Source organism: Micropterus salmoides, unplaced genomic scaffold (genome assembly GCF_014851395.1).
Source record: "Micropterus salmoides isolate LMB-PRFRI ecotype aquatic unplaced genomic scaffold, ASM1485139v1 Ms_hic_scaffold_15, whole genome shotgun sequence".
Lineage (NCBI taxonomy): Eukaryota > Metazoa > Chordata > Actinopteri > Centrarchiformes > Centrarchidae > Micropterus > Micropterus salmoides.
The window spans coordinates 26,122,715-26,186,671 of NW_024040596.1; the positions used below are offsets into that span (position 1 = coordinate 26,122,715).

The following is a 63,957-nucleotide window of genomic DNA, read 5'->3' on the forward strand; positions in this document are numbered from 1 at the left end:
GGGAGGTAGGCGCTGTTCATTGTGTTCATCACTGACGGGGGCCTCCCATCTCAGCTGAAACATTCAACAGAGGCATGTGTGTTATTTATAAGTTTTACTCTCAGATAGTGTAATGCCACAATTAGGATTTCAGTCAGTATAAAATAAATTTTAATTATTTAAAATGTCCTGCAAATAAGAACATGCACATGTGTCTTTACATATTTCTATTTGTGCAGTTGTCTAAAAAAAGTACTCTGTTATGTAAAACAATATGTAAAACTAAAAATGTGCATTTCAGTGAAGAAAGTATACTTGCAGATCAATATCACTAAAAGCTGTAAATTTTTATCCTTCTTTTTGACATAAAACACATTCATTTAAATTATCCATTAGATGCACATATTATGCCTCTATCTAGAGCTCTGATAAGAAACACCTTGTGGTGCAAAAGTGCAATTATTTGTTGTCAATAGCTCAATATTTGCAATATTATAAGTAAGGAAATATAAATAAAGGATTTCAAAAAGAACTCAAGCAGATAAAAAACAGAAAGATTGGTGGAAAATACATGTTTTTTTCAGTTGCTAAAGAGGTGAACACTGAACTACTGGGAATTAAGGGTAAAACAATAAACTGTCTTACCCGATGTTTCTTCTCCCAGCAGTGTTTATGAGAGACTGAGTCTGTCAGAGGAGGAAGGAGGCCTGTGTGTGGGCAAAGGCAATCATCATGGTTATCAAAATATACTGTAAAGGGGTTGTACAATCGAAACAATTGGTTTTATTACTTTTTATTGATACTACTACTACTGCTGCTACTACTACTACAATATCAGACGATACCTGTAGTATTTGTTTCAGGCTCGGTATTTGACTGCTGTTCTCTTCCACATAATTTGACTAGAGAGAATGCAGTTTTTAATTAATATACTAAAGAGGAAAGTGAGTACATAGAAGATAGATTGCATTTTGGGACATAATAATAATAATAATTCTTATTTGTAGAGCACTTTTCAAATACAAAGTGCTTTAACAAGTGTAAAGAATAATACAAAAAAACAAGATAAGAGCATGAAAAATTTATATAAAATTAGTAAAATACAATAAAATAAAAGGGATAAAATAAAGTCAAATAAGATCGGGAAAGGCTCTCCTATAAAAGTATGTTTTAAGAAGGGACTTAAAAGAGTTCACTGACTCAGCCGACCTGATTTCCTCGGGCAGGCTGTTCCAGAGCCTCGGGGCCCTGACAGCAAACGCTCTGTTCCCTTTAGTTTTCAGTCCAGACTCTGGAACAGACAACAGACCTCTGCCCGAGGATCTCAAGGTACGTGCTGGTGCATGTGGGACTAAAAGGTCAGAAATATAACAAGGCGAGAGGCCATGAAGAGCTTTAAAAGTGATCAATAGAATTTTAAAGTCAATTCTAAAACATACTGGGAGCCAGTGTAATGAAGCTAAAATAGGGGTGATGACTGTTTTGTCTGACTTCAGCTGGAGGAAATTATTTGACATCCATTTTTTAACTTCACAAAGGCAGTTGTTAAGTGAACTCAGCATTCCAGGGTCTGTGGATCTGACGGGCAAGTATATTTGTGTGTCATCAGCATAAATATGAAAAGAAATACCATGTTTATGGATAATATGTCCAAGGGGAAGCAGATACAAGGAAAACAAAATGGGTCCTAAGACCGACCCCTGAGGCACACCATATTTAACTGGACAGAATGAGGAGACATATTTGTTTACAGACACGCAAAACTTCCTATTTGACAGGTAGGATGAAAACCATTCTAGGGCAGTACCAGAGATCCCCACCCAGTGCCTCAGTCTGTCTAACATGATGTTGTGATCAATGGTGTCATCTAGTTGACATATTTATTTCATATTTACAGCGATTTACAACTTTAACTTAGGATAATTTCTATTATGATAGACTATATACAGTATATATATATATATATATGTACACACACACACACACACCTTTCCTCCCATGTCTCTTCCCACTTGTCGATCTTTCATAGCTGCCTTTGTCACCGGTTGTTCCACTGTCTTCATTGGAACAGCCTTGATCATGTGACGTGTCACTGATGCAGTTCAAGTTTGGACGATGGAGATCCCCTCCCAGACTGTGGTGTTTTTTTTCAGTGCACTGTGAACTTTCGGTATGCTGCAGACTCATGGCTAAGTAAGTCTGTAGTTGGTAGGAAAGACATTTGGCCACTGAATGACATATCAAAAATTACAAATAAATGCACATACATTTCCAAAGATAAAGGAGATGTCTTTAGATGTAACTTTAGTTACTAACATATCACCTGAGGTTCTTCTGGTTCTTCAGGAGCCATTGCTACATAGTGTACCCAGGGCTGAGGCTCCATCTGTGGAGTTGGAGTCCTGGAGGAACTGGGTATCTGGAGGAACAGATCCAGTCTGACTTTCTTCCTGCTGCCCTGCTCCTCCTCTTTATCTGCAGAGAAGCATTTTAGGATCTAACCATAATGGGTTGTTTTCAGTTCTTTACCTCACAGAAGTTTTGGTAGATTTTCATAGATTTATGCTAATTAATGAATGATTAAGGGTTGTTTTTACATCAAATTTGTAAAACATGTTTCAAGCTCACAACAGTACATTATAAAGGAGTGGAAGGGTCAGGGTTCCCAATGTTCCAACTTAACTATGGAAGCCCATGCAAATTTTGTTCTGTCATTTTTAATGTTGCGGATTCCATCATTGTTTCTTTTTTAGATTTTGAATCAAATTGGTTTTTAACCTTCAGCTTGATAGTCCAGCTGTTCAGTGGTTCTCTCAGTAGGAAGCCACTGGGGGTTCAACTGTACAAGCAACTCTGGCCTGGGCTGCTCTTGTGTGGTGCGGATGGGCAGAGGACTGGGACAATGAAGGTCTGGAGCAAGAGGGAGATGAAGAGAAGGAACAAGGGGTGGACCGAGTCTGGAGGAGGTGAACTGGACAGAAGAGAAACATTAGACTGAGATTGAATCAATTTCTGGCCACAAGAGGGCAGAAGAACTCCAACATCTCTGTTTTTTATTGCCATAAAGTTGTTACAGTTAACAGGTTAACAAACAAGTGTCTATTTCCACATACACTAGACACATGACTACATAATCACCCCATTAAAGAACAAAGTTATGGTGCTACATTGCTAGCAAAAGGACAAAGGACTCACAAGTAAAAGTTAAGCAAAAGGTGATCCAACTACTTCTCCGTGGTAGAAAAAGATTAACTTGTTTACTGAAAACAGCTGCCTACAGCTGCTGGAAAGAGGATTCATGAGAACACGAAGACCGAACTAAACATTAAATGTGCAGAACAGAGGTAAAACTAAAAAAGCACTGTACTTGTAGTACCCAAAAGATGGGTAAAAATTGTCAGTACAGACAACACATAAACAGATTTTATACCCAAAGAACTTTTCCCGGTCCACCTACTTGATTGTTGCTGTAGCTCAAAATGGCTGCTGTTAGCTCCTTGAGAGTGCTCAGCTGCTGTTCCACTTGTTGAGTGTACTGCCGAACCACCCGCTGCTTCCTGTCTTTGGTCTCTGAGTGACAACTGGTTTCCATAGTAGCCAAGTCCTGGAGTCAGAAGAAGAAAAGTCAACCTGAAAATAGAATTACTGGTTTCTGTACCGAGAGGCAGTTGTGTCTGTCTTATTATCTGTGGCTGGCCAAATGTCCCTTGTTACATTAAGCCTGACACACACGCACACACACACACACAGATACAGTACCTGGGAGTACAGTAGAAGTGGCCCCCTACGAGTACTGTAAGTCTTTGGAAGGGTTGACTCGGCCTCCGCAAGCAGATGGCCGCTGTTGGACAGTCGCAGGAGAAAGTCCTGGGACTTCCAGATGTAGTAATCCTATTGGGAGATTGATGGATTATATTGATTATATCATGAATGGAATGCTTGATTGATTAATGACTGGAATGTTTGATTCATTGATGTATGAACTGATTTATTAATTGATTGATGGATTAACTGGTTTGTAGATATACTGTAAATGTGAGAAGGTTAAATACAGATACATTCCATAACACAGACAGTAAACCAGCAACAATCTGACCAATTATGCAACTTAAGTGTATTTATCTAATAAAGCATTAGAATTGGTACTATTACAGCCTTTATGAGTGTGTGAGTACCTCCGGTGTGAAGCAGACATCCAGTCGTCCATCATGGCCCCCTGTGTTTCCATTGGAAGAGACAAATCGACCACACCCCCGACTCAGCAGGGATAGAGATAAATCTTTCATGATGTCATTTCTAGGGGTGAGAATCACAATATTATCCCGATACTTATGTCACAATGCGATATTATTATTATATAATATATATATATTATTATTATTGCGATTTTACACATATTGCGATGTATTGGAATGTATTACTTTTTTCCAGCTTTAAATTGTGTCCCCAAAGGAAAACTCTTTTTCTAGTGGCCTGAAAAAGCAATTCATTTTATTATTTAGTGCCAAAAAAGTAAAATTCTCATGTACAATTTATATAATAAAAGATCGATACTTGGCGGCCATGTATCAATACAGTATTGCCACAGAAAATATCGCAATACTATGCGTATCGATTTTCCCCCACCCCTAGTCATTTCATCCTGGAGGACATCCCAGTCAAGGAGGGCAAAGCTTAATTAGATTCCAAGGTAAGCAAGATAACAATTATTTTTCTTTCCCCCTCTGTCTGTGTTAGGTTTGATATGCAGGTGAATTTATAACTCTTAAGTGCATGATGTGAATGTAAGTGTGAATTAGGCTATTTTGTTGGGGGGCCGGGCGAAAACTGTAAATCTTTCACTTCTATTACTTCTATGTGTGTTAAAACTGGGAGTGAATGACAACCTGTCCAGTTGTATTATGTTTCTCACCTTCTCTATCCCTGTGCAGGTATCGGATCCAGGCCCTTGGACCACAAGGGTATAGAAAGCAGATGGCTGAGATGGCTGAATATTGGACATAAGAATGAGGAAGATGCATGTATGCTGATCATTACTAAGAATAAACTTCCAGAAGATATTTAATTATGTTTCAAGGAACATAGAAAGTTTGCTAGTCCTCCAATTGTGGAATATCCCTTCCCCTTGCATCTGTACAATGTATCCAGATACATTGTCGATTAAAGGTTCTGCTCAGAACCATTCTCTATTTCCAAAGCGAAGACTACAGTTAATACTAAAGAGGATTTTACTATCAGGACCCACAGAATTTAATTTACTAGCTTTGGTGCTTGTAATAATTTCCCATTCATTTCTTTGACAATGATGTTTACCTGTCATGTTATTTAGGTTGTTTTAAAGGTGACCTATTATGCTTTTCCATATTTTATCAAATCTACGATGTTACAATGTCAAATAATGAGGTTAACGTATTTAAAAGAAATCCCTGTGAGCCAAAACCTCAGATATCCCACTATTTTGAATCCTGCTCATGAGGCACTGCATGCAAATTATAGAAATTGATAGAAAACAGGGAAGCTACTGTCACAAATGCCAGTATTTAAAGTCACAGAAGCAACAACTCTATATTTAGTTTATCAGCTCCTTGTCACATCTCTTTGATATATGTCAATGTTTTATAGCAAAAATAAGCATTTAAAGAGAAAACACCGAACGTACCTGCTGTCTCCCTTACAAAGACCGGCCTCCGTGTGTGTGTGTGTGTGTGTGCGTGCATGTGTGTGTTGAATCCCTGTTGCTAGGTTGTCTAGAGTCGGTACTCTTTGTTTCTGTTGCCGTGGCTGCGGTGACATACATGGGAACACACACACACACACACACACACACACACAAAAGACTTCTTAAATGTTGGTCAGCTTGTCTCCAGCCCAGGTTACACGATCCACACTGACACCAGGGCATTGTTAAAGACGTGATAAGTTGTAGCTGACTGCTCTTTGGTTGCGAGCAGAATGTGTACTTGAGACCCCAGTGGATGGAACTTTACTGCTGTAACATGTTGCATTATGAGAGTAGCAGAAATAAGGAATTAATAAGGGATGGTTACACACTAACAGAAATTATAAAACAATATTTAAAATTATTTACTCAAGTTTGATGGCTTGCAGTTTAGTTACATAATTAAACTGTTTACCAGTGTGTTCTCCAACTGTCTTGGCCGATTATAAAGTCTGTAGATTCCTATTTTCTTTCTTTCTTAGAGTAATATTTGACAGCAAAATTTTATTTTATGGAAAATTCCTTCCTTTCTTTCTTTGGATGCCCATTACACCCAGCATAAGCATTGATTATTCTTCCTTGGGTCCATTTAATTGTATGTTCATAATAAAACATTGACTTTTAAATAACTTTAAGTGTTTAAAGTGTGGTCATGCTGAAAACCAGCCAATTCCTGTCACGTCCAATAGATCGGTGCATCTCTAACTGGTAGAGTCTAGTTACTTGAAAAAACAAAATGGTTCTGTTCCCTCTGACCATAGCAATTACTGACCAATTTGTAGGTGTCCCTTTCTATCAAAAATCCTAGAGAAAATGGTCTCAGTTGGAAGTCTTGATCAGTAATAATACACTGAAAAAAATTATAAACGCAACACTTTTGTTTTTGCCTCCATTCATCAAGAGCTGAACTCAAAGATCTAAGACTTTCTCTATGTACACAAAGGCCTATTTCTCTCAAATATTGTTCACAAATCTGTCAAAATCTGTGTCAGTGAGCACTCTTCCTTTGCCAAGATAATCCATCCACCTCACAGATGTGGCATATCAAGATGCTGATCAGACTGCATCAGACTAAGGTGTTTTTTAAAGGGAAAGTTATTATTGTATTGCTACTACAACTATTATTATTATTATTACTAAATCTTATTAAATTACTTTTACATTTGACCACATTTTGTTACTTATACACTAACTATGTTAATCAGCATCTAATGCTGAGAGGAGTGCATAATCATTAGTTAAGGACTCAGAGCTCAAAGTTCAAGATCTCCGCTTGACTTGAAACTGGCCTGTCTTGACTTTGGAACCTGAGTTGCGACCATGGTGCTAACATTGTAGGAGCAGTGTGCATTTAACTAGTCTTGCTCATTGGTGTAGCCTGATGAAGACAGACCAAATTATGCATACACACAAAAACACAAACTACTTTTATGTCTGCTAGATGTGACTGATATAAAGTTTCAACCACAGATGATTTTCCTCATGTAAAAGTGAAGAAGTAAACAAACCTGTATTTAATAGACTATAAATTATGACACATCACAGAATTATCTCCTAATTTAATGTGTCTGCCAAATCAGAATTTAAAATAGGAAACAATGAGAAAACTGCATATTTGACCTGTCATTTCATCACAAATAAATACGTGTGTGTGTGTGTGTGTTTGATTCTTTACCTTTACCTGAGGAAGACCATCAGTAGCTGAAACAATTCCAGTCACATCAAAATCAAAGTTCTTAATTTACTGCTGCCTTTAGTTTTTTTTAGTAAATACTTTTGTACTCTTACTCATGTAGTTATTTTGATGACCACTTCTACTTGAGTACTTTATTTTGCTAAGTAACAGTACTTTTACTACCCATCTCTGCCTATTATATTACTGATTATTTGATCTGAGTAGGGTACCAATCCTTTCATCTTTTTCTAAAAATATGGTGAAGGAAGTAGCATGACTAAAAATATTACTTCCGTAAATGATTGCAATGTTGAAGTAGATTCAATTTCTGTAACATATACAGAGATACTGTATATATTCTAAGATGTAAAACGCAACTGCCAGCTTACATTGCTGACTATTTCACCAGGTTTATGTGACACACAGTCCATACAATTAATTAAAATAAGCATGTTATTCATATACAGTGTCAATACACACGCTCTCTCTACAATATGTTGACCTCACAGGAGTCAGGCCGCAGTATCTCAAGTGTAACAATGAGTTTAAGACATTTTCTGAACCAGGGGTAGAAAAAGGCATAGATCACAGGGTTTAAACATGAATTAAAATAGAACAGACAGATCACAAAGGCAGCTGATGAAGCATTGAGCAAAGTATCCGGGGCCGAAAGGACAACAATGTAATATGGGCAGAAGCATATTAGAAAAACAACTACAACAACACCAAGAGTCCTGGCTGCTTTAATCTCAGATTTCTTAACATTTACTTTCACTGAACCCTGAAGTGTGACAGCTACAATATGAGACCGCATGGCACGAGCCTGAGACACAGCCACCACAAATACTCTCATATACAGAACTATGATGACAGTAACAGGACCGATAAAGAAAAATACCAGGTGAGCAAGTTCTGTAATGTTGTTACTGACAGCCACACATTCACCAGTGCAAGAAATAGCACTGCCTGGTTGTTCAAAGTTATCCTTAAGCACCAGAATTTGAAAGCTTACAGAAAATATCCAACACAGAGAAACACAGACTTGAACTCTTTTTTGAGTGACTTTGGTGGAGTAATGCAGAGGATGACAAATAGCCACGTAGCGGTTAGCACATATCAGCACCATATTTCCTACTGAGGTAGAGATAATTATATATGCAAAAAACAGATACAGAACACAGAGGAGGTCACCGAGGTACCAGCAGCCATCTATGAGCATAATCTGGAAGAACATGAGGAGGCCCACAAAGAAATCTGAGACAGCCAGAGAGAGAAGGAGGAGGTTGGTGGGGGTGTGGAGCTGCCTGGAGAGAGAGAGACAAGCAACACATATTAAATAGATCATTATTCATTATATTTGTAGGACACAAGCAGTGACTAAAATAATTTGACACTATTGTCCAGAAAAACATCTCTAAAATGTTGGGTTTTTTTGCAGTATGTCGTCCATACTTGAAGTGTGAGATAGAGATGATGACCAGCAGGTTCAGAGTTACGGTGAGCACAGTGATGGAGGAAAGTATAATGTAAGACATTATGACCTCAAAGTGAGAACGATTTGGCCTCTTGCAGGAAGTGTTGAGCAGTTGTGGAAAGCAGAGTTCAACTTCTTCCAGAGTCTCCATCATCACAGAAAGAAGAAGAAAAGCTGCTGAGCTCTGGCAGCTTTTTGACTAAAGCTCTCTGTAAAACAGCTGATTTAATTCTGTCCCTCCTCCCCTCTATGCTGTGTTTTTTCCTTTGAGGCAGAAAGTAATGTCTCTCATCCAGTCATTATCCTTGGCAGTTATCCTCTCCATTGCGATCGTCATCATTTGGCTCTGCATAGGACTCAGGCCCAAAGGAATCATCTTTCAGACTGCAGTCATATAGGTCAACAGATTAAATGTTTTGGATAAATGGACATATTGACTGATATCCAAAGTCAGTCAAATTAGATTTAGATTTTAATACCATACACTCTGACTTGGCCTATTCAAATAATCAAATAACGTGAAGAGGACCTCCATAAACTCAACAGAATGAACGTTTTGAATCTTAACTCAAAGAGTAAACCTGGTAAACCTGGAAATGCTTTCTTCCGGTTGCTCATTCACCTTACCTAACCTAATGTTTTTGCTGCCCAACTTAACAAACCTTGTAAAACCATCTCTATTTAACTGTTTCAGTCTAAATAACAAATGTATCTAAAACAATGTTGAGACTGAAGTAAAGGGAGCAAGTGTGAAGTTAAATTCTATCCCCAGAGGCAATCTGATGGCTTTTGACAATTAAAATCAATATTTAAATCTTTGCTGTTGTGCAAGCTCTCCTACCAGTATTATTATTTTTTATTTTTTTTCGAGAACAGCTGTTGCAGGCTGTGTCTAATGACACTACTGATGATTTAATCACTGTAACACTAATTGAAAGGGGATTGGGTGAATGGAAATGACAGCCATGTACAGTGCCTTGCGAAAGTATTCGGCCCCCTTGAACTTTTCAATCTTTTGCCACATTTCAGGCTTCAAACATAAAGATATAATACTGTAATTTTTTGTGAAGAATCAACAACAAGTGGGACACAATTATGAAGTGGAATGAAATTTATTGGATATTTCAAACCTTTTTAACAAATAAAAAACTGAAAAATTGGGCGTGCAAAATTATTCAGCCCCCTTAAGTTAATACTTTGTAGCGCCACCTTTTGCTGCGATTACAGCTGTAAGTCGCTTGGGGTACGTCTCTATCAGTTTTGCACATCGAGAGACTGAAATTTTTGCCCATTCCTCCTTGCAAAACAGCTCGAGCTCAGTGAGGTTGGATGGAGAGCGTTTGTGAACAGCAGTTTTCAGTTCTTTCCACAGATTCTTGATTGGATTCAGGTCTGGACTTTGACTTGGCCATTCTAACACCTGGATATGTTTATTTGTGAACCATTCCAGTGTAGATTTTGCTTTATGTTTTGGATCATTGTCTTGTTGGAAGACAAAACTCCGTCCCAGTCTCAGTGTCTTTTGCAGACTCCATCAGGTTTTCTTCCAGAATGGTCCTGTATTTGGCTCCATCCATCTTCCCATCAATTTTAACCATCTTCCCTGTTCCTGCTGAAAAAAAGCAGGCCCAAACCATGATGCTGCCACCACCATGTTTGACAGTGGGGATGGTGTGTTCAGGGTGATGAGCTGTGTTGCCTTTACGCCAAACATAACGTTTTGCATTGTTGCCTAAAAGTTCGATTTTGGTTTCATCTGACCAGAGCACCTTCTTCCACATGTTTGGTGTGTTAAAGAGACTTTTTATGGATATCTTTAAGAAATGGCTTTCTTCTTGCCACTCTTCCATAAAGGCCAGATTTGTGCAGTATACGACTGATTGTTGTCCTATGGACAGAGTCTCCCACCTCAGCTGTAGATCTCTGCAGTTCATCCAGAGTGATCATGGGCCTCTTGGCTGCATCTCTGATCAGTCTTCTCCTTGTATGAGCTGAAAGTTTAGAGGGACGGCCGGGTCTTCGTGGATTTGCAGTGGTCTGATACTCCTTCCATTTCAATATTATCGCTTGCACAGTGCTCCTTGGGATGTTTAAAGCTTGGGAAATCTTTTTGTATCCAAATACGGCTTTAAACTTTTCCACAACAGTATCTCGGACCTGCCTGGTGTGTTCCTTGTTTTTCATGATGCTCTCTGCGCTTTAAACGGACCTCTGAGACTATCACAGAGCAGGTGCATTTATACGGAGACTTGATTTCACACAGGTGGATTCTATTTATCATCATTAGTCATTTAGGTCAACATTGGATCATTCAGAGATCCTCACTGAACTTCTGGAGAGAGTTTGCTTCACTGAAAGTAAAGGGGCTGAATAATTTTGAACGCCCAATTTTTCAGTTTTTTATTTGTTAAAAAGGTTTGAAATATCCAATAAATTTCGTTCCACTTCATAATTGTGTCCCACTTGTTGTTGATTCTTCACAAAAAATTACAGTTTTATATCTTTATGTTTGAAGCCTGAAATGTGGCAAAAGGTCGAAAAGTTCAAGGGGGCCGAATACTTTCGCAAGGCACTGTATATTTAACACACACAATTTGATAGAACAAAGCACTGAACTGAACTTTTATATGATGACAAAATCATACTTAATGTGACAATAACAGTAAGTGCATCCCAAAAGTCTGATGATGAAATACAAGTTATGTAACAATCCATCCGGACTTATAGCATTTAGATATTATCATTTAATAGCAATAACAACAAGCCCACAGGTAAGCTTCATGTACTGACCCCAGTGTGTCACTTCTATGGTGAACAGGCCTCAGAGAATTGGACTGGCTGCAGCCAGGTTTCATACAGCTATTTACAGTATGACCCAATGGCTACTGTCCGTTGGCCTCATAGGATAATCCACTAAGCACATCATTCTCAACTCAGTCAAATTATCCAAAATATGCAATTTCATATTTAGTGTCAGTCATTTTGTGTCAGTTGTGATGATTAACTGTTGACACTACTGAAAAGCTAGATGCACAATAAGGTCATTATAGTCTAAAATCAGCCCATCCTCACCAGAAAAAAAGCCATATAGGTCGATTGTGCAGCATCTTAATACAACCCATATTTCAGTTTTTGTATGGCAGCGACCTCTAGTGGCAGAAGAAGTCAGAGGACGTATTATAAAGAGCTACAAAGTTAGGGTCAGATGGATGTGTCCAGGTTTGAGTTTCGGCTTGCTTCACGGAACAAATATAATACTTTTGTCACGTGACCTCTGCACCCAGTTCCAAAATCTGGTGGAAACCCTCAAACCAGAAGAGTGTAGTCTGTTACAGAAGCAGATTCATGCCATATTCAATAATCATCTTTTGGGTGTAATGTTAGATAGTCAACATACTTTTGTGTGTAGTATGTAAGGTAAAGCATGGCTATATATGTTACTTTTAACACACGTTTTTTTATTTCCATTTTAAAACTTTTTATAAATGAATACCTTTAGTTTAATTCAAAGACAAAATGGGGAATATATTAAACCCACTACGAATTGTCTAATAAATCTTATGCCCAAAGTTGTATTTTGTTTTCTAGCAAAAGTGCATGTGAAAGCCATTAATTTATGTAAACACCATTATCATGCAAAACACACTTAAGCACCCAAAATCTAATATAAACAGGTTATAAAATACCTCATTGCCATTGCAAGAACATATTTTGACTTCTTACAAACTTTTATTTTTTAATTCAGTACAATATGGCTGAGTACATTTTTAGTCACTACACAATCTCTCTTTCTCTACAATATGTTGGCCTCACAGGAGTCAGGCCGCAGTATCTCAAGTGTAACAATGAGTTTAATACATTTTCTGAACCAGGGGTAGAAAAAGGCATAGATCACAGGGTTAAGACATGAATTAAAATAGAACAGACCAATCACAAAGGCAGCTGATGAAGCATTGAGCAGAGCATCCGGGGCAGAAAGAACCACAACGTAATATGGGCAGAGGCATATTAGAAAAACAACTACAACAACACCAAGAGTCCTGGCTGCTTTGATCTCAGATTTCTTAACATTTACTTTCACTGAACCCTGAAGTGTGACAGCTACAATATGAGACCGCATGGCACGAGCCTGAGACACAGCCACCACAAATACTCTCATATACAGAACTATGATGACAATAACAGGACCGATAAAGGATAAAACCAGATCAACAAGTCCTCCAATGTAGTTGTCAACAACCACGCACTCACCAATGCAGGAAATAGAGCTGCGTGATTGTTCAAAGTTATCTTAAGCACCAGACTAGTAAAGATTATAGAACATATCCAACACAGAGAAACACAGACTTGAACTCTTTTTTGAGTGACTTTGGTGGAGTAATGCAGAGGATGACAAATAGCCACATAGCGGTCAGCACATATCAGCACCATATTTCCTACTGAGGTAGAAGTAATAATGTATCCAAGACAAAGATACAGAACACAGAGGAGGTCACCGAGGTACCAGCAGCCGTCTATGAGCATAATTTGAAAGAACATGAGGAGGCCCACAAAGAAATCTGAGACAGCCAGAGAGAGAAGGAGGAGGTTGGTGGGGGTGTGGAGCTGCCTGGAGAGAGAGAGACAAGCAACACACATTAAATACATCATTATTCATCAGGACACAAGCAGTGACTGAGACAATGACATTATTTTCCAGAAAGTCTAGTTTTTCATTTTTTTTTCGCCCATACCTGAAGTGTGAGATGGTCACGATGACCAGCAGGTTCAGAGTTGTGGTGAGCACAGTGATGGAGGACAGTATAATGTACGACATTATGACCTCAAAGTGAGAACGCTTTGGCCTCTTGCAGGACATGTTGAGGAGTTGTGGAAAGCAGAGTTCCACTTCTTCCAGAGTCTCCATCATCACAGAGAGAAGAAGAGAAGCTGCTGAGCTCTGGCAGCTTTTTGACCAAAGCTCTCTGTCAACTTAATTCTGTCCCTCCTCCCCTCTCTGTTGCATTTTTTCCCCCTTTGTAGCAGAGAATGACGTCTCTCATCCAATCATTATCCTTCGCAGACATCTTCTCCATGTCAATTGTTATCATTTTGCTCTGCACAGGATTTAGTCCCACAGGAATTATCTTTCAAACAGTAGTAACACTGAACAAAGTTATAAACGCAACACTTTTGTTTTTGCCCCCATTCATCATGAGCTGAACTCAAAGATCTAAGACTTTCTCTCTGTACACAAAAGGCCTATTTCTCTCAAATATTGTTCACAAATCTGTCAAAATCTGTGTTAGTGAGCACTTCTCCTTTGCCGAGATAATTCATCCACCTCACAGGTGTGGCATATTAAGATGCTGATCAGACAACATGGGTATTGCACAGGTGTGCCTTAGGCTGGCCACAATAAAAGACCAATGTATTTACAATTTTTTTTCAATTGCTAACAAGCGTTTACCTAAACTTAAGATACTTTATCAAAACTCTTAACACACACCTCACACAATTAGCCAAAATGTACATTTTCTGCTCAAAACCACATTTTGTTCTTTAAACACCAACTCTACATTTCAAAATGCAAAATAATCTTCTCTATATACACAAACTCTATCAAAACACAGCAAACCTGACTCAAAATCAAATCATTCTGTCAAAACACCAGCACATTTTCATTCCAAGAGGAACAGATCAATCAATCACAGCACAATTACTTTCTAAATATAAACATTTCTTACTAATATTTATTGTCACTTGTAGATCTTATACTGTATTGATGCTTTACTGATGCTTGTATGTTGTTCCTCAAATGTAAGTCACTTTGGATACAAGCGTCTGCCAAATGAATAATTGTAAATGTAAATACACAATTACATTGAAACAAAAAAATGCACAGTCCTTTTCTAATCCATATGATCTTCAGCATTTGGCCACACGTTCTCATCCACATCACATCTAATGTCATCTCTCGCTATGCACCTTGGATAGAAACACTTACTGGTTTAGCTACTCCTCTCTCTGGCCTTCTTCCTCTCCCTAGCCCAACTATTCTTCTCCCTTTTTTGGAGATTATATTTTCTTTCTCTCTCTCCTCTTCTGTGTTGGTCTGTATCCACACTGGATGAAGTCAACTCCAGAAAGTCCCCTTTTTACTGTATTGTGTATGTAATTGAAAGAACTTCAGTACCAGTTTATTTCTCTGGTTCAGATTGGATTTAGCTGTGGTTGATCTATTTAATCCAAATTACAATAAATCAGCCTTTTCTCAATATTTCAATGATATGTTCGTTCAGAAATGCTTATCAGCTGTTTCAATATAGATTTTGAGCCGCTATTGTAGAAGAAGAAGAGGCTTTATACATCATTTAAGGTTTTGAAAATTATATCTTAATTTCTGACATGTTGTGTGCTAGCATTTGTAAATAACACAAAAGCATCCATAGTTTTGGTATTGGGTAAGCTTGTACGTAAAGAAATGGGTTAATTGACTGCATATTTTGTGTGAACACGAATTGTGTTAATTGTATGGTATGAACAAACCGATGTGGGGCTAACTGTGTTAAGAGTTTTGAAAATGTGACTACAAATTGGACAAAAGGATGTTAGCGGTTGTAAACAAAAAACCTGTATATTCCTTTCCTTCTGACCTTTCATAGGAGACCAGAGTTATGCATTTAGGCCAAATGATTGAGGAGTTATTGCAGATTCAGTGTAGGTTATGGAAAAAGGTGGCCAACAGGTACTTAAGGTCTGGCACGCCTGTGACTGGAATGGTACTTACTAACACTCGTACAGGTTGTCTTGGGGGACATATAGTTTTGGGACAATTGACCTATTTTGTTTTTTTAGGTTTGAGAATGTGTTGTCTAAACATGTCTTTATCTGCATTATCCTTTGAGACCAATTACATAGACTGCACCCCTGTCAACAGCCATTTAGGTATCAATCCAAACACACATTGTATATCTATCCTAACCTCCTCTGGGGCATTGTTTTGCTCCAGTCTGCCCCTGTGCACACCTGCCACAGTATACTGTCTAGGACTGGACTGGACATGGGCTTCTTGTTGTTGTTGTTGTTAAAATGAAAATATCTAAATGCTGTATGACAAGATGAATTGTTACATAACTTGTATTCATCATTGTGAATTGAAATTAATTTTTCCATTCATCTGTCTCTGAAACCAGTCTTTTGGGATGCACTTATCGTCACATTATACATGACCTTTTCAAAATGTTAAAGTTTTGTTTCAATTAAATCAGTTTTTAGCAAAGAAATTTTTTATGATGGGCATTTAATTCAAAATTGAAATTAATTTACCATCTAATCAACACCTGGGAGGAGATATTTAAAGGATTTATAACAATTAACTGTATTTTTAGTTAGGGTTTGTGACATGAGAGACAGGACATTGAATCACACAAAATCACAAAAATTTCAAGGATAACACAATAAAGTCAAAGGCTTATGTTTTAGTGTGGTCCTTGATGTAAAGACAGTGGTGCAAGAGCTCAGGTAACTCATACTACTAACAATGCAACACAATAAAAGGTATCATCATAAATGGGTGGTTAAAAGTAAATCTGGTTAAATTCACAATACTGTACTTCTTAAATTTAAACACATTTATTTTGATTCACAGGGTGTATCACAATATGTTTACTATAAAATGAGGGTGGTATACCGATAAACGACAATATTGAAATCCATAAAAAAAATATTAATATTGATAGTATATTGATAATGCATTATAGAAATCTATTGAGTCTAGTACAAGTACTATGTCAACTTTTGTGTACTTTTTGTCATGATTTGGGCTAGGCTCCTTGGTTCTATGTAAGAAAAATGTTAATGCTAAACAGCATAAAGTTGTGGTTTAGACAATAGTGTGCTTCCAAAATTGTGGAAACAGTTTGGAGAAGACCCTTTACAGTTGTAATATGACATTGCTCCCATGAACAAAGCCAGGTCCATTAAGAAATGGTTTTCTAAGTTTGGTGTGGAGGAACATTGACTGCACAGACACTGACTTCAATCCCATCCAACACCTTTGACATGAACAGGATTGACGAGACCTGATCACTTAACATCAGAGGACGACCTCACTGATTCTCTTGCATCTACTAATCTATGGTAGATTCGTTGTTAAAACTTATAACTGTGCGTTTAACTTCTCTCTTAAGAAGCAAAGAGAAGCGTGGGTTTGCTTTACACAAACTTTTTTTTTTAAATTCAGTACAATATGGCTGAGTATATTTTAATAACTACACTCTCTCTCTCTCTACAATATGTAGGCCACACAGGAGTCAGGCCGCAGTATCTCAAGTGTAACAATCAGTTTAAGACATTTTCTGAACCAGGGATAGAAAAAGGCATAGATCAGAGGGTTTAAACATGAATTAAAATAGAACAGACAGATCACAAAGGATGATGAAGAATTGAGCAAAGCATCCGGGGCTGTAAGGACCACAATGTAATATGGGCAGAGGCATATTAGAAAAACAAATACAACAACAGCAAGAGTCCTGGCTGCTTTAATCTCAGATTTCTTAACATTTACTTTCACTGAACCCTGAAGTGTGACAGCTACAATATGAGACCGCATGGCACGAGCCTGAGACACAGCCACCACAAATACTCTCATATACAGAACTATGATGACAATAACAGGACCGATAAAGGATAAAATCAGATCAGCAAGTTCTGCAATGTTGTTACTGACAGCCACACACTCACCAGTGCAAGAAATAGAGCTGCCTGGTTGTTCCAAGTTATTCTTAAGCACCAGACTTTGAAAGATTACAGAACATATCCAACACAGAGAAACACAGACTTGAACTCTTTTTTGAGTGACTTTGGTGGAGTAATGCAGAGGATGACAAATAGCCACGTAGCGGTCAGCACATATCAGCACCATATTTCCTACTGAGGTAGAAGTAATAATGTATGCTAGATACAGATACAGAACACAGAGGAGGTCACCGAGGTACCAGCAGCCGTCTATGAGCATAATTTGAAAGAACATGAGGAGGCCCACAAAGAAATCTGAGACAGCCAGAGAGAGAAGGAAGAGGTTGGTGGGGGTGTGGAGCTGCCTGGAGAGAGAGAGAGAGAGAGAGAGAGAGAGAGACAAGCAACACACATTAAATAGATCATTATTCATTATATTTGTAGGACACAAGCAGTGATTGAAATAATTTTACACTATTTTCCAGAAAAAAACATCTCTAAAATGTTTTTAATGTTGTTTTTTTTTGCAGTATGTCATCCATACTTGAAGTGTGAGATAGAGATGATGACCAGCAGGTTCAGAGTTGTGGTGAGCACAGTGATGGAGGACAGTATCGTGTAAGACATTATGATCTCAAAGTGAGAACGCTTTGGCCTCTTGCAGGAAGTGTTGAGCAGTTGTGGAAAGCAGAGTTCAACTTCTTCCAGAGTCTCCATCATCACAGAGAGAAGAAGAGAAGCTGCTGAGCTCTGGCAGCTTTTTGACCAAAGTAATATAGCTGATTTAATTCTGTCCCTCCTCCCTCTCTGTTGCGTTTTTTTCCTTTGTAGCAGAGAATGACGTCACTTATCCAATTATTACCCTCTGCAGTAATGCTCTTTATTTCGATTGTTATTTTGCTCTACACAGTACTTAGTCCCACAGGAATCATCTTTCAGAATGCAGTCATATAGTTCAACAGATTAAAGGTTAAAGTCAGTCAATTTAGATTTAGATTTTAATACTGCTTATATACTCTGACTTAGTTTAAATTCAAATAATGTCTATAGGACTTCCATGAACATATGCATAAATGTTTATTATCTTGACATAAAGAGGGGCTTACCTATAAACCTGGCAATGTAACTTTCACCAGCCTTTTGGGTCAAAAACTGCAGGGCCATTTTTAATTCCCAGTGCATCCCTGGGAATGGCAGGCACTTTGGTTGCATAGCAGGAAGATTGTTTGGGTTCTAATGATGCTGGCAGAGATTAGGTGATGGGACGAGCCAGATTTTACCAAATAAGCTGTGGTTAAGGTATGGTTAAGTTGCCCAACTAAAACACTTGTTTACGTAAGGTGACCTTTAAAGGTCCTAGAGTTGGTACAACAGCAACAAAAGAGACGAGTTTCAGCAGCAATCAAGACAGAGGGTTCAGTGTCACTTAAATAATGTGCAGCCTGGACTCTTGGTGGTTTTGTATTTGTTTTTCTGATAAGCCTCTGCCCATTTTACATTGTGGTCCTTACAGCCCAGGATGCTTTGATCAGTGCTTCATCTGATGCCTTTGTGATATGTCTATGCTATTTTAATTTATGTCTAAACCCTCTGATCTATGCCTTTTTCTACCCCTGGATCAGAAATTATCTTAAACTCATTGGTAACATTTTAGATACCGCAGCCTGACTCCTATGAAGCCAACAAACCGTAGAGAGACTGTAGTGACATAAATATACTTAGCCATATTGTAATGAATTACAGTTTGTGTTTAGTTTTGTTCTATTTGCTGCTTCTCTTTGTCTCTAGGGTTCGTACAGTTTTAAAGAGTAAAATTCAAGCACTTTCAAGGTACCTAGAACATTTCCAAACTCCTTAAGCCTTTATCATCACATCTAAATTGTTACTATAAATGCAATAATAAAAAATAAAGTTTACAGAATTCCTTTATCCCCACAGCAATTATGTGTTGATTATTTAATGCTTGCTAATTAGTAAAGAGTCAACAGAGGACATATTTAGCTTGGAATGAATGTGGCTCCTCTCCAAAGCCATGTTTTATATTTTTTTGTTAGCCACCCAGTTGTCATTAAAGGAACTGCAAGGCATGTCGCTAAAGCCATGACAAAATTAGTAGCTCTAGTAGCTGATGAGCAGGTAGTTAGCTAGCTACCTTCTACATGGACGCACGATCAACATCAACAGTCCACTGCAGCATATCATATACAAGCAAAATCGCTGTTTTGCGTACAATACAATAGACACGGCTTTTCCAAAGGGTGTATATGTGACGCATGAGATGTGATCAGGTTGAGACTGCACACCCAAACACAAGAAAAGCAATCTAGTGTATGCTGTCCAATGCAGTGAAGACCGCACAGATCTGTCTATTGGGGAAACTAAACAACCACGACACAAACGCATGGCTCAACACAGAAGGGCCTCACTCCTCCTCAAGACTCAGCAGTTTACTTACATCTGAAGGACAAAGGACACTCTTTTGTGAAACACCAGGTGCACATTTTAAGACAGAGAGGACAGATGGTTTGAAAGAGGTGTCAAGGAAGCCATTTACACCCGATGAATAAATTTTGGTAATGATTGATGAAAGTGGGTGTGGCTTATTATAACAAATGTACATTTCTCATTCCAAACTTCAAAAAAATCTAGGGAAATCATCTGTACATCCTACAGAGCTGCAATCTATGGTCAATTTAGAGGTATGTCAGAAAATGCAAGCATCTATATTTCCACAAGTCCTTGTTAAAATTGAGACAGACATTCTCTGGATGGCAGATAAGTGTTTTGAACGGTTTTAGGATCGGTCAAAAGATGAGTTCACAGACATATTCAATAATTTCAACTGTATACACAACATTTCTTTTTTGCTCAGTGTAGGCTCAAATGACAATATACACAAATCCAGCAATATGATGTGAGATATTTTTCAGAATTTATTATCATCATTGTGACTGTTGTTAAGTGTTTTAGGTATAAACTGAGAAAAATACTTTTCTGGCAGATGTGAGGTCCAGGGTTCAAATCCCCTGGTGGGCAAAGAAAGTGGTAAGTCAAACTTTGCCTATTGTACTTTTAATAGGGCAGTATGTAGTTTTCAGTGGCTACTAGCGGTGCGGTTTCAAAGTGGTCATATTATGCTCATTTTCAGGTTCATAATCTTATTAAGGGGTTGTACCAGAACAGGTTTACATGGTTTCATTTTCAAAAAACACCATATTTTTTGTCATAGTGCACATTGCTGCAGCTCCTCTTTTCACCCTGTGTGTTGAACACACGTTTTAGCAATGGAGCGATGCATCTCACTTCTAAAAGATCTTTGCTGGGAGTTGCACATGCGCAGTACCTAGTTAAGGACTACTAGCAAATCAGAAACAGAGTAGGGCGGGCCCTGAAAAGCTGGTAAACATGGCTTCAGTTTAGCTGTAAATGTTCCTCTTTCAGAGTGGTGAGTTATTAATCTGTAACAAAAGTATCTTTCATCCATAAAGTTTTAACTGAGCTCTGTCTCTACATCACACTAACAACTTTATGTCCATTGACTGCCTGGAAGATAGCTAGTGTTTGGAAGGGAGAGGAGAGGCAGCTGGCGGATTTCTTGTCACCATGTGCTGCAGCTCAGAGTGTTTTTCCACCTTTGTTTTTTTGAGGGCATGTCAGACTAGCCGCTAGGCATAAAGCGGAAGAAAAGGCTGAACTACAAACAAGCTGTTTCAAGGCAGTTCAGAGCAGTGTTTTCTGTGGGAGATGGGAACTCCCTTGGGGTGGACTCTGGGCTTTTTCAGTATTAGATTATTGCCACACTTTATAACAGTTTAACTGCAGAAACTAACGTTACTGTAGTGGATGGATCTTCCTGTGTTGATGTCCTACGCTGTTTTGTTGCAGTATTGTATATTATGTGGGTCACGTAAGTTACAGTGAGTGAGAGGTGGCGAAGCTGTGCAACTTACCTGAGTATCAGTAAAACCACAATAATTCTAAATTGAACATTACAAAGCAAACAGCGGCACATCCAAGCTAATGTCACATTGGCTGCCTGCATCACTATAGGTAAACAAATCGCTTCACATTGGCTTGGTAGCATTACATCCTTTCTTGTGGGGTAAATCAACACTTTGACATAGTACCAGTGGTACACCAGATAGCAATATGGGTAGCGTTAACTGGTGAAGTACTGTGAAAAGCAATAAAACTTTGCACCAGATAACGTTAGCAACTGCTTGCCATTAGCCAGCAAGCTAACGTGACTGTCTTTTTGACGCCAGCCTTTCTGCTGTTGATTGTTTTCACCTGACAACATCTGAATTTCTATTGGTCTGATGGCATAAGCAGAGATAGTGTGATGATAATGGACACGAACAAACAATAACTGTACATGTACTGGCAGATTTCAGCAGCTCTTATCAAATGAAACAGTCCCTTCACTCATGGTTTCAATGATAAACCACCACAAGACTGACAATTACCAACAAACACACTATGTTCTAAGGAGACACATTTTAATAAACATAAATCATAAAGTAACATTTGTATTTCTAACAAATGGCAAACTTATTAGTACATTTTAACAAAACTCCCTTCACCCTCATGCAGCATGGGAATTCTGAGGGATGGGCATAGGCTGCGTGTGCGCAACGGTTTATTTACGGCGTCAACTTCCACTGGAAGCCTCTCAGAAGCATTTCAGCAGCGCAGCGTGTAGCCTGCCCCACTTTGACTTGTTTTTAATTGTCCATTTTGTGCTTCAACTACATTCTTCAAAGCTCTCGTTTCTCGTTTTAACGGGTGCATCTAGGAACTACTGCAGGGAAGATTTCAGAATAAGTGATTAGTGTTTGCTTTTTGTGCTGCTACTATGATTAAGTAGGCTACGAAGTAAAAATGTTTCTTTTTTGTCTGATTTATTTGACTGTATATATTGTTGATGTATGATCGGAAGTCTGTAATGGATATTTTATTTTGAAAAATTCACCGTTTCTCTGCCGTTTCTGTGTCTGACTTCCTGCCCAGTTCATCTGCGCTGTGCTGCTTGACGCTGGGATGCTTCCTGGTCCAGTCTATGGATGCACTGCAGCGCTTCTGGTGTGAGCACAAACATTTAGTAGAATGGCTGCTCCGGCAGCAGCGAAGCAGACAGACTCTGTGGACTTTCGGAGTGAGTCCGGGGTCATGTAAACTTGGTTAATATGACTTGTAGCAGGTGGGCCCACGATGAAGCTCCGCCCCCATTGTGCTGACTGTCTAGCTCCGCCCCCGTCTGATGGGCTTCAGCACATAAACCTTTATAGCTGTATTTATCCTAACATGGAGTTTACGTTGAGTCTGTGATGTGCTGGGAGCTGGTCGTTTTATGGTGTTAGTGGACTGCATTTGGTTAGCTGCGGTGTTGTCGCTGTAGTCGGAGATAGACTCTGGAGCGAGGCACAGGGCTACATCCCGACCCGATACCTTCACATTAAAAGCAGAATAGTGGCTGTTCCAAGCAACAGAGAAAACAGGAGTGTGGTTCATTTCACAGCGACACTACAGCCATTTGACGAAAAGGGAAATAAAAAGTGATTTCATTGAAAAACTACATATAACCATTTAAATTACAAAAAAACAAACTCTTTAAACAGTTTTGTGCAGCAAAAACCATGAAACTACCACCCACTGCACTGGCACATATGACTGATATTGTGAGAATCATGTTTGCGTTTTTGCAATTACCTCAAACGGCTTGGCTTAGAGTCAAAGATCTTTAATGATTTTATTCTGAGCCAGCTGTGTAATTGCACGTGCAACAAATCCGTGGCCGGGTGTTTGGCTGGCTGCTGATGTTCTGCGAGTTGCAAATGAGCGGGTGAACCTTTTTATGGAACTTTTCATGAAGCTGCTCTTCATCTGACTGCTAAACCCTACATTTGAGCTGGCCTATTGCTGGATTTAAATCTCAGGGGACAGCTTTATTTCTTACTCCCCCCTCTGTTGTTGGCTCTTCTTTCCTTCTCTCTTGATGCTGGATTTAACGTTTTGACGACTATCAATTACACAATTATGCTGATTTTATTTCTTTGTCTGCCATTGTCCTGCCAGGATAGCTGCGTACACCATTCATTTGCAACGGGAGTTTACGATCTTTCACCAAATGGGCAACTCACAACTAACTTTTCAGTGTACAAATAATTGATCATATAAAAAATGTCTTCCATCATGCTTTGCTGGTGTTTGAATCAGTTATTTCTCACCGTTGCCAGAGGACTTTCTCCCATCATAAAGCTTCTTTTAATGTCAAAAAGTCTCTCTGACAAAAATTTATTTTATTGCTTTTATTTGTCCCTGGTAACATCAATGTAGGCCTAAACGCAGGTCCTCTGTCTGATTCTGAGAGCGTATATAATATCCAGTGTTGGACATACATCTAAGCTACTTCTATTTTTTATAGTTAGGTCATTATATATATATATATATATATATATATATATATATATATGAAGGCACACACAGTAGGCTATAGGCCTAGTTTATATTGAACTAATTTCATATTCCACAGTAGCAATAGAAGAAAGACTAAAAACCTGCTCCAAATAGTGTGTGTGTGCGCTAAATCAGGCACACAGAAACTCTCCTACTTGGTGCCATATCATTGACTTGACATCAACTTAATTATTACATTATTAATTAATTATATATTTTTTATTGTTTATATGTGAATTTGTGCTCTGGCAACATTGCAACCTAAACATTCATGGCAATGGGTGAGAAAGAGAGAGAGAGAGAAATCTCTCATCTCATCCATGGTAACATGGTTTCTGCCACTACATATCAAAGTTTCCTCCTCACTAGAGGAAGAGGTGGCCACGCTGGACCCTGATCCTTCCCACAAGCGGTGTTACAATAACTATCACAATAGAAAGTAAACTCAGTCGCGTGTGTCTTTACTCCCCTGCAGCAAAGTTGCAGACATCAGCCCAAGGATCGGTATGTGATGTCACCGTCACAGGAAGCGCTTCTGCCAGCTGCATGTACAGGTCTGTGTGTGGCGGTGGCGTCACTTACTGATCCTTCAGAAATGCTTGGGAAAATGTAGCGTGTGGGGAAGCTACCGCGCTACTCGGTCAATAAAAGAGCTTCATTACTGAAAAGTTATTTGATTCAGAAAAAATAGCGACGCTACCACCAAGCTACTGAGAAATGTAGTTAAACTAGTAACAGCGCTACTTGTTTATGCTTGCTAACCCAGACATTGTTGTGATCTCAGAAACATTCAGGTTTAAACAGTCTGCCCCGATGATGTCATAGATTTTGAGGGTTACAATGTTTTTAGATCGGAAAGGGTGTGCAGCTGCTGTTGCTAATTATGTATCACAAAGGTTTCAAGTGTCTGTTTTACTTTCTCAGTCGAACCCAAGACTATTTGAACTTCTAACCCTACACATTGGGGCTGGAAGTGCCCGATTTACAATTATTGGTTGTTATACGCCTCCCTCTGCTGTTAGTGAAACAGTGCCGAATCTAACTGAATGTTAACTGAATAAATCAGAATTGATTCTAATTGGTGATTTAAATTGGGACTGGCTTAGTGACAAATCAGAGAATTTCAAGCTGTCTTGTAAATCTCTAAATTTAGTACAGCTTTATGGGCCCATCTTGGCTGCCAAGTGGCATGACTAAAAAGACCAGGCTCCTATCTGAATGAATGGGGAGAGAGCCAGAACTGCACTTTTACTGGTCACCGGGGGAAAAAAAACTACATGAATAGAATCTGATAAAAATCGCTGAAAAAGTTTGACAACTTTGCCCCAAAAAAAGGTTTAAAAAGCGTTTTCCCGACCGGTTATACATCTACTAGGCATGCGTCACCACTTGCGCGCATGTGCAGTAGAAGAATAACAGACCCTTACATCAGTAGAACTACACGATTGGCTGAAATATGCTTTGGCTGTTAAAAGCAGATGATTGGTTTTCTAGAGGGAAACCACACACATTGGCTATAGCCAATTCTCTAAGGAGGCTTTTGGACCTTCCTCAACTGGTTCAGACTTTTGTACTTTTCAGTTCGATGTGAACCAAAGTTTCAGGTGTGAAATCTCCACGATCCGGACCAAACTGATGAAATTTGGTCCGACAAAAAGAGGTAGTCTGGATCAGACTGAACCATGGTTTGGTTCATTTCTAGTGTGAAAGCATTTTTTGGATGGTTCAGACTTTCAGATTATTCACAGGAAGTTCCATCTCTAACTTCGAGAAGCTCTTGAAAACTCATTTCTTCTGAGAACACTTTCTCTTATAACACCTATAACCCCTAATATGCACCTGCTGTGCTCCTCTTTCTCTATATCCTTACAACTAGCTTGACTTGATTGCACTATTTTTTTAACTCTGATTGCTTCTCCTAGATATCTACTCCATTGATGCATAATGCGTTAATAGCTCTTACTAGTATGATTGTTGCTCCTACAAGAAATCTATTGTTACTTGTAGATCTCCTACTTTACTGATGTGTGTTTGTCGTTTCTCAAATGTAAATCGCTTTGGACAAAAACCACACTACCATGAGTAAATGTAAATGTAAGCCTCCGCCTTATCAGCAGTGGGTTGTAAAATATGTTCTGCTGTCTAGTCCCTAATAGCATTTAGATGGGGGGGGGTGCATAAACCTCACTTGGACTTGTGCACTAACTCTTTATCCCAAAGCCATATTTTGTTTCCTAACAAAAGTGCATTGAGAAACATAATGTTCTGTAAACACCATTAATTATCACTCAAATTGCACTTAAGCAAATAAAATTTTGTTGCCATTTATATAATGTATTACATTACTGTGCATTTTACTTCTCTCTTAAACAACCACTGAGAAGCACCAGCACTCATTTTCTCCTTCCCTAAATATATGACAATATACAACAGACAATTATATAAATTGCCCTTTAAAGCTCTCTATTTCCACGCGTTTGTGACATGCAGTCCAGCAATAAATGCAAAGAGAAGCACATGTTCACTTTACACAAACTTGTATGTTTTTATTGATAACAATGTTGAAGTATATTTTTCTTAGCAAAAGTATTTTTGGTCAGCGCTCTCTCTCTCTCTCTCTCTCTCTCTCTCTCTCTCTCTCTGTCTCTCTACAATATGTTGGCCTCACAGGAGTCAGGCCGCAGTATCTCAAGTGTAACAATGAGTTTAATACATTTTCTGAACCAGGGGTAGAAAAAGGCATAGATAATTGGGTTTAAACATGAATTAAAATATAACATACATATCACAAAGGATGATGAAGCATTGATAATAGCATCCTGGGCACCAAGGACCACAATGTAATATGGGCAGAGGCATATTAGAAAAACAACTACAACAACACCAAGAGTCCTGGCTGCTTTGATCTCAGATTTCTTAACATTTACTTTCCCTGAACGCTGAAGTGTGACAGCTACAATATGAGACCGCATGGCACGAGCCTGAGACACAGCCACCACAAATACTCTCATATACAGAACTATGATGACAATAACAGGACCGATAAAGGATAAAATCAGATCAGCAAGTTCTGCAATGTAGTTACTGACAGCCACACACTCACCAGTGCAAGAAATAGAGCTGCCTGGTTGTTCAAAGTTATCCTTAAGCACCAGTATTTGAAAGATTATAGAACATATCCAACACAGAGAAACACAGACTTGAACTCTTTTTTGAGTGACTTTGGTGGAGTAATGCAGAGGATGACAAATAGCCACATAGCGGTCAGCACATATCAGCACCATATTTCCTACTGAGGTAGAGGTAATAATGTATCCTAGACAAGTATACAGCATACAAATGAATGTACCGAGGTACCAGCAACCATCTATGAGCATAATTTGAAAGAACATGAGGAGGCCCACAAAGAAATCTGAGACAGCCAGAGAGAGAAGGAGGAGGTTGGTGGGGGTGTGGAGCTGCCTGGAGAGAGAGAGACAAGCAACACATATTAAATAACTTGTGAATAATGATATTTATAGGACACAAGCAGTAACGCAAAATAATGACACTATTTTCCAGAAAAACATCAATAAATTTTGTTTTCAATTCCATGCAGTATGTTTCCCATACTTGAAGTGTGAGATGGTGATGATGACCAGCAGGTTCAGAGTTGTGCTGAGCACAGTGATGGAGGACAGTATAATGTACGACATTATAATCTCAAAGTGAGAACGCTTTGGCCTCTTACAGGACATGTTGAGGAGTTGTGGAAAGCAGAGTTCAACTTCTTCCAGAGTCTCCATCATCACAGAGAGAAGAAGAGAAGCTGCTGAGCTCTGGCAGCATTTTGATCAAAGTTCTCTGTAATACAGCTGATTTATTTCTGTCCTTCCTTCCCTCTCTGCTGTGTTTTTTTCCCTTTGTAGCAAAGAATGACGTCTCTCATCCAATCATTTTCCTTTGCAGTCCTCCTCTCTATTTCAGTCATTGTCATTGCTGTGTTCTGCACAGGAGTCAGTCCCACAGGAATCACCTTTCAGACTGCAGTCATATAGTACAACAGATTAAAGGTTTTGGATAAATGGAGTCTAATTGGACAATTTAGATTTTAATTCTAACCCAAACTCAATGTGTAGAGGACCTCCATGAACTCAACAGAAGAAATGTTTTTAATCTTGACTTAAAGATTCACTCTCCCAACTCGCTTGTGGCTTTGATTTAAGTCAATGGTACGGTCCCCAAGACTCACTTGTTCAGAGTTCTCCTGGACCCTGCATAGCCTCCTGCATTTACCACTTCTGGTTTAATACAATATTTTTACAGGGATGTATCATCATGATATCACATCCATATGTAGTTTCAACAACAGCTTTAACAGTAAAGAATTGGTTTTGTGTAAAATATATAATAATATAATCCAGCTGTAACAAGATCTTTTCATTAACAGGTGCCTCTGTAAGAGAGTTCCCAGTGTTGTGAGGTTCCAAGAATATTGCTCTGGATTCCACAACTTTAACAACCGTGTTTTTAAAAACACTGCCATTGTGTGAGCTGTTGTTTGGTTTGCCGGTAAGGCGGACATAAATACTTTGTGTGATATACTAGCAATTATATGTAAAACACGCAAGGATATCCACCATTGTAAATCACAATGATATCAACCCTTCACATGGAGGAAAGTGTGTGCTCCACTAACAACTTTGAACAAATGCATTTACAATGTTACATGGTTTACTAGTAGGAACATCTGTGGCAAACCCATACTGCACATCTGTTCACCACTCCACTTTGGCACCATAGATAGGAGAGTACACCAGACTTGGAAACATTCTCCCAAAAACTGAGGTCAAAAAGGCAATGAAACGAAAACCTGATGACATCAAGAATGCACCCAAAAAGATAAATGAGTAAATGAAGGTATACATTGTGCTAATGTTACTGTGACTATATAGACATGGCATTCATGCGTTTTTGTACAAACTTCTGAAAGTTGTGGGTGTTAATTTTTGATACAAGATGTTACATGATGTAATGTGTACTTCATCTGATTTTAATGGGTCTTTTTAATTTACAGTCTCAATAAAAAAAGGAACTCCAGGACACTTGTAAAGCCACTGCTGATTGTCACGAGGTCTCAACTATGACTATGCTGGGAGGGTCTGTGTGTGGTTGTCTGTGTTTTGTTACTTTCTGTTTCTGAGTGTGTGAGGCTGGCTGGTGTGTTTTGGTTTTTCTGTCGCTCGGCCTCTCTCTCTTCCTTGTGGCTACCTAGTCTCTACCTTTGCAGTTTGACAGGAGGTGTGACTGGTGGGGAAGCATGGGGCTGGCTCACTCACCTGTCTGGCAGACTGATTAGCACACCTGATCCATATCATGTCGTTCTGTGCTGCTTCATAAGCCCTGCAGTTCTCCTCAGCCTTCGCTGGATTGTTATGTTGTATAGAGTAGGTCTTTTGCTGGCACCCAGCCTTGTTGTGGCCATTGTTCTCTGTTATGCCTTGTGATTAACTTCATCTTTGTCTTAGGTTTTCTTAGTCTGGAGAGGACGCCTTCCCTTATGCCTGTGCTGCCCTTGCAATGCGGTCTCTTGAGCAAAGCTAGACAGCCAGTTAACATTCAAAAGTCCTCCAATAAACACACAAGGCTTGACTTTTCTTGTATTTTACTGAAGTGGTTTCCGCTTTTGGTTTGTTTTGTAAAACTGAAACATAACAGAATAAGAATATATATCAGTATCCAAACATGAACATATGCATACAGAGACTACATCTGATACATATAACTATGTTACTACACAATCCCTATCAAAGTGTAAAACACGCACTGTAGCCTACTGTATACAACATGTGATTACGCCTCCTGTATGAGAACACAGTTCACCTACCACAACATCTACAAGTCACAAAACAATTAAGGAACAGGCTAGCTACTGCTGTGCTGCTAGCTAACAGAGCATATGTTTTACCAAAGCATAAAAACGTGTCTACATGACATTCTTTGCAAATGCAAGTGATTGAAAATGATTTATTACTTACAGGCACATAGTCTCCAAGGCAGAAGCGGATCAGATATACTTTCAGCAACATGAATCCAGCACTGTCTATCTTGCCTGTCTGTCTTCAACTGAAGAGTGTGCTTCACTAAATTATTAACTCTGACCAGTAGAGGGCAGCAACCAGCATGAACCCCTGTAATTTAACCATTAAGCTCAGTATTCAACTATTATCTTAACTTTAAAGACGGCACAATGCCCATACCTGCCTGTTTTTTCTGGAGGAGCACACACTGCCTGCCGTCCCTGACTATCGTCGAGCCTGCCACCAAACTCAATCACTCGCTCCCACCTTGTCTTGCCTGCCTCTCAATAAAGTCTGTGAAAAGACCTCCCGTCTCTGTCTGCTTTTGTTATTGGGCTGTTAAAGGGGGAGACTCTGCAATGGGCCTCAGCAGTATGGGAGAAGCAGTCCACACCTACCTCTTCCTACGCCACCTTCTGCTCTGAGCTACGCAAGGTTTTCGACCATCCGGTGAGTGGCCCTGACGCTTCCGTGAGGTTGCTTTCTCTTCGCCAGGGGTTCCGGAGCGTAGCTGAGTTCGCCGTGGAGTTACGCACGCTGGCAGAGGGGAGTGGCTGGAACGCGGTGGCTCTCCAAGCAGCCTTTTCCAAGGGTCTGAGTGAGGCCATAAAGGATGAATTAATCTCTTATCCTGAACCTGTTGATTTAGATGCTTTTATTTCTATTTCTATCCGTATTGACAATGGTCTCGGCACCCGCGACAGGGGAGTGACATCACCCAGCACCGGCGTTTCCGGTTTCCAGAGACCGTTCGCCCATCAGGAGCTACCAGCTCTGATTACCGCCATGCTTCCCCACCCAGAGAGGAACCCATGCAGCTAGGTCGCCAACGTCTGGACCCTGTGGAGCGCCAGCGCCACATCTAATCAGTGTTGTCTGTATTGTGGCCAGTTTGGACACTTCCTGGTTTCCTGCCCTGACAATCCTTCAAACAGGCAAGCTCGCTAGGTGGGAGGAGAATCCTAGCGAGTAGAGCAGCGATCCCTCTTTCTCCTCGTCCTCGCACTCAACTTCACGCCACCCTCACTTACCAAGGTCAGTCTAGCTCTTATTGATTCTGGAGCAGATGAGAGTTTCCTAGATGAGGTGTTGGTAGAGCAGTTAAAGATCCCCACTGTACTGCTAGATAAGCCACTTGAAGCTAACGCCCTTGATGGTAGGTTATTGGCCCAGGTTGTTGCCCGTACTTGCCCAGTTAGACTACAATTATCAGGTAACCATATCGAACAGATTAGTTTCTTTGTTATTAGTTCCCCCTCGGTGCCACTAGTCCTGGGTAATCCCTGGTTAGTCTGCCATAACCCTAACATTGACTGGCCCACCTCTAGGATCATTAGTTGGAGCACTGCCTGTCATGCTAGCTGTTTATCCTCTGCCACACCCCAGTCTGTTTCCCGTCGGGTGACAGGTTCTGTAGAACCGGACTTATCTAATGTTCCTCTGGATTATCATGACCTTCAGTTGGTTTTCAGCAAACAACAAGCCCTGTCTTTGCCACCTCACCGTCCCTACGACTGCTCTATTGAGCTGTTGCCTGGTTCTCCGTTCCCTGGGAGTCGTCTCTACAGCTTATCTAAGCCCGAACTCGAGACACTGGAGGCCTACATAAAGGATTCGCTGGCGGCTGGCATTATTCGTCACTCCTCATCACCCCTGGGGGCAGGGTTTTTCTTTGTGGGAAAGAAGGATGGCACCCTCAGGCCCTGCATTGATTTCAGAGGTCTCAATAACATTATGGTAAAAAACAAATACCCATTACCTCTCATGACCTCTACTTTTGACTCTCTCCAGGGGGCGGTCATTTTCTCCAAGCTGGACCTACGCAATGCCTATCACCTGGTTCGCATTAGAGAGGGAGACGAATGGAAGACTGCCTTTAACACTCCCCTTGGGCACTTTGAGTATCTGGTTATGCCGTTTGGGCTTACCAACGCCCCAGCAGTCTTCCAGGGCATGGTTAATGACATCCTCAGAGATATGCTTGACAGATTTGTGTTTGTTTATCTCGACGATATTTTGATCTTTTCCAGAGATCCAGCTGAGCACGTTCACCACGTTCGCCAGGTATTGCAACGCCTTTTGGAGAATCGTCTTTTTGTAAAGGCAGAGAAGTGCGAGTTTCATACCCCTACGGTCTCTTTTCTGGGCAATATAATCTCTCAAGTTGAGATAAGGATGGATCCGTGCAAGGTGAGAGCAGTGGTCGAATGGCCTGAACCAGAGAACAGGAAACAGCTACAGAGGTTTTTGGGATTTGCTAACTTTTACCAGAGGTTTATTCGCAATTACAGCTGCGTAGCTGCCCCCTTGACTGGTCTTACCTCTACCTCCCGAACCTTCCAGTGGTCACCGAAGGCTAGTGCAGCCTTTTCAGACTTAAAGAAGCGGTTCACTGAAGCACCAATTTTGGTCCAGGCTGACACCACAAAACAGTTTGTTGTTGAAGTTGATGCTTCCGAGGTCGGCATTGGTGCCGTGCTGTCCCAGCGGGCTTCAGATGACAGGATGCATCCCTGTGCTTTTTTTCTCCCGTCGTCTCTCTCCTCCAGAAAGGAACTATGACGTGGGTGACCGGGAGCTGTTGGCGGTCAAACTGGCACTGGAGGAATGGCGGCACTGGCTGGAGGGGGCGGAGCATCCATTCGTGGTGTGGACCGACCACAAGAACTTGGAGTATATTCGTTCAGCCAAGCGACTAAATTCCCGTCAGGCGAGGTGGGCATTGTTTTTTGCTCGTTTCCATTTCACACTGACTTACAGACCTGGTTCACGCAACATCAAACCTGACGCACTGTCCCGAGCATGAAAGCTTGTAGTCGGCGCCATCACGTGGAGGATTGAAGAGGAGGTCAAGGCTGCTCTACGTGAACATCCTGATCCAGGTAACGGTCCTCCTGGCAGTCTTTTTGTACCTTCTCCTATGAGATCTGCAGTGTTGCTATGGGCTCATTCATCTAGACTCACAGGTCATCCTGGAGTCTCTCGCTCTTTGGTCTTCCTTCGCAGAAGGTTCTGGTGGCCCACCATGGAGGCGGATACTCGGGCGTTTGTGGCTGCCTGTCCTGTGTGTGCCCAGAACAAGGGGTCTAACCAGCCCGCCGCCGGTCTCCTGCGACCACTACCCATTCCTCGTCGTCCTTGGTCGCACCTGGCTCTGGACTTTGTGACCGGGTTACCTCCATCTGAGGGTCAGACAACCATCCTCACGGTGGTCAACAGATTCAGCAAGTTTGTACATTTAATCCCACTTCCTAAATTACCTTCTGCCAAAGAGATGGCGGAGGTCCTTGTCAAGCAGGTGTTCCGTATCCATGGGCTTTGTCTGGATATTGTGTCTGACCGTGGTCCGCAGTTTATCTCCGCTGTTTGGAAGGAGTTTTGCTCTGCTCTGGGAGCATCTGTCAGTTTATCTTCCGGGTACCATCCTCAAACTAACGGCCAAGCGGAGCGAGCTAATCAGAAGATGGAGGTAACGCTGCACTGCATGGTTTCCAATAATCCCACCAAGTGGGCTTCTCAAGTGTCATGGGTCGAGTACGCTCACAACACTCTGCCGACTACTGCTACAGGTATGTCGCCGTTCCAGTGTCTCTATGGATATGAGCCACCTCTGTTTCCTTCCCAAGAGAAGGACATAGCAGTTCCCTCGGTCCAGGCTCATATCCGGCGGTGTCACCGGACGTGGCACCGGGCCCGCTCCAAGCTGCTAAGGAGCTCAGTACCAGCATCAGGCCAATTGTCATCGGGTCCATGCCCCCAAATACTCTAGGGGTGATAAGGTATGGCTGTCTACCAAAGACTTACCGTTGAAGACTGATTCACGCAAGCTCTCTCCTAGGTTTCTCGGGCCCTTTGTACTAGAAAGAATCATAAACCCCATGGTGGTCAGGCTAAAGCTGCCCCGCTCCATGAAGGTGCACCCCTCATTCCATGTGTCCCGACTCAAGCCTGTTGCCTTCAGTCCGTTGCTCCCACCACCGCCCCCGGCTCCCCCACCCCGATTTGTCGATGGTGAGCAGGTGTTTACTGTTCACCACCTGCTGGACTCCCGCCACCGTGGTACTCAATACTTAGTGGACTGGGAGGGTTACGGTCCGGAGGAGAGGAGCTGGATTCCTCGCATTCAAATCCTGGATGCTACTCTGGTCCGAGACTTTCATCGTCGGTACCCTGAGAAACCTGGTGGCCCGTCTGGAGGCGGCCGTCGGAAGGGGGGTACTGTCACGAGGTCTCAACTATGACTATGCTGGGAGGGTCTGTGTGTGGTTGTCTGTGTTTTGTTACTTTCTGTTTCTGAGTGTGTGAGGCTGGCTGGTGTGTTTTGGTTTTTCTGTCGCTCGGCCTCTCTCTCTTCCTTGTGGCTACCTAGTCTCTACCTTTGCAGTTTGACAGGAGGTGTGACTGGTGGGGAAGCATGGGGCTGGCTCACTCACCTGTCTGGCAGACTGATTAGCACACCTGATCCATATCATGTCGTTCTGTGCTGCTTCATAAGCCCTGCAGTTCTCCTCAGCCTTCGCTGGATTGTTATGTTGTATAGAGTAGGTCTTTTGCTGGCACCCAGCCTTGTTGCGACCATTGTTCTCTGTTATGCCTTGTGATTAACTTCATCTTTGTCTTAGGTTTTCTTAGTCTGGAGAGGACACCTTCCCTTATTCCCATACCTGCGTGTTTTTTCTGGAGGAGCACACACTGCCTGCCGTCCCTGACTATCGTCGAGCCTGCCACCAAGCTCAATCACTCGCTCCCACCTTGTCTTGCCTGCCTCTCAATAAAGTCTGTGAAAAGGCCTCCCGTCTCTGTCTGCTTCTGGGTTCTGGTAAAACCATATCTGACAGTGATATGATAAACAGAGTTGAGGAACTCTTTAACTTTAAGGATGTACGCCCAAAGCTTTTCCTGAAGCTATCAAAAGATGAAGTAGAAGAAGTATATGAATTGTATTTATTTTGTTATTCACCTTACAATAACATCATTGTTATAATTTCTGTTCTTTAGATAGTGGCCTTAATTTTTCCTGAGCAGAGTTACCAAGAGCCTGCACGGGCGGGTTACTTAGTTTCAAGCACTTTCCCACCTGTTACATTGATGATGCAACTAGAGAGATTGGTTACCACACATGTGGTTTCCAACCACATGATGCATGACTCTATGCTCCATTCTCAGATAATCCAAAACTGGCAGCCAGTCTAAAAGGCTTGAATAGACAACCTGATGAACCATAATTGCCTTTGAGGAGAAACTGTTGTCCGTGTCCTCTGTGACAGCAGGCTCTTCTGTCAGCCTTTGAGTGTGGCCATTTGGAACAGCCTTTAGATGTGGTCAGATGACATTTAGTATGTTGTGTTACTTTTAACACAATTTTTTTGTCAGTCCCCTGAAGTGACAAGTGGCCCACTGCAAGGAACCCCGGTCTCTTGTCACCATCTCTGGGTGCCCTTAGCGCATTATGAATTTAGATACCACTTAGTAAAAAGGGCGACCTCTGATAACGAAGGTTAAGATATGGTAACCCTAGTTCTATAAGCACAGGCGGAGCCCTCTACTGGACTCTATGGGTACTACCTCCTCCAATCACACCAAACGCACTTGCACACTGAAATTTTTATTCAATCCAATAGGACGTCGCTACCGATACGTGCGTGACGTATAAATAACAGTATCCCTACTGCCTCAGCATCCGACCGCCTCTTCAGCAGACGGCGTCGGAAGGGCAGGGCTAATCAGTAGAGGACTCCGCCTGTGCTTATAGAACTAGGGTTACCATATTGTAACCTTCGTTCTATCTCACACAGGCTCCGCCCTCTACTGGACTCTATGGGTACAGTGGGTGGAGCCCGATGACTGTCCGCCCAAGCCGCGACAAGCCAAAGTCCACCACACCAACCCGGTCGGCCACAGGCCGGCCAAAGCCCCAACCACCACATCACCTAGTGACCGCATGGTGGGACACCCCTGAGAAGGTTGCTGGACCGATAGGGGCTTGGCCTGACCATTAACACCTGGGCTGCCCTGACTTCTCACTGGAACGTCAGGCACTGCCAGTGTATGTTCCCCCTCTACACCCAGTAGTCACCAGATCCTCACTTTTCAGATCCACTATCACTGAAACAGAAGAACAGCAGTGAGCAGTTTGCCGTTTGCTGAAGATGAAAGGATCCTGAGGCAGTAGGGACACTGCTATTTATACGTCACACACGTATCGGTAGCGATGTCCTATTGGTCGGCTACATGCACAATAAAAATTTCAGTGGGCAAGTGTGTGCGTGTGATTGAAGGAGGTAGTACCCATAGAGTCCAGTAGAGGGGGGAGCCTGTGTGGGATAGAACAAGCTAGTTTCAACACTAGGTAATGGCCTGATCGTCTGTATTGAATTTCTAACTCCAGATTCAAAAGTTCCCTAGTCAACCCCTCTCCCCCTCTCGCTTTAGATTCCAGAGAGCAGAGTACTGAACACATAACCTGGAATGAGCTCCTTAAAAGGGCCAGTTTTCTGGTTATCTGTAATGAGGTGTTTTAATGAAGGCGGTGTGGATGTTAAAGTAAGTAAATATTAACTTACCAAGTCCAGAAAAGGGGGAAGGGAAAAAAAAGACAATAATGAAATGAGAAACTTATTTTTTTTCAACAAGCCCCAAAAAGTTTGCGCAGAGCTCTAGGGTCGGCAACTTAAATAAAAAAAATAGACAGGGAGGACCCCACTCTTTTCTCAGTCATTGGCTATCAGGACTTGATCATCACATTGATTGGTTTTTACATTAGGACCATCTCCCTTTTATGGGTAGATGGTCCTGCTGTCCAGTAGGTGCAACACCCCTTTTCCTCAGTTCACAAACAATTCTCCAAATAAGGTAATAAAACATATCATGCAGGTCTCTATAACTCATGTTAGTAAAATCCCTTAAATGTTTAATGCATTAAGGCCAAATATAGAAGGCCACACTTCTCAAACAAGTTTTAAAATGTATTAATGAATATTATAAACTCAAATACTATAGATTTAAAAAATGAAAACTCTTGACCCTCTTTTTATTTTCACACCTCCTTTCATGCCTCCACTCAGGTGCGCGAGATACACACATCTGTCGTATTTTTCTAAAGGATAGAGCTGCCAGCAAGAGACATTCACTTTCTCTTTACTGGACATCAACGTCTAATCTGAAATATAATCATGTAAATCATCAGAGTGAAAGCACAGGTGAGTAATGTGGTGGGAATTGTGTGTTTAAATAAACAGCTCAGGCAAACACTTGTCTTTCTGTGAATTTTATTCTGCAGAAGGACTCACAGCAAAACACATACGCTGTGTACATGTATGCTCGAATGAGTGAGGAGAGCTCTGTGAGCCTGTTATTCATCCAGCTTTAGGGTCAATCTTATCATCCCACAGAGACACATTGTCCCTGAAGTCTGGATACCACAGAGAACAGAGATATTTTGACTGTTACGTTTACACAGATTCAGTGCCACATCACAGATGAATCTCCCTGAGTCCAGGGTTACATGCAATATGTTTGGAATTCCCATTACAGTAATTTTATTATATGGCTTGTATATGTGTCAGGCAGTCAAACAGTATCTATGAAGGTCCACCAAGAACCAGAACCAGTTGCTTCCAGTGTCCTTTTCTTCACAATTATCTCATTCTCACAACACCCTCTCTTGAGAAGAAAAGGCACTGTCCTGATTGAAAGTCCAATTGCCCCTCCCGAACAGTCCATGCCCACTCTCCAACACTCACTGAAACATGGCAGGATTTGGTGTCAACATGTATTGCCGTATTAATACCTCATTTTCGTCGATGCAGTTGATCAAGCACCGGACTCCCCTTGGCTGTTTGTAGATCTGCATGCACACCTCAACTGCAATACTCAACTGTAGAGCTGCAACAAGACAGCTGTCTTTGCGGCCTCAGTGGCCAGTTCTAAGCAGCAGGGAGTCTCTTGATGAGTCTTCGCTGATAACCATGGGCTCTGGTGCTGTGTGCACCCCAAGGTACTCAGGCCAGGCTCAGTCCCAAAAGTGCCACTAGCACCCTGACCAGAGTCCGTCGGAGAGAGTGGGGCATGGGTTTACTTCGCGGGCCCTACACTGGAAGTTGGCATGTCCTTTTTGATTACTTTCTGGTTTTATATAATCTGATCTTACGAGCCATTTTGAGCTTCTTAGCTGGAGGTTTTTCTGCCTGTACGGTGACACTTGCCTCAGCATGAGCAACGTTTTCATTTCCAATTTTTTTTTAACAACATTTTCAAATTTTCAATCATTTTGAGTACTAGTAGTATTTAAAATAATGATCACAATTTATCTAAGATATATTTCAAATGTTTATTTCATTTAATTGTGATGATTAAAACTGGCAACTAATGAAAATCCCAAATTCAGTATCTCCAAAAATTAGAATATTACTTAAGACCAATACAAAAAAAGGATTTTAAGAAATGTTTGCCAACTGAAAAGTATGAACATGAAAAGTATGAGCATGTACAGCACTCAATACTTATTTGGGGCTCCTTTTGCCTGAATTACTGCAGCAATGCGGCGTGGCATGGAGTCCATCAGTCTGTGGCACTGCTCAGGTGTTATGCGAGCCCAGGTTGCTCTGATAGTGGCCTTCAGCTCTTCTGCATTGTTGGGTCTGGCTTATCGGGTTAAGGTCAGGCGAGTTTGCTGGCCAATTAAGAACAGGGATACCATGGTCCTTAAACCAGGTACTGGTAGCTTTGGCACTGTGTGCAGGTGCCAAGTCCTGTTGGAAAATGAAGTCTGCATCTCCATAAAGTTGGTCAGCAGCAGGAAGCATGAAGTGCTCTAAAACTTCCTGGCAGACGGCTGCGTTGACCTTGGACCTCAGAAAACACAGTGGACCAACACCAGCAGATGACATGGCACCCCAAACCATCACTGACTGTGGAAACTTTACACTGGACTTCAAGCAACGTGGATTCTGTGCCTCTCCTCTCTACCTCCAGACTCTGGGACCTTCCAAAAGGAAATGTAAAATTTACTTTCATCAGAGAACATAACTTTGGTTTGGTTATCCCTATTGCTTGTACACTTTTTTCTACTACATCTTTTCCTTCCCTTCGCCTCTCTATTAATGTGCTTGGACACAGAGCTCTGTGAACAGCCAGCCTCTTTAGCAATGACCTTTTGTGTCTTGCCCTCCTTGTGCAAGGTGTCAGTGGTCGTCTTTTGGACAGCTGTCAAGTCAGCAGTCTTCCCCATGATTGTGTAGCCTACAGAACTAGACTGAGAGACCATTTAAAGGCCTTTTCAGGTGTTTGAGTTAATTAGCTAATTAGAGTGTGGTGCCAGGTCTCTTCAATATTGAACCTTTTCACAATATTCTAATTTTCTGAGATACTGATTTGGGGTTTTCATTAGTTGTCAGTTATAATCATCAAAATTAAAAGGAATGAACACTTGAAATATATCAGTCTGTGTGGAATGAATGTATACATTATACAAGTTTAACTGGAATGGAATTACTGAAATAAATCGACTTTTTGATGATATTCTAATTATATGACCAGCACCTGTATAAGAGCCGAAGTAAAAATACATTCATTCTGTCTGCCCTGAAGCTATCTCTTACAAAACATAATGTTTGTATAGCATTATTATAGTGATGATTAAGAAATGCATTTTAGCAACCACACAGCAACATAAGTTTATTATGATGACTTCAGCAATGTATTCAGCAATTTTACTACAAACAATAGTATGAGATGAGTCCTGAAAGGGTAAAAGTAAAGAAATTAAATGAATAATAATCAAAAAATTATTTCTTTTGCTATATTTTCTGTCAAAGTGAAATATTTAAAAACACTTCCCCACCAATTCTTTCAAATAGTTTTTATATGCCAACTTTGTGATACATACTCATCTTTGCAGTATATTTAATCATTAGGATACTGAATTAAGGTTGATTTTGTTTTTTAACAATTTCATATTTGTGGATACACAATAGGACTTGTGCTCAAAGACATATTTTGTTTCCTAACAAAAGTGCATGCAAAATCATAATGTTCTGCAAACACCATTATTTAGCAAATCACACTTAAACACACTAAATTTAATATCAACCTAGCCTCTAAAACACATTGTTGCCATTTCTATAATGTAAAACATTGTTATGCATTTTACTTCTCTCAAACAGCCACTGAGAAGCACCAGTACTCTGTCATTTTCTCCGTCCCTAAATAGGTGAAAGAAGGTGATGTCTGACGATACTGCATGGTCATGATTACTGCTCACTTGAAAATGTACAATGTTGAAGAAAATTCCATTTAAAACTGACATTATACACAGACAACTGTGTCGGTTGCCTTTTATTGCTCTCTATTTCCACACGTTTATGTAACATGCAGTCCATGCAATAAATGCAAAGAGTAACGTGTTCACTTCACACAAACCTTTTATTTACAATGTGTTCAAGTGTAGTTTTCTTTTCATAGCAAAAGTATTTCAGTCACTACACACTCTCTCTCACTCTCTCTCTCTACAATATGTTGACCTCACAGGAGTCAGGCCGCAGTATCTCAAGTGTAACAATCAGTTTAAGACATTTTCTGAACCAGGGGTAGAAAAAGGCATAGATAATCGGGTTTAAACATGAATTAAAATATAACAGACGTAGCACAAAGGATAATGAAGCATTGATAATAGCATCCTGGGCAGTAAGGACCACAATGTAAAATGGGCAGAGGCATATTAGAAAAACAACTACAACAACACCAAGAGTCCTGGCTGCTTTGATCTCAGATTTCTTAACATTTACTTTCACTGAACCCTGAAGTGTGACAGCTACAGTATGAGACCGCATGGCACGAGCCTGAGACACAGCCACCACAAATACTCTAATATACAGAACTATGATGACAATAACAGGACCAGCAAAAGAAAAAACCATATCAGCAAGTTCTGCAATGTAGTTAGTGACAGCCACACACTCACCAGTGCAAGAAATAGCGCTGCCTGGTTGTTCAAAGTTATCCTTAAGCACCAGTATTTGAAAGATTATAGAACATATCCAACACAGAGAAACACAGACTTGAACTCTTTTTTGAGTGACTTTGGTGGAGTAATGCAGAGGATGACAAATAGCCACGTAGCGGTCAGCACATATCAGCACCATATTTCCTACCGAGGTAGAGGTAATAATGTATCCTAGATACACATACAGCATACACATGAATGTACCGAGGTACCAGCAGCCATCTATGAGCATAATTTGAAAGAACATGAGGAGGCCCACAAAGAAATCTGAGACAGCCAGAGAGAGAAGGAAGAGGTTGGTGGGGGTGTGCAGCTGCCTGGAGAGAGAGAGAGACAAGCAACACATATTAAATAACTTGTGAATAATGATATTTATAGGACACAAGCAGTAATGCAAAATAATGACACTATTTTCCAGAAAAACATCAATAAATTTTGTTTTCAATTCCATGCAGTATGTTTCCCATACTTGAAGTGTGAGATGGTGATGATGACCAGCAGGTTCAGAGTTGTGCTGAGCACAGTGATGGAGGACAGTATAATGTACGACATTATAATCTCAAAGTGAGAACGCTTTGGCCTCTTGCAGGACATGTTGAGGAGTTGTGGAAAGCAGAGTTCAACTTCTTCCAGAGTCTCCATCATCACAGAGAGAAGAAGAGAAGCTGCTGAGCTCTGGCAGCATTTTGATCAAAGTTCTCTGTAATACAGCTGATTTATTTCTGTCCTTCCTTCCCTCTCTGCTGTGTTTTTTTCCCTTTGTAGCAAAGAATGACGTCTCTCATCCAATCATTTTCCTTTGCAGTCCTCCTCTCTATTTCAGTCATTGTCATTGCTGTATTCTGCACAGGAGTCAGTCCCACAGGAATCACCTTTCAGACTGCAGTCATATAGCACAACAGATTAAAGGTTTTGGAGAAATGGAGTCTAATTAGACAATTTAGATTTTAATTCTAACTCAAACTCAATGTGTAGAGGACCTCCATGAATTAAACAGAAGAAATGTTTTTAATCTTGACTTAAAGATTCCCTATCCCAACTCGCTTGTAACTTTGGATTTAAGTCAATGGTACGGCCCCCACCGATCTCAAGGCGTTAGTCAGACCTCATGCTCCAGTTTGAGCGTTCTGCTCATCTGCCTTTGCTGATCGGCTGGCACTGCTATCCCTCAGAGCCAGCAAAAGTCACTCAGCTAAGTCACAACTCTTCTCTGCTCAAGGGTGGGAATTTCTACGCACCTCATTACGTTTATGAGGACTACGATGTATTTTTCTCATTGTTTGACTACTTGGTACTTTTAAAGCAAAGTATTTGTAACAATCCAGACAAGTAGGTAGTAATGAAATGCAGATATTTAATGTTACTTCATTTAAATGTAGATAACATTGCATAGTATTATTACATTATTAAAGCATTATTACTGACCTCAGCTGCAGCTATTTTCATTTCTGATGCTGTACAGATTAGTATTCAGATACGGTTTCAACTACGCACGTTACAATGCTCCAGCCAAACCACATCCACTCCACCTAAATATATCTGCTCCTTTTTTTGTCTCGCCAGTGTAGTTACATGTTTGTGTCTTGTACTGTATTGTAATCTTGTATTGAGCACCACGGGCCTTGAGAAATGGCATTTCGTTCATTTGTGTACTTGATACACAAATGAACGAAATTGATTTGTGGATGAATGACAACAAACAAACTTGAAGTAGCAGCCAAAAAACAACAGACAGACTTTAATAAATGGACACACTGTGACCTACACTGTACATTTACTAACAGACACAGTGTACGGGTGAAAATCATTAACTTTAGTTGCGCATTGATTTTATTGATCATGTGAAAGTTTAGTAGCAGAAGTCTTTCAATCAACAACTGCCTGTCTGTGCCGAACAGGGAGAGCACGTCTCTGTTATGTGCACATAAGAGACAGTCCGGAGCTGCACTTCCTCATTTCCAAATTCCACCTTTTCCGTTACGTTCTATCAACATTACATTATCAATTAACCTCTAGACACTTTTTCAATGACAACAGATACCACCTTTTTCAATGACAACAGATACCACCACCAAAGTGTTCCACCACTTCTTGTCATTGACAAAATTTCAATTTTACTTCTCTTGCTACCAGTGTGGACACCAGCCAGCTGCGGTAGTAGCAGATGCTAATTCAAATCTGGCCTTTGATGTCCCACGTAAGTATCAGTCACAATGGTATCAACCTTACACATGGAGGAATGTACACTACACTGCACTAAAAACTTTGAACAAATGCATTTACAATGTTACTTGGTTTACTAGTAGGAACATCTGTGGCAAACCCATACTGCCCACCTGTTCACCACTCCACTCCACCCCTGGAGTGGGGGGCGCGCTCTGGACCCGGGGCCTCTCTGCTATTCTCCATTGGGGCGGAGCATGGCTGTCCCCAGGGCATGTGTTCGCGGGGTGCTCTGGCTGCTGGGGTTCTTGCCTGCCTGCCGCTGGGGTCGGTGCGGCGTTGTTGTGGTGTCCCACTCTCACTAACTACTCTACTCCGTGGCAGGCCTATGCACGCACAGTAAAATGGGAATCGGTATGACAGAGAACCTGACATGGTCATCTCACATCTCCATGCTGGTGAAAAAACTCAAAAACAACTGTATTTCTTGAGGATGCTTAAGAAGGCCAAATTCCCACGCCAAGTTCTTGTCAGCTTTTACAGAGGAGCAACAGAAAGCATCCTGACTGGAAACATCACAAACTGACAGCTCTGAAGATCATTAATACCCATCTCCCGAGTTGATATCGGTGAGGTGCCTACGCAGAGCCCAATGGATACTAAAGGACAGTACCCAGCCCAGCCACAGCCTGTTCTCCCTGCTGCCCTCTGGGAAGAGATATAGAAGTTTCTGCTGCTGCACCACCAGACTGTTCCATCCCCTAGACCTTGGGCAATAAACTAAACACCAAATTGCCTCCAATGACTCTTTAATTGGTGTGTGAATGAGTGTGAATGGTAGTTTCCGTTCTAGGCAGTTTGTCTCAGTGTATGAATGTATGTGAAAGCGCTTTGACTGGAGAATCCCTTGGCATTCCCCGGCCAGTTTGGGGTTATAATCTCTCCACCTAGTCCTGGGTCTTCCCTGAGGCCTCCTCCCAGCTTGACCTGCCTGGAACACCTCCCCAGGGAGGCACACAGGGGCCTTCCTTACCAGATACATGAACCACCTCAACTGTAGCCAAGGAGCTAGGGCTCGATGGTATATTAGTATATTGGTATAATGAGGTATACCTATATAATTTCAAAAGAGATATAAAATTAGACAATACTCACCTGCGCGGTTAGGGAGCGAGAGTTTGAGTGTGGGGAAAAGAGAACTGAAGGGAAAGGAGGCAGATTCAATAAGTGAGTGAAGGTGGAGTATGTAAGTAAGTATAATTAAAACAAGCTACTACAAATAGAAAAAGCATGCCCCAAAACCCTCCCCAGCCCACTTAGCAGAAAATACAGATATATATTTTATATCGGTATTCAGCCTAAAAGGCACTGGGATATGACTTTTGGTCCATATCGCCCTGCCCTACAAGGAGCAGCGGCTTTACTCAGAGTTCCTCACAGATGACTTTGCTTCTCATCATATCTTTCAGGCAGAGGCCAGCCAACCTCCTGAGAAAACCCTTTTTGGCTGCTTGTACCCATGATATAGTTCTTTCAGTCATGTCCCAGCCTTCATGACCACAGGTGAGCGTAAGAACAAAAATTTACCGGTAGATTAAGAGCTTTGCCTTCTGGCTCAGCTCTCTTTTTGTCACAATGGTGCGGTAGAGCAAAAAAACCCTCCCAAATTTCATTGGCTCCCGTATTTCATTGCCCTCTCTCGGTTCACTCCAGGGGTCACATCTCTCCCAAATTATGACTGTTCTCAAACAAGTGTCCTTTATCCTTGAGATGTAAATAAACTGCTGAGTCTTGACCTGAGGAGTTAGCCCTTCTGTGATGAGCCATGCGTTTATGTAGTGGTTGTTTAGTTTCTCCAACGTTCAGCTCTGTGCATTCCTCACTGCATTGGAACACATACACTAGATTGCTTTTCTTGTGTTTGGGTGTGCATCTTTGGGGTTTACCAGTATCTGTCTTAGCGTGTCCTTTGGTTTCAAAAACACAGGGATGGGGTGTTTGTTGAAAATCCTCCTGAGTTTCTCTGATACTGCCAGACACATATGGAATCACAATGTTGTTGCGTTTGACCTTCTTCTCCTCATCCCCTGTAGTATTGGTCTTCTTCCTGGATATTGTGCCAGGGGGGTACTGTTCTCTCTCTTAGCCAGAGAAGGCTAAGAGAGATGCTTTGTCACGCTGTCTGAAAGCATCAGTTATGACGTATTGAGATGAGAGTGCGTTGGTTGCACTTTGCGACCAGGATCCAGAAAAGGAGCCTGACATATCCAAGAGATAGAAACGTATGGTAAGGGCCAATATGCCATTGTGCAGATCTCTTTAACACACACCCCGCTGAGAAAGGGCCATAGACATAGATGTACACGCCCCGCTAAGGGTGTGCCTGTTCCTGCCAGTGTACAGGCTTTGGAGATTCACTCACAAAGCAAGCTGGCCAGGCTCTTCTTGGACAAGGTCTTATTGACTGCACTATTACTGAAAACAGCTGACCATCGCATCAAATGGGGGCTGTGTGCTCTACATAGGACGTTAGCATAGCACACATGGACGCAACAGATGCAATCTCACCTCCCTGTACCCTAAGTGGGGTAGGGTGGTAGAAGGCATCCAGATTTATTTTTCTGGACCTGAACATGCTCCTTGTGATCTTGGCATTTTCATTGAGGACTGCTCCAGGGGCTCATAAGGGGCAGACATTAGAGCCACCAGCACAAGCAGCAAGTCCTACTGAGGCGCAGAAAGACGCGACGCCGGTCGCTGTCCTCTTAGACCCTGCAGAAAGTGTATCACAAGGGGGTGGTGTTCTGTCACCAAACCCCCTTGTGACAGGAGAGATAGCTGCAGTGCAACAGCCTGTTCTCCATCAGACCTTGCAGGATAGAGAAAACGGATCCCACCGAACAGGATGGCAGATCCGTCTATCCGTCTGAATGCATCAGCGCTGAAAGCCCAACTTAGATTTACAGGAAGACGCGTTGGAGACTGCCTGCCGCTTGGATGGACTGTACGACCTTAGTGGATTTTAGGAGCAAAACAACCTGGAGAGGCTGGTCCAACACCAGCATTGTGCATATGAAGCCTCATCCTTGGGCTTTGTCACTGTAGGCCAGAGGTCACTAATAGGCGGACCGTGGTCCGGATCCGGACTCTCCGGACCGCCGACCTACAGCCCATTTATTATTGAGACTTACTACCTCGTGTAGGAGCGTTTCTATTTTAACCCGCGCAGCTTTTCTAGCATTTACTGTACTGGTTTAGCGGACCAGGAAACTCACAGACCAATCGCATGTGCTCCAATCGTCTCATGTGACCCTGCTCAGCCAATCAAATCTGTGCATACCGATGCTTGCAAGTCGAGTCCGCGAGATTCACCAGAGACGTTTTGGAATCCACGCGAATTGAGGAGACGAAAGATAAAAGAGATTTCACATGACTTTTAATGAAGAATGTACAGATTTTTACATGTACATTCCTCCCACGGGCAGTTCAAAACCAGAATATCTCATAGATCTGCAATATGCTAGCTGGAGCTCACGTTTCTCACTGAACAACAGAAAGCAGGAAAGTGGTAGCTCTGTAAGAGGAAATGAAAGAGAAGAGGAGGCATTACAGCTGTTCATTTGTGTGTTTATTATAAAATTGGTTAAGACTACACTTCATCACTTCAAGCTACACTTTTTATTAAATTTTTTTTAAAATTAGGCACTTTAATTTAGTTTACAGGTGAACCAGTTGCAGTTTCTTGATCGTCAGCATGTAAAAACGCCCTTTTGTCCATTATGCTGTTTCAGGTGGCGGAGATCCAGAATGGCTCGTCTTTTTCTGTACCAAAAAGTACATGAAGCAAGACCTCTGTGCATGGCATGTGCAGAGATGCCCTAAGACAGCCTGCTTCAGCAGAAGTTGCTGGATCTCGGTGTCCAGGAAGTCCACTTCCTCTTGAGGATATCTGGCTTCCATTATGTCCAGGAAAATTGGTGGTATGCAGCAGAACTGAAGTAGTAGCCTCATCTACAAATGCTGTCCACCCAGATTTTCAGCATGCAGCGGCGTTGCCATTCTGCATGGAAATGTGTACAGGTGAACAAAACGCTGCAATGCTTCTTTGGCACTCTCCGCCAGCAAACTCTCCATAGATGGAAGTTTAGCCCAAGGAGGGCGGGCCACATCGTAAGGGCCATGGTGTCTCTGAATGCACCAGGATGGTTGCTCCCTGGGGTCTTTGAACGCACCAACTCTCCGGTTATAGCGGACTAGCCTAGCTGTGCTGTGATTGCTCGATGAAAGAGATGTCGGCAGGGTGGCGTGTCTGTTTATGTAACACACTGTCACTGCCGGTGAGCTAGTAATGCACCCGTGCGAGTCCTCGTGGGCATGCTGGGAATGCAGAGTTACAGTGGACTGCTCCATTGTCCAGTTTTCACAGTAAGAGCAGCTCATTTCTCGGCTGTCACATCGCTGAAGCAGACCAGTATGGCAATGCGGACCTCACCCACCCTCTCATTCCGTTCTGACCTGGAGAGCGGCATGGGCCACGTGGCGAGCCGTTAGCTTAGCGTCGATGAACTCAGCGGCGTGTTTGACACAGCTAGCTCGATAGGATGGGGTTGGTGGCGGGGAATTAGCACTTTAAAGAATGTAATGTATTTTACATAACAGTTTAACATTCACAAGCATTACCACAGTGTGGTAGCGTCCGCCGGCCTCTCTCCCCCTCGCTCCTGCTACTGTCTGTGGAGGTGGTAAATTCAGTGAGCAGTTCGCCATTTTCTGAAGAAATAAAGGATGCTGAGGCAGTAGGGACACTGTTATTTATACGTCACGCACGTATTGGTAGCGACGTCCTAAAAAAAAATTCAGTGGGCAAGTGCGTGCGTGTGATTGGAGGAGCTATTACCTATAGAGTTCAGTAGAGGGCAAAGCCTGTGTGAGATGGGGGTACAGAGGGGGTAACAACATTAAAAAAATGTTTAATAGCTTTAAAAGTTTAATAACTCTGTGCTGGGTCCAAAAGCTGAAGAAACAATTTAATTTATTCGATTAATATGAATTTTTATTTTTTTTTACAATTTGTACAATTTTTACGTTGTGAAAGTAAAGTTCATACCACATTCACAAAAAGGTTACTTTCAGCCAAAAACTTAATGTAGATAGGCCCATAAACTGTGAAGTGAATAGATCCAATATACAGGACTGTCTTGACTGAACGTGTTTCTGAACTTCAGGGGCCTTATTTAAAAAGGTTGCTATGTACAAAAAAGGTAACCTAAATGGTGTGTATGCATATTTCACCACAAATGTCAAAAAAAAAATGATGCGGAAAAAGGTGCACATTTCTACACATCCTTTCACCGATGCGTAGAGCTCACGCAAAAGTTCATACATGGGAATCTCTGTCTTCCGATAAAAAAACACACATTACCACATATCACTGAATTTCAAAATGTATGCTGAACTCACCTGTGACAGTCTTGCTGATTGGCACAAGAGCTATAAATAGTTATCATTATGACATATTTAACGTGAAATGATGGCTACTTTGGCATTGCTTGAAGACTTGGCAAATAGATGACTGAGACATGAACGTGCGTTTGGGGAACATGAGGACTTCCTAGCCCATGATGATGAATGGCTAATATGCAGATTAGCAAAACCCATTCTCTTGGAAATCTTTGCTGATCTGGGTCCAACCTGGCAGAACAACTCCATCACTGTGCAGATGCTGACCACTCTGTCCTTTCTGGCAGCTGGGACATTTCAGCGCAAATTGGCTGATATGTCTGAAATATTGCAGCCATCACTAAACGCTAATCGCCAGCTGTCTTGGATGGCCTTATCGAAATAACCTCCCATTATATAAGGTTTCCTCATGCTGTGGGTGAGCAGGCCAACATCACTACACAATTTGTAGCGATGTCTGGTTTTCCAAATGTAATCAGAATAATTGATTGCAAATGTTGTGATATAAGCCCCAAATGAGAATGAGTTTGGTTACTTGTTATCAAAAGCATAATCATTCAATTACCTTTCAAAAAAGTCTGAATTCACTTTTATCTGCATCACTACTTAAAGGTTCAGTGTGTAATATCTCTGTGGATTTGACAGAAATTAAATTTAAGATATATAACTATGTTTTCAGTGGTGTATAAAGACCTTACATTATGTTTCTATTACCTTAGAATGAGCCATTTCTATCTACATAACCGCGGGTCTCCCCTTCCATGGACGTCGGCATGTTTCTACAGTAACCAAAAATGGACAAACAGCTCTTCAGTGCATTTTGTCACTAAGATGTTCTTCTGCTTGTATATTTCCGGCAGTGTAGACATTTGTTGCTACATTGAATGCATACGAAGAAGAGGAAATAATAATAATAATAATAACAATAATAATATACAGTCTCTGAGTAATAATCTGGTTTATTAAAAGTAAGAACAGAAGTCAAATTTGGACATATGGAGGACTACACCTATTATTTAGCATGAGTCGATATAATGCTATTATTGGTGTGGATTTTCCCAGATGGAACGCCCTGATGGACAAATGTTTTCAAAGCGGAGCTGAAGTTGTCTGTTTTCTGCTGGACAGATAATTAAGTTAGTGTAACTTTAGCGCTGCAAATGCAAACTTTTGTTTGATAGCGTTAGCTAGAAGCTGGCCATAATCATAGAGAGTAGTAACGCCCGGTCAATGCTGTGAAATATGTAGCTGGATTGTAATTTTATTAACATTATTCTTCAGTGTGTGTTCTGGCTTGGCTGTCGACCATAATGTGTTACTTTCGTGAGACAATCAGCTGATTAATTGGCAATAAAACGGTAACTTAACTTACAGCATAGAAGCTCAGATCAGACAGCTAAACTTCAACTTTTACTGCCCTGGTAGAAAAACATGTACATGTTGTAATGTCATGTAACATTATTTATTCTCCAGCGCTTTGGCTGGACATAAATTTGTTGGTTACATTCTTGAGACAATCTGCTGATTAATTGGCAATAAAACCATAACCTAATGGTCAGAAAAGCAAGTTAAACTTTTACTGCCCTAGAAAAAATATTTAGTTGAATTTTTAACTGTTTCTTGGTTTTGCAACGTGGACATAAACTTCACATTTTACTGCCTTTGTAGAAAACACTGCTAACAGCATTATGATAAGACCGTGTGAAGAGGAGCCTTAATTCTCACCTGACAATGACTTTGTAAACTTCATGTGGTTAAAAATTTACTGTGGTGCAGAAACAGTGAGCTTAGTTTTTCCTGTTATGTTAGTGGTCATACTTGCATTAGATGTGATAGTTTTTGAGATGTTTTTTTTTTACAACCCTCACCACTAGATATCACTGAAACTTACACACTTAACCTTCTTAAGTCTTTGATTATATTACACTTTACACTAATGTTGTTCACTGTTGTAGCTATAATTGTTTTAAAATGTTTTACAATTTTCTCTTGTAAAGCATGATTTTACCCATTTTTAATAGTAACAAAATCAATCGAAAATCAGCGTTGATAATGTGGCAGGCCGCCAAAAATAAATCAGTGATCAGGGAAACGCCTCCTGTAGGTTATCCAGCTTGATCTTTGCCTTTATTAAGGCGAGGGTGTCAGCATCTGTGACAGTATTAATTTGCAGAAGGCTGCAGTACATAACGTGAGGCTACACGCTGCAACATTATCCTCACTTTGATCACGTTACAAGACAGCTCGCATGGGTCTCAGTTATTGTTGACAGTTTAAGATATATGCATATTAGTAAGTTATGGCATGAGAGAGAAAAGGCTTAATAGCCAATGGTAACTTACATGGTGATCAACCTCCTTTATCCATCATGGATGGTTTATTTATTTTTTTTATTGTAGAAAACACTTAATGGCTTATTTCAACAACCCGAAACATAAAATTAAATTACAAAAAAGCCAAAAGAAAACTAACCTAAAGAAAGAAGCTAATTGTGAGTCTTATTAAAGTATCATAATGTGTGTCTGTATTGCAAGAATCTTGCTAAATGTGGTTGATGGATTTTATCGTTTGAGTTTGAGAACGTGCGCCACTTTAAATGTTGCCGCCGCAAGGAATTGTGGGACGGCATTCTCTCCTTTCCTTTCGTAAAGGATAGTCAGGTGTGCCATATGCTAAAGGACATATGAAAGGAAGCATTGAGGCTCCTTTCCTCAGCTTTTAGAGAATTCAAACTGCTCTTATCATGTCTGCCACTGAAATACTTCTGGTTCAGTTCACTTAGGAACCTTCCTAAGCAAAAAAGACTTTTCGAATGCAGCCAAACTCGGAGCTTATCCCTTTGCTCTGAGTTGATTGAGCCTAAGAAGGGAAACTCCAGAGTTGTTGGTTCCACAACAGCCATCAGCCATTACCAACGGAGCAAAGAAAACAGCATCAATATGTCAGAAAACGCCAAAAAGAGCAGGGTATCATATTTCATATCAAATATGAATATTGGAAATATTAATGTCCACATATGCTGACTACAAGCATATATTAAAGAAAAAAGCAATTACTGCATCAGCAGCGAAACAGCAGTAGTTGGCCTGGGAGGAAATTGCTGCCTGAGTCATTGCGTCAGTTTCAAACATTTTTTAAATGTTAAGAAAATTATTATACATTTGCTGTATCCTCTAATTCAGCTGCAATCCTATGGGGACCAAGAGTACTTGGCAGTTAATACTTAATATTAAACACAAAAACATATTACAGACTGGTAAGATATTTTGCTTAGAGGTACTTCTGTCTATGTTAGGTGAAGTTCAAGTTAAAATTAATGTTGCATTGTTTAAGTTCACTGTAGCCAAACAAGAAAGCTGGGCCACCACCATCACCTCTTACACAGGCTGAACAGTTGGCCCTCACCCAAAACAGTGGGCACCCTACTGCAGAAGGCATTCCTGATGACAGCTCATCAGAGCCCATCACCCCCAGAACACAAGTCCCTCTATAAAGGGTAGGTTCATCACTCATCCTTTTGCCAGTATTTAGGAAGGCTGGGGTCTCCATTAATCCACCCCAATAGCCTACATCTGACACAATTTGGAAACCCTTATGTTGACATTTGAAATTGTTCATACTGCAACAGTTACTGATGGAGTGATTGGGCTCATAGAGTCTCCATGTGGTTGTACGTAATTGAATATTCCACAGATATTGGGATGGTTTGAAGTAGCCTATATCAAACATTATTGCTCCTCTTCACCACAGGAGGATGATGAAGACACCTTATCCCCTGCTATAGGTGATACCATGAGGCCTACAGAGGTATCCAACTTGAATCTCAGTATGATTTGATTGCTTTGTCCCACGTGACAACTTTCATGTCCTTGTCCTATAATGGAACATACCCAATGACGACTACTACTACTACTACTTGCATTTCCCATGTGTCTAAAGGAAATTGTGCATTGAACTGTAAAAATGCTTCTGACTTAACAGTATTTACAGTAAAATGTGATCTGCAAATGGACCATATAATACTGCATTACTAGCTCACCGGCAGTGACAATTGTGTTAATAAAAAAACACAGCTCAAAATGACTTGAATACCAATTAAAGGTAGGTTGTGAAAGTTAAAGATGGTAAATACATTTTTGTGTTTGAAAAAAATGAGGGCATAATAACAACAAATCTCTTTTATTTAGAGTGGGGCTGGTGGAATTTGGTGGTTCTGACATATTGCATCTCTGAATGCTTTTCAGACAGCCGCTTCAGGCACCGCAGGGGGAGGAGTCAGAGAGAAACTGACTTTTGTCCAACTTATCTTGTTCACAGCATCAGTTACCGGATTTACTGATCTAAGTTTTATCAGATCTCGGTCTCTGAAACAGAAAACCTAGAGTTTCCTTCATCTCAGGCTCAACCCACTCTGAGTTTTCACTAATCCCTCTTTCTGAAACGGGGCCCCGTTCCACACCAGAACACCAAAGGAAAAAAATATACTAACAAGACATGAGTCAGGGAGAGACTGTGACAAGAAGAGTGAGTGAGAAGTGTTGTTTGTCACAGTAGTCAGTGTGAGATGAGATAAAGATGTGTACAAGCATCTCTAATTCAGCAGCTGAAATTACAGATCTCAGTTTAATAATATTTGTTATTTGGAAAAAACAAGATCTGGTCAGCTGCTTAATATGGGTGTTGAATAATGAGGATTGATCAAATATACCGAATGAACCATGAATGATTTTAAGGAGAAGCTGTTGTCTGTTGTCATGTTCATCTGTGACAGCAGGCTCTTCTCTCAGCCTTTGAGTGTGGCCATTAGATGTGGTCAGACATTTAGTAGGTTGTGTTACTTTTAAACACAGTTATTTGATTTTTATTTTTAAAAACTTTACATAAATAAACACTTATTTATTTTAATTGTAAGACAAAATGGCGAAAGTTTTAAACCCATCTGACTTGTGCACAAAATCTTTTGCCCAAAGCGTTATTTTGTTTCCGACCAAGTGTATGCAAAAATGTTACATAAAAACATTATTTATCATGCAAATCACACTTAAACACTAAACACTAAATTTTAATATCAACATATCTTATAAAATAACTCATTGCCATTGCAATAACTTGTTACATTACTGACGATATACAGCAGAGAATAGTAAAAATTATTAAAGTATTAATTAGAGTATTTTATTTTCATAGCAAAATAATTTTTAGTCAATACACACACTCTCTTTTTCTATAGTATGCTGGCCTCACAGGAGCCAGGCTGCATTATCTTAAGTGTAATAATGAGTTTAAGACATTTTCTGAACCAGGGGTAGAAGAAGGCATAGATAATCGGGTTTAAACATGAATTAAAATAGAACATACATATCACAAATGCAGCTGATGAAGCAATGAGCAAAGTATCCGGGGCTGTAAGGACCACAATGTAATATGGGCAGAGGCATATTAGAAAAACAACTACAACAACACCAAGAGTCCTGGCTGCTTTGATCTCAGATTTCTTAACATTTACTTTCACTGGACCCTGAAGTGTGACAGCTACAATATGAGACCGCATGGCACGAGCCTGAGACACAGCCACCACAAATACTCTCATATACAGAACTATGATGACAATAACAGGACCGATAAAGGATAAAACCAGATCAGCAAATTCTGCAATGTTGTTACTGACACCCACACACTCACCAATGCAAGAAATAGCACTGCCTGGTTGTTCCAAGTTATTCTGAAGAACCAGACTTTGAAAGATCACAGAACATATCCAACACAGAGAAACACAGACTTGAACTCTTTTTTGAGTGACTTTGGTGGAGTAATGCAGAGGATGACAAATAGCCACGTAGCGGTCAGCACATATCAGCACCATATTTCCTACTGAGGTAGAAGTAATAATATATCCTAGATACAGATACAGAACACACACAATGTCACCGAGGTACCAGCAGCCATCTATGAGCATAATTTGAAAGAACATGAGGAGGCCCACAAAGAAATCTGAGACAGCCAGAGAGAGAAGGAGGAGGTTGGTGGGGGTGTGGAGCTGCCTGGAGAGAGAGAGACAAGCAACACATACATTGATACGTCATTATTCATTATATTTGTAGGACACAAGCACTGACTGAAATAATGACACTGTTTTGCAGAAAACCATCTCTAAGTTTCTTTTTTTTGCAGTGTGTCGCACATACTTGAAGTGTGAGATAGAGATGATGACCAGCAGGTTCAGAGTTGTGGTGAGCACAGTGATGGAGGACAGTATAATGTAAGACATTATGATCTCAAAGTGAGAACGCTTTGGCTTCTGGCAGGAAGTGTTGAAGAGTTGTGGAAAGCAGAGTTCAACTTCTTCTAGAGTCTCCATCATCACAGAGAGAAGAGGAGAAGCTGCTGAGCTCTGGCAGCCTTTTGACTAAAGCTCTCTGCAATACAGCTGATTTATTTCTGTCCTTCCTCCCTTCTGTGTTTTTTTTTTTCCTTTGTAGCAAAGAATGACGTCTCTCATCCAATCATTTCCATTTGCATTCATCCTCTCCATCACTGCTGTGCACAGGATTCAGTCCCACAGGAAGCATCTTTCAGGCTGCATTCAAATAGTGCAATAGATTAAAGGTTCTGGATAAATGGACATATTAACAGATTTTATCAGTGAATTTAGATTTTAATTCTAACCATAACTCTAATCCTGACTAAGCCAGTTTAAACGCTCAAATAATGTGTAGAAGACATCCATGAACTCAACAGAATAAATGTTATGAATCTTGACTTAAAGGTTCAGTGTGTAAGTTTTACTGTCATCTAGTGGTAAGGGTTGCAAATTGCAACAAACTGCTCACTCACCGCCCTCCCCTCCCCTTTCAAACTATCCTTAAAATGCAGACATTTTATTTTGAAGTGAGTGGTCTCTGTTTCCGGTTTTAGACTAGTGAGAACACTTTGCTTGCAGGACATGTTGAGGAGTTGTGGAAAGCAGAGTTCAACTTCTTCCACGGTCTGCATCGTCACAGAGAGAAGAAGAGAAGCTCCTAATCTCTGGCAGTTATTTGATCAAAGCCCTTTGCAGTACAGCTGATTTATCTCGGCCCTTCCTCCCCTCTATGCTGTGTTTTTTTCTTTCTTTCATCTCTCATCTAATCATTTCTCTTTGCAGTCATCCTCTCCACTTGGATCATAATCATTTTGCTCTACACAGCATTCAGTACTAAAGGAATAATTTTTCAGACTGCAATCCTATAGTTAAAAAGACTTTGGATAAATGGCCGTATTTATGGAAGTTTTTCTGACACTTATTTAAAATGATAATGTAAACTTGAAAATGTAATTTCACTATAGTATAGTCTTTTGTCATGTATGAATGAGTTATTTGAGTAAAAATGAAAATGCAATAATCCAATTTACATTTTCATTTTCACATACTTCTGTGGGCATGTGGTTGAAAATGCTGTTTTAATTTAATAAAAGTCATACCTCGTGTAGATTGGACAATATTCAAATGTTGCAATATGCAATATAAACAATACAGCCTAATTTTCCATTTGTGCAGGCAATATTTAAGTCAAAATGAAAAGGAAATTTTCTCAATATTTGAAAATGAAAATAGCAATTCAATTACAATAAGCAAAATGGTGCACCCCAGACTATTGTATTTACAGTTACATGTCACCATGCTCTTTACAGATCAAAATTAAAATGCCATTTTCTAACTATTTGGAAATTAAAATGAAAACAGCATATGACATTTCATTCAAGAGACTGCTCAATAGTGGATATGATCCAAATGTAATTATTTATATATACCCCCCCCCCCCAAATATATGTCAACTGTGAGGTGCACAATGGAAAATGAAAATTCAAACTGTCAGTCCTCTCATCAAGGTGGGTCTTCAGTTAGGACGTCACTACAGTCTGGGTCAGGTCATGTTTAAGGTAGTTTATATATCATTATACAACACAAGACTGTACAGCGAAATGAAACCTACCTATGAACAGCTCAGGGATGAATCAGTAATGGAGCCGTAATGACGCTTAGGTCACAGTGGTCATCCTGTTGCGTCTTCCTGTGGATGCCAAGACTTTCCTGATGCTGCTGTGTTGTCTATAGGTCTTTGCTTGACTGAAGCATGATGCCTGTGCAACAATAAATTCCTCCTCTGATGGTTTCTCATACTATGATGACAGTCTGGTGGGTCTTGGAACACATCAGACACTAGCTTCATTAGGTCACTCAGATGATCTGTAAAACATGACAGAGTCACTGTTATTTGTACATTATACATAGTTATGTTTTATCAGTGTCAACTACGTACATCTGCAGATACATTTGGTCTTCAATGGAGGGCTGCATGTAGGTGTGTGGTGATCACAGTACTAATGTCAAGATGATTGCAGTATGAAGAGGAAGCCAAAATTACTTTTGTGACCTACCCACTAGTTGTGTAATTCATGAATGTACATTACTATGTATTTCCTTTCTAGGTGACCCTTTTATTTTATATTTGTTTTGTATGGTTTGTTTTTATATATGTTTTTACCTTACCTTTATTTAACCAGAAAGAAACTAATTGACATTAAAAACATAAACATAAAACATAACAATTTACGATGGAAATAAATAGTGAGTTACAAGGTTATAAAATATTAAAATTAGTAAAAGTGATAAACAACAAGAATCATCCATATCATATCAATCATAACATCTACAGCCAGTATGTTCAGCCTCCATGTCATTTAAAAGTACTTTAAAAGCAACCAGTGAAACTGGCTCCTGAAGATTCAGGACATTTTGCAGCTGATTCCAAGCGCAGTGAGCGGCACACTTAAACACCCCTTTTCCCAATTCAGTCCGGACTTGAAGGACAGATAATAGTAGTAGTAGTAGTAGTCCTCAGAACTCCTTCCTGTGCCTTTCTTTTGGATGTAGAGTTGTAGGTATGTAGAAAGCAGACCAAGAATAGCCTTGTAAATAAGAATGTGCCAATGATTAAGTCTACGGGTGGACAATGAAGACCAACCCACCCAATCATACAAGGAGCAGTGATAAGTAAGGGCTCTAAAGTTTGTGATGAACCTCAGAGCTCCATGGTAAACAGTATCCAAAAGTTTCAGGCTTTGACTGGATGCATACATCAGACTTGTTTCTAAAATAAAAACCCAATTTCACCCAATTTTGTTTCTAAAATAAAAACCCAATTTCAGCTTCAATTTACTGAATGTAATGTTTAAAAGAGAGAGAATCATCAATTAGGATTCAAGATACCTGTACTGAGATACAGACTCAATCTTGGAGCCCTGAGAAGTAGCGATGGATGAAAAGTTCAGTGACTTTGATTTTGCACTGAAAAACAATATAGGTTTTGTTTTGTTGTCAAGTTTTAAATCAAACAAGGTATGTTTTACAGTTGTAGTTGACAAAGAGCCTGGTTTAGTGTAGATGCAGAGCAGTATATCACAGTATCATTGGCATAGAAATATAAATTTGCATTGGAGACATTGTGGTCAAGAATGTTGATATATAATATAAATAGGAGTAGTCCCAGCACTGACCCCTGGGGCACACCCTTGGATGCACTAAGAGGGCTAGAAGTGAGACTGTCTACCTGCACGCACTGAGATCTACCTGATAGATAGTTGCCAAACCAGCAGACTGACTGTTCTGACAATCAGACACTGAAAAGTCTTTGTTTTAATATTGCATGATCCATGGTATCATAAGCCTTAGATAGATCAATGAAGAGAGCTGCACAATGTTGTCTTTTGTCTAAAGAATCAATAAAATAATTTACTACTTTTAGGGCTGCTGTAGTTGTGCTGTGTTTTTTCTGAAAACCTGATTGAAAATTAGACAATATATTGTTAGTAGTTAAAAACTACTTCAGTTGTTCGTTCACCAGAATTTCCATAACTTAGCCAGGACGGACAATTTTGAGATAGGTCTTTAATTATTTAAATCTGTCAGGTCTCCCCCCTTTTAACAGGAGAGGAACAAATGCAGATTTCCTTATAATTGTTATTCGTTTGGGTCTAGTGAGAGATTTAAAAGGTATGTCAAAGGTGGTGCAATAAAATCCGTTGCTACCCTGCAGACCCATCAGATGCAGATCATAAGCTTATAAGATGCAAGAGGCGTTTTTTTTTTTTTTACTCATTGAGCTGACGCTTTTATCCAAAGCGACTTACAATTACTATATATGTCAGAGGTCACACACCTCTGGAGCAACTAGGGGTTAATTGTCTTGCTCAGGGACACATTGGTGAATGTCACAGTGGAACCTGAACCTGTGTTTCCCACACCAGAGGCATGTCTTATATGGTGCGCCATTGCCACCATTGGTTTTATTTTCTTTGGCCAACTTTTGTATCGAATTAGTATTTTTGTTTGCTTGCTGTAATCCAGAAGAGGAGGTTTTCGTTGAGATATGGACTCTTGTGGAGATTTTAACTGAGACAAGGACTCAGGACATTTTGTATTAAGCATTGGTCCTTTTAACATGCCAACATGCATGTAATGTTTTTGTGTAAATATATTGAACAAGCTTTGGCAATAATGCTCTATTAAAATTCATGGCAATAAAGCAAATTTACCTGACTTTAAGAAAGTGCATATTGACATGTAAATATAAATACAATAGACTGGGGGCAGTGTTTTGCTTATTGCATTTGAATAATGTCCACTGTAGAGCAGGTTAAATTAAAAAAAAATTAGAAATTTAAAATAGTTATAAAATGGCATTTTCATTTTGACCTAAATATTGCTTATGTCTGAAAATTTTAAAACTTTCTGAAATTGACAAGCCGCCAAGCATGGTTTCTTCACTCAGCAATTGAACAGGTTTGTGGACGTAAGAATATGTGCAGAGTTGTTCTGTTAAGGCCCATTTTTTCATTATTCACACAATGTATGTATTTGAGGAGAAATAGTCAGAAAGTCTCCCTCTCTATGACAGGCTCTTCCCCCTTCTATCAAGTGTGGCCATTTGGAACAACCTTTAAATAGGTTACTTCGTAACTATTTTATTTTAAACATACCCTGGATAGCAATCTACAGTAAGTCTGTTGGTCTGCTCAAGCATCTGCCCCAATTCTTCTGGCAAGATTTCAATTAAAGGTAAAATGAATTTTCATGGTCCCACAAGATGGATCCTGATGTTTATGGCTAGCTACCCAGCATGTAACAACAGACTGAACAAAGTAGAATCCACATTCACTATACCTCGACTCCCACAGCTTCAACTCTAGTAACCAGATAAATCTTAATCAACAAACACAAACACATCAGTGTGCCTTTTATCAGTCTGTCTTTCTTGTAGATGTGCACATTCAGTTTACTACAAAGTAGTCAGAGCTAGCTAGTCAAGTGGAGACAGGAAACAATTTAAATCATGACATTGCTTTAAACTGCTTATAGTGTAACTATTCGCAACAGTTTACGGTACTGCTGTGACTCAAGACAGCTAATATAGCCAGCTATCATCTATGTTCTTGGCTTAAAATAACCTTTTTGTGCATGTCATCCAAGCTGAATTTTTATAATGTAGACGTACACAATGTGCAAAAATGAATTTTAATTAACTGAATGAATTCAGTATTGTCCAGCCATTGGACAGATTGCCAAACTGCAACTATAGCAGATCAGTCTAAAGGATTTGTTGGAAAGTTAGTGGTTTAGTTAGGTCGGTTTGGCCACAAATAATTACAACTCATGTTTTTTTGTTGTGGCAGCAACCTTTAGTGGCCACCAACAGTGTTCACCTTCTTTGTGTCGCTGCGGTCTTCACGTGTTTGTAATGTGGCATAGGTCACGTGATTTCCAAAATGTAGGTCCGGATGGAAAACGGAGTTTGACATTGCTGTTTTGGCAGGCATGGACAAACCCTACCAGTAGATGTGCTATTATAGGATATGCTCATATGAGTCGTATTTGGAGGTTGGTTAAACGACCTATGTTGTCGTTTAGGTTGGAGGACTTGTTGCTGAAACTACTTCTGTGAGGTAACTGGGCCTTTCTAAAATACATTAGTGACCCTGTTGTTTTACTTGATAGTGAAAACTTGCTGAATGTTTGTTTAGATCGATGCCCAGGTTCGCTGGTCACAGAGGTGCAGTTTGTTTAATTGGTCTCTATGGAATAATGAAGATAAATACGGTTTTAGACTGCGATGACCAAATTGTGCTAACTTTTCAGAAGTGTCAACAATTACTAATGACAACTGGCAGATAAAGACAGACAATAAATACGAAATTGAATATTCTGGATAAATTTACTAAGTGATGTAAGAATGATGTGGTTAATGGCACATCCATTGAGGCCAACAGACGGTAGCCAATGGGACCTACAGTAAACAACTGTATGAAGTCTGGCTGCAGCCAGTCCAATTCCCTGAGGCCTCTTCACCATAGAAGTGACACACTGGGGAGGTCACCGTAGAGGACCTAATGACACACATTACAGTAGACTTACATCACCTCTGGGCTTGTTGTTGTTGCTATTAAAAATGACAATAACTAAATTCTGTAAGCCAAGATGGATTGTTACATAACTTGAATTTCATCATAGTGAATGGATATTCCTTTCTGGACCCAGAGTACTCCTCTAAAGGCTCAGCAGGTAGCTTTTGGTTGTGTGATGGAATTTGCACAGGTTATGTGGCAATGATTTGTGCTCCCCAGGTGGCACCAGGAATATTGGCTTGTAAACCAAACTCTACAGGGTTAGACACAATTTGATTTTAAATTAATGTTCTTTGATGTAAAAATTAAATATTAAATATTAAAACTGCATAAAAAGCATAAATTAAAACCACGTCACTAACACTTGCTACAGATGCACACGGTTATATTTTGTCTTGAGTGGCCCCAAATAGGCCCATGAACAAAACACTGCTCTCATCTCATTATAGTACAAACAAACCAAATGAATAACCTCTTCTCTTACATAAGCACATAAAACGTAACATGTTTTTGCCCCATAAAAAGTAAAGAAAAAAATACACAGCACAATGAATTGTGCAGGTCATTGAAACATTTCCTTTATGTATTACAAATAATAACCAAAAGTATTTTAAGGGATAACAATCCAAGAACTGAACGTATCCCAACACAATCAAATTCTGAGCAGAAAGCTACAGCAGCATGTCCATGGGGCCACAATAATTGTCCAGTGTCCAATTTCCTGAACTGTCACATAAAATTTTAACAGATCCAGTTAAAAAAAAGAAAAGACAGTTTCTGTATTAGTATGAATATTCTTGTAAAATTGCATTATGTAGAACCCTACTCAAAACCATATTTGATGTCTACCAGATTGGTGTAATTTTGCACTATTCCTGCAACTGTTTGTATCTATGATTAACAAAAACAAGAGATATATTGTTGCACTGTTTTGTTTAACAACTTAAAATGAAGGACCAGCCAGAAGAGAGGGATTTGACATTTTTACTTTGGTTTAACCTCTGGCTTGATGTAAAGTTTTGCTAAAATAAATATAGAATGGTGCTAAAAATACTTTGGTATTGATATTTCTTTGGTTTGCAGTGCAACAAAAAAAAAAAGCTGACAAAACAAAGATATTTATGCCACACACAAATCCTACATGGTACTGCACAATGTTATTGGTACCTTTTAGAGGTTTTACAAAATACTGGGATTCCAAGTGGGTGATTTTCCTGTCAATTAAACTCACCTGTGCTGAGTGGCAGGTGTGTGTGTGTAATATAATCAGTAAACCTGTTTAAATAGAGAAGAGTTATCATTCTGTTTCTTTCCATTACTGTGTATACTACAGACCTCACAAAGAAATAAAAGCATGATGCCGTTCATTAAATACAATGTCACCAAGAAGTTTGAGGCTAAAGACACTAGATCCAACCTCCCCGAATTTGGCCATGAGAGAAAGGTTGTCCTAAGGAAGCCTGACCGGACTTAACCAAAACATATGAGAAGAAGCCAAAATCTTTTGGAAAATGGGCTTTAAACAAATCTGTCACAATCAATGCTTTTCAATTGTAGCTATACCTGGAAACCAGAAAGCATGACAGAGATTTAACATTGAATCATTTATTTGGAGACACTTGCTTGTTGCATGGTCCACTTCAGTTTAGACCAGACCCAGCCAGAAAGCCTTTTTCACAGCAGACATTTTTATTGTTGATAGAAGGAAAAGTACAGGTGTTATTAATAACAATTAGCTACACTTAATTCAGTTCAAGTATTCCGTGACCACCTCACAGCATCTGCAATACCAGGACCCTGAAACTGAAGCAGCACACATTGTTGTTAACGCTTTCCTGTTTCCACATGTCTTATGTGGAAAAAGCTTACAAAAGAACTAGTTTGTAGCTCCTTCCAGGGCAAAGGCTAGTTGCTGAATTAGGAAACAAAGCTTTCTGAAAAGAGTGAATCACTTTAAAGCAACAGTCCTGAAAATTGTTGATCACTGTGAAGCATAAGATACAAGTAACATGGTGACATCTGCTGGCCAACCCTTGGTATTGCAATTGTATTGAAGGATTCAGGTCAAATTGTATGGAGGATAGTCTTTCACAAGCAAAAATGAATACAGAAATTAAATGCTGTAACATCCTATTAAATGCACCAAAAATACATTAAAATGTATGCATTAGTATTAGTAGTATTATTATTATGACAAATTTCTTTTAATTTGCTTCTTTATGTATACACCTTTTTGTTGTATTTCTTTTCCTTTTTATAATTTCCAATTTTTTTAATTCTTGTATGTATTTATGAATTTTAATATTTGTCTTTTTTCCTGTTGCCTTTTTTACCCTATTTATTTCCCCAAACATTTATTTGTGTCTTCCTTTTTTACATTTCAATATACATTCCTGCTTTATTATGAGGGGGGCTGTGTCTCAAGGGGTCAACTTCTTGCCTATTGGTTGGTCAACATTAGACTACAAGGCTTTAGTAGCCTACTTCTGTCATTTTCTGTAGGGCAATATAGCAATAAAAAGTTCCTCGGCATCACCGCAGAAAACAAAACAGTTTATAAACTTTTTTTTTTTTTTTTACTTGACTTTATTGAGAAGGTCATCAAATATATACAACATAAAATGACACAACATATAACAACACAACATTTCATTGTCCAGGGGTACAAAAATAATTTAACATTCATTAAGGCTTCCTGACGAGAAAGTCCAGGTTAAGGCACCAACTTGAGTTCTCAAGTTCCAGTATCAGTCACTTCCATGAGGTCAAGTGTTGAATATAGTTGTACAGTCCTTTTTGAGCTTTACAGTT

The 63,957-nt window shown here is 40.3% G+C and overlaps 7 protein-coding genes across 7 annotated transcripts in view; all 7 read right to left on the minus strand.

Moving 5' to 3' along the window:
* The window catches only part of LOC119903702 (uncharacterized protein KIAA2012 homolog), a 17,193-nt gene extending 11,446 nt beyond the window's left edge, over positions 1–5,747 (minus strand). The window contains exons 1-10 of the mRNA XM_038719926.1: positions 5,639–5,747; positions 4,892–4,966; positions 4,155–4,275; positions 3,739–3,870; positions 3,437–3,583; positions 2,758–2,950; positions 2,303–2,454; positions 1,968–2,178; positions 625–686; positions 1–54 (exon numbers count right to left, since the gene is read on the minus strand). The exon at positions 1–54 is cut by the window's left edge and continues 103 nt beyond it. Coding sequence (XP_038575854.1) covers positions 1–54; positions 625–686; positions 1,968–2,178; positions 2,303–2,454; positions 2,758–2,950; positions 3,437–3,583; positions 3,739–3,870; positions 4,155–4,265 — 1,062 coding nt within the window. The 5' untranslated portion in view covers positions 4,266–4,275; positions 4,892–4,966; positions 5,639–5,747. The remainder of the gene's footprint in view (positions 55–624; positions 687–1,967; positions 2,179–2,302; positions 2,455–2,757; positions 2,951–3,436; positions 3,584–3,738; positions 3,871–4,154; positions 4,276–4,891; positions 4,967–5,638) is intronic.
* A 2,113-nt stretch (positions 5,748–7,860) lies between these two features.
* LOC119904606 (trace amine-associated receptor 13c-like) lies at positions 7,861–8,998 on the minus strand. Its single transcript, XM_038721409.1, has 2 exons — positions 8,826–8,998; positions 7,861–8,677 (listed from the first exon to the last, which is right to left on the minus strand). The coding sequence occupies exons 1-2, from the start codon at positions 8,996–8,998 to the stop codon at positions 7,861–7,863; spliced, it is 990 nt and encodes a 329-aa protein (XP_038577337.1).
* A 3,642-nt stretch (positions 8,999–12,640) lies between these two features.
* Positions 12,641–13,753, minus strand: LOC119903474 (trace amine-associated receptor 13c-like). Its single transcript, XM_038719693.1, is given in 3 exon segments — positions 12,641–13,140; positions 13,143–13,456; positions 13,581–13,753. Coding segments are annotated over 3 exon segments (987 nt in total).
* A 3,363-nt stretch (positions 13,754–17,116) lies between these two features.
* Positions 17,117–18,282, minus strand: LOC119904091 (trace amine-associated receptor 13c-like). Its single transcript, XM_038720490.1, has 2 exons — positions 18,110–18,282; positions 17,117–17,930 (listed from the first exon to the last, which is right to left on the minus strand). The coding sequence occupies exons 1-2, from the start codon at positions 18,280–18,282 to the stop codon at positions 17,117–17,119; spliced, it is 987 nt and encodes a 328-aa protein (XP_038576418.1).
* Positions 18,283–26,651: 8,369 nt separating this feature from the next.
* On the minus strand, positions 26,652–27,806 carry LOC119904359 (trace amine-associated receptor 13c-like). The gene is made up of 2 exons (XM_038720978.1): positions 27,634–27,806; positions 26,652–27,483 (listed from the first exon to the last, which is right to left on the minus strand). The coding sequence occupies exons 1-2, from the start codon at positions 27,804–27,806 to the stop codon at positions 26,670–26,672; spliced, it is 987 nt and encodes a 328-aa protein (XP_038576906.1). The 3' UTR covers positions 26,652–26,669.
* Positions 27,807–40,585: 12,779 nt separating this feature from the next.
* On the minus strand, positions 40,586–41,724 carry LOC119904611 (trace amine-associated receptor 13c-like). The gene is made up of 2 exons (XM_038721423.1): positions 41,552–41,724; positions 40,586–41,399 (listed from the first exon to the last, which is right to left on the minus strand). The coding sequence occupies exons 1-2, from the start codon at positions 41,722–41,724 to the stop codon at positions 40,586–40,588; spliced, it is 987 nt and encodes a 328-aa protein (XP_038577351.1).
* A 12,205-nt stretch (positions 41,725–53,929) lies between these two features.
* LOC119904086 (trace amine-associated receptor 13c-like) lies at positions 53,930–55,322 on the minus strand. The gene is made up of 2 exons (XM_038720486.1): positions 54,891–55,322; positions 53,930–54,746 (listed from the first exon to the last, which is right to left on the minus strand). The coding sequence occupies exons 1-2, from the start codon at positions 55,064–55,066 to the stop codon at positions 53,930–53,932; spliced, it is 993 nt and encodes a 330-aa protein (XP_038576414.1). The 5' UTR covers positions 55,067–55,322.
* Positions 55,323–63,957: the final 8,635 nt, after the last annotated feature.

Excerpts from the sequence above, each read along its gene's own strand:
- LOC119904611 (XM_038721423.1), bottom strand. The coding sequence starts at position 41,724 with ATGGAGACTCTGGAAGAAGTTGAACTCTGCTTTCCACAACTCCTCAAC. Across the intron at positions 41,400-41,551 it reads ATCACCATCTCACACTTCAA|GCAGCTGCACACCCCCACCA; the intron begins GTATGGGAAACA and ends CTCTCTCTCCAG.
- LOC119904086 (XM_038720486.1), bottom strand. The coding sequence starts at position 55,066 with ATGATGGAGACTCTAGAAGAAGTTGAACTCTGCTTTCCACAACTCTTC. Across the intron at positions 54,747-54,890 it reads ATCTCTATCTCACACTTCAA|GCAGCTCCACACCCCCACCA; the intron begins GTATGTGCGACA and ends CTCTCTCTCCAG.
- LOC119904091 (XM_038720490.1), bottom strand. The coding sequence starts at position 18,282 with ATGGAGACTCTGGAAGAAGTTGAACTCTGCTTTCCACAACTGCTCAAC. Across the intron at positions 17,931-18,109 it reads ATCTCTATCTCACACTTCAA|GCAGCTCCACACCCCCACCA; the intron begins GTATGGATGACA and ends CTCTCTCTCCAG.
- LOC119904359 (XM_038720978.1), bottom strand. The coding sequence starts at position 27,806 with ATGGAGACTCTGGAAGAAGTTGAACTCTGCTTTCCACAACTCCTCAAC. Across the intron at positions 27,484-27,633 it reads ATCACCATCTCACACTTCAA|GCAGCTCCACACCCCCACCA; the intron begins GTATGGGAAACA and ends CTCTCTCTCCAG.
- LOC119904606 (XM_038721409.1), bottom strand. The coding sequence starts at position 8,998 with ATGGAGACTCTGGAAGAAGTTGAACTCTGCTTTCCACAACTGCTCAAC. Across the intron at positions 8,678-8,825 it reads ATCTCTATCTCACACTTCAA|GCAGCTCCACACCCCCACCA; the intron begins GTATGGACGACA and ends CTCTCTCTCCAG.